We start from the raw sequence: 72089 nt of genomic DNA on the forward strand, positions 1-72089 counted from the left end.
GTCATACGTCTGAACGCGCGATTTCCACACTCCTAAACATCCCTAGGTCCATTGTTTTCGATGTGATGGTGACGTGGAAACTTGAAGGGACACGTACAGAACAAAAGGTACAGACCGACCTCGTCTGTTGACTGACAGAAACCGCCGACAGTTGGTCGCAATGTGGAATAGGCAGACATCTATCCAGACATCACACAGGAATTCCAAACTGCATCAGGATCCACTGCAACTACTATGACAGTTAGGCGGCAGGTGAGAAAACTTGGATTTCATGATCTAGCGGTTGCTCATAAGCCACACATCACGCCGGTAAATGCCAAATGACACCTCGCTTGGTGTAAGGAGCGTAAACATTGGACGACTGAACAGTTCAAATGGCTCTGAGCACTATGGGACTCAACTTCTGAGGTCATTAGTCTCCTTGAACTTAGAACTAGTTAAACCTAACTAACCTAAGGACATCACAAACATCCATGCCCGAGGCAGGATTCGAACCTGCGACCGTAGCGGTCTTGCGGTTCCAGACTGCAGCGCCTTGAACCGCACGGCCACTGCGGCCGGCGACTGAACAGTGGAAAAACGCTGTGTGGAGTGACGAACCACGGTACACAATGTGGCGATCCGACGGCAGGGTGTGGTTATGGCGAACGCCCGATGAACGACATCTGTCAGCGTCTGTAGTGTCGACAGTAAAATTCGGAGGCGGTGGTGTTTAATGGTGTGGTCGTGTTTTTGGTAGAGAGGCCTTTCACCCCTTGATGTTTTAAGCACATTCTTGCTTCCGAGCAATTCGGAAATGGTGATTGCATCTTTCAACACGATCGAGCACCTGTTCGTAATGCACGGCATTTGGCGGAGTCGTTACACTACAATAACATCCTTGTAATGGACTAGCCTGCGCAGAGGCTGAATCCTATAGAATACCTTTGGGATGTTTTGGAACGCCGACTTCGTGCCAGATATCACCGACCGACATCGATACCTCGCCTCAGTGCAGCACTCCGTGAAGAATGGGCTGCCATTCCCCGAGCAACCTTAAAGCACCCGACTGAACGTTCCTGAAAGAGTGGAAGCTGTCATCAAGGCTAAGTGTGGGCCAACACATACTTGAAATCCATCATTACCGATGGAGGGCGCCACGAACTTGTAAGTCAGATTCAGACAGGTGTCCTGATACTTTTCATCACATACTGTACCAACTAAAATGTAATACATGTGATGGAAGACATACAGGTCAAACCAAGAGAATACTTGACACGAGATACAAAGAGCATGTACCATCACGGAAGTACAGGACTGTTTTGAAGGAGGAGACCAGACAGCGAGGTCATCGGTCTCGTCGGATTAGAAAAAATGGTTCAAATGGCTCTGAGCACTATGCGACTTAACTTCTGAGGCCATCAGTCGCCTAGAACTTAGAACTAATTAAACCTAACTAACCTAAGGACATCACACACATCCATGCCCGAGGCAGGATTCGAACCGGCGACCGTAGCGGTCACGCGGTTCCAGACTGAAGCGCCTTTAACCGCACGGCCACACCGGCCGGCCGGATTAGGAAAGGGCAGGAAAGGAAGTCGGCCGTGCCCTTTCGAAGGAACCATTCCGACATTTGCCTGGAACGATTTAGGGAAATCAAGGAAAACCTAAATCAGGATGGCCGGACGCGGGATTGAACCGTCGTCCTCCCATATGTGAGTCCAGTGTGCTAGCCACTGCGCCACCTCGCTCGGTACAGGATAATTCTTTGCCGCCGACAAAGAAAGCAAAGATAAAGGACAACAAAAGACGTCTTTTCATCCTACAAAACAACTACCACAACCAGAAAACAATAATGGACAAGAAACAACAAAAACGGTCAGAGCAACTTGGCAAACAACATACTTTTTCAATTAATAGGCCAATTAGAACATGCCTCCACGCACGTCATCCACTTACTACTATTCCCCGCCATTTACACTCAGTTTCGATTCCTCATTGCCATATCCCCCCCCCCCCCCCAGGTGCTGTTCCTGTGGTCACCGCCCCCTCACCCCTCGCAGGAAAAAAAGTACTCGATGCACTACTGTCACACCTCCCCCTCCACACACATCTCTGCAGGACGTCCAAGACACCTTCACTATTTTACACACACACACACACAAATAAGGAAAAGTAAATTCACCGGTTGACAGTGTTCACAAGTTACACAGGAAACCAGAGAATATACGAGGAACCAAACACAGTGCTGACTATGGAACACGTGATACTGTTACTATTTCTCTTGTGATGTTTTTCCAAATTGAAGTGCTGTGGAAGTTACGCCAACGTAGCGAAAGAGAAAGCAAGTTCAAAAAAGTGAAAAATTGCCAAGGGTGAATGTGCAATCTAGTTTCTTTTGCCCTGTCTCCGCTTACAAAGGAGGGAAAAGCCGTGGTCTGCAGAAAATCTAAAACATTTGGTAAAAACACCGCAAATAGTACGCCAAATATAGTTTTAATCGACAAAGAGCAAAATGTATAGTGATATCATATACCCATACTTCTAGAATGATCACTGAAGATGCTTTATAAACGAAAGCGAGTAAAATACTCTTTAATCTAGTAAGCTTAAGATGGAAAACGCGGTGATAGGAGTAACTGATTACAACAGCTACTGCAGAAGCTAACGAACGTCTTGTTCTGTACATTCACTGTTTCTTACTACTGTTTCGCAAGTACTGAGCGCCAACGGAAACCAGTCGGCATTCACCGCTGGGCTCTGAGCACTATGAGACTTAACGTCTGAAGTCATCAGTGCCCTAGACTTAGAACTACTTAAACCTAACCTAAGGACAGGACACACATCCATGCCCGAGGCAGGATTTGAGCCTGCGACCGTAGCAGCAGCGCGGTTCAGGAGTGAAGCGTCTAGAACCGCTCTGTCACAGGGCCGAACTTACTGCTGGGTACGACGAAGACCTTTTCTCAAACATAAAACATTTCCCACTTTCCAGAATGAGATTTTCACTCTGCAGCGGAGTGTGCGCTGATATGAAACTTCCTGGCAGATTAAAACTGTGTGCCCGACCGAGACTCGAACTCGGGACCTTTGCCTTTCGCGGGCAAGTGCTCTAGTCAAGTAGATTAAAACTGTGTGCCCGACCGAGACTCGAACTCGGGACCTTTGCCTTTCGCGGGCAAGTGCTCTACTTGAGTAGAGTCTCGGTCGGGCACACAGTTTTAATCTGCCAGGAAGTTTCATTTCCCACTTTAGAACTTACTTGATTATATGTAATGGTTGTGTGGGCAACTACATAGAGCACTAGTTGTGATATGTAGCAATGCAATGCCGATACTTTACGAAATGTAAAAATGCTATTGATAGGACGGACTAAAGAAAATAGTATTTATAAGACACTGCTCTGATTAGAAACACTGTATTTTAATGCCTGTGGACATGTTTAGCCTCAACTCTTTTCCGCTGTGCAGCAGAAATCAAATATAATGTTAGCCTGCTGCTAATGACAGTGAAATGCCACAGGCTGTTTATGCCAGCCGTAAATTCGGGATGGAAGACCCAACACATAGTTGCGGAAGTTATGGCCACTCACGGGGTGACACATTAGCTGTCCATCGAGTGACACGGAGCGTCAAGAGAGGCCGCCATCAAAGCGATATTTGCGGCATTCGGTGCAGGCTGCTCCGCATTCTCGGCAATTTACAGCACAATAAGTTCCGTAGCGGCCCCCGCTGTCAGCCATATACAAGCCGGGTACGACAAGCGCCGCGCCGGTGCAAATCACCCGTATTCACGATGGGCATCGTTCATTGCTGACAAATGAGCGGAATGTCGGAACTACAGGAAGGCACCAGAACTCCGCTGTTCCCGTGTGTCCAGCACAGCTGTGAAGAGCTGTAATCGTGAGGGAAAAGCGATCTAAGTTGTTGTTGTTGTTGCCTGTTGGCAACCAAGTCAGTATAGTCAATCGGGGTAACTTTGTGAGACTTTTTTACCGTTCTTTGAAAATACTGGACACAAAATAAATAACTCATTAAATCAGGAGGACGAGGAAGGGGAGGAGGAAATTGGTGTTTAAACGTCCCGTCGACAACGAGGTCATTAGAGACGGAGCACAAGCTCGTACTAGGGAAGGATGGGGAAGGAAATCGGCCGTGCCTGAAACGATTTAGGGAAATCACGGAAAATCTAAATCTGGATCGGCGGAAGCGGGTTTGAACCGTCGTCTACCCGAATGCAAGTCCAGTGTGCTAACCACTGCGCCACCTCCCTCGGTCACCAAAGCAGACATTGCAACATTTTACATCTACTGCTACTGGGTGCTTGGACTAGTGAAAATGTGTACTATGCCATATTAGAGTAAAATTCCAGTTTCAATGCTGGTAAATAGTGACACTCTCATTCAGGAGAACTTCAAACCAGTCTTAAAAAAAATAATAATAATTTTACCTATATGTAATGCTCCGGGTAAATTTAGATGTTCAGATGTTAACAAGAAGTAAAAACAAAGAGTTTAGTACTGCAACTTTACTTTGAAGGATCAGTATATTTGTATTGACCTGGCATTGCTCAGCTTAAGCCACTGTCGCCAGAAGCTCTTTGTACAACCAACGCAATTAAAGGATAATCAAACGCAGGAAATTGGAACGACAACTGAAATACTAACTAGAAATCACAGACTTATAAAAGTGTTATTTCTAGTAAAAAATAAAGCAAGTAGGTGGACCAGCAATCATTTGAAACAAAAGTGGTTGGTTGTACAAAGATACGCTAACGAATATAAAGTTACCCGGACTGACTGTAAAATGTACTGAGCAAAGCTAAACTGCTACGGTCGCACGTTCGAATCCTGCCTCGGGCATGGATGTGTGTGATGTCTTTAGGTTAGATAGGTTTAAGTAGTTGTAAGTTCTAAGGGACTGATCACCTCAGATGTTAGGTCCCATAGTGCTCAGAGCGATTTGAATGAATAAAAAAATGAAACAATGATACCCGTAAATTACTAAAAAGTATTTGAGACAATTTAGACTGAAACACTAATTTGAAAAATATGTTGTTTTAAACCTTTCTATTTGGAAAAAAACCAAAGGTAGCAGCAGTGGTAGTAGTTAAGTTCATCCGTAGCACACTTTTAGAATGTTACTGGACATACTTGAGTATTACGTATAATTTAAGAACAGCAAAAATAACGTAACTGGTACACGGTGACAATTATTGAACTATATGAAATAAAATCGTCATAACTTCTGAACTGCTTGCGTTACGACGTTTAAACTACACGGCTGGCCGCGGTGCATGATGGCAATTAGTATGCGATGTATGGTTTGGTTTTAGCGACGAATCCCACTTTCATTTGGATGGGTTCCTCAATAAGCAAATTTGGCGCAACTGTAGGACTGTGACTACTCATTTCGCTATTGAGAAATCTCTTTTCCCTCAACGGGTGACTGGTGTGCAATGTCCAGTCACGGAATAATCGGTGGGATATTCCTTGATGACACGGTGACTACCGAATGGTACGTGTAGTTTTTGGAAGATGATTTCATCCCCATTATCCAAAGTGACCCTGATTTCGAGCCGGCCTGAGTGGCCGAGCGGTTATAGGCGCTACAGTCTGGAACCGCGCGACCGCTACGGTCGCAGGTTCGAATCCTGCCTCGGGCATGGATGTGTGTAATGTCCTTAGGTTAGTTAGGTTTAAGGGGCTCCGGAACGCCCTATACTTGCAATGTTAAAATAACGCTTATAAATTACATCTTTCCTCACAAAGTATTTGAGGTAGGAAGTTGAACTTTTTACAGATTATTTATTGGAATATGAGCTACAACTTAACTCAGGGAGTTTACAAAATTTTAGTTCAGTTATTAAAGATGATTTTTTTTCAATTGTAATGAAAATTCACAACATTTTTTGCAATTTTTTATTTATATATTCAAAAATATACAGTTTTTTGGAAAAAGGCTGTGTTAAATTATGCAGAAGGTACTGTGTAACATTTACTGAAAGTTTGAAACAAATATGTTTGGAAGATCCTTAGAAAACATGTAATTAGTATGAGAAAATAAAAGTTTTGGGAATCGAGCGACAAAGATTGGATTAACTTTTTAGTGCATTCCAGGTCCATAGGATGGATTATCTTCATCCTCTGCAAACTCCTCCTCCAGCTTCCTGTTGTTCCTCCTCCTGTTTACTCTTGCTTGTATTTCTAGACTCTTTACAGCCCTGTCTGCAGCCCGAAGGCGTTCCTTGTCTAAAGCAAGCATCGCTCGTACCATGTTAGAACCTATCTTCATTCCCATATTTCTAAATACCTTGCACCTTACAATGTTGCCATCATTGAAAGTCGCAACAGCATCATACACACCAAAGTGAAGTGTTTCTATTCCAACAAATACAGTCTTGGGGATTCTCGACCATATAACATTATTTACACTTTCATTGGGGTTTTGAGTTTTTCCGTGAATACCCTTTTTCAACAGTTCAGGTGCTGCTAAGTCTCTGAAAATAGGTTAGCCACAACACATACTTTATCTCACATCACTAAAATGTACCTGATGAACACGGACGTTAATAATAACACCATTTGACAGCAATTTAACAGCGCCACAGTGGGTCACGCCCATGTAGAGCAGATTTCAAAAAAAATTTAAAAATAGTTGTAGTCTTTGGAATTGAATAAATTATATGTCTATTAAAAGGTAATAGTCTGCAGATTCAGAAAACACAAAAATAGTAAAAATTGAACTTTTCATGATTTTGAGCCTTTCCGGAGCCCCTTAAGTAGTTCTAAGTTCTAGGGGACTGATGACCTCAGATGTTAAGTCCCATAATGCTCAGAGCCATAACCTGATTTCGACAATATGTGGTTCATGCAAGACGGAGCTCGACTTCGTCGAAATAGGAAAGTGTTTGATGCCCTTTGGGGACCGCATTCTGGCTCTGAGGGACCCAGAGTCCACTGGCATGGGCCTCGTTTGGCCGGCATGTTTTTGGCATCTGAACACATGCAACTCCTGTTTGTGGGGCTATATTAAAGACAAGGTGTACAGCAATAGCCGCAAAACCATTGCTGAGCTGAAGACAGCCATTCAGGAGGTCATCGACAGAATCGATGTTCCGAGAATTCAGCGGGTCATGCAGAATTTCGCTATACATCTGCGCCACATCGTCGCCAATGATGGCAGGTATCTCCAACATATCATAACCTAAATCTGAATATCTGTAGTGACGTTTACATGTTGAATAAAGTGTGTGCACGCCGTAGTTTGTAACTAATTTACTTTATTTCATTTAGTTCAATAAATGTCACCATGTAATACACGAATTTACGTAACTACACATACAGTTTGACAAGGATGGGACTTATAGTGTAAGTAGGCTGTTTATGTTTTCTTATTGGCAACGTTACGTAGCGCTCTATATGAAAATCACTGGCTGTGCTGTGTGCAGTCTGTGGCTAGTTTGCATTGTTGTCTGCCATTGTAGTGTTGGGCAGCGGCAGCTGGATGTGAACAGCGCGTAGCGTTGCGCAGTTGAAGGTGAGCCGCCAGCAGTGGTGGATGTGGGGAGAGAGATGGCGGAGTTTTGAGTACAGAATGGATATTATGAACTGCTATGTATATTATGTTTATTCAACACTATTAAGGTAAATACATTGTTTGTTCTCTATTGAAATCTTTCATTTGCTAACTATGCCTATCAGTAGTTAGTGACTTCCGTAATTTGAATCTTTTATTTAGCTGGAGTAGTGGCGCTCGCTGTATTGCAGTAGTTCGAGTAACGAAGGTTTTTGGTGAGGTAAGTGATTTGTGAAAGGTATAGGTTAATGTTAGTCAGGGCCATTCTTTTGTAGGGATTTTTGAAAGTCAGATTGCGTTGCGCTAAAAATATTGTGTGTCAGTTTAAGCACAGTCTTGTGCAATTTTTCTAAGGGGACTTTTCAATAGTAGCTTATAGTAGCAGGCATTCTGAAATTGCCCGCGAAAGGCAGAAATCCTGAGTTCGGGTCTCGGACCTGCACACAGTTTTAATCTGCCAGGAAGTTAATGGCCTGAAATAATTTGGGAAAACGTAAATCAGGATGGCGAGATCAATATTAGACCCTCCACCCGCCAGAACACAAGACCACTCTGTTTGGAACAGGGCTGCCGCATTCAGATCCCTAGTGTAAAATACAGGTTTACAAACAAATTATTGAATAACGTAGAAGGCTAGTGCTACACCGTTCATACTTTTCTCACTACGAATCACTGCACTGCATTGTCCCATAGTGTAACACAACACACACTATAAGCTGTAGCAATGACGTCTGCTTTACATTTTGTGTACCACAATTCCCCATTCGCTAGCCTGAGAAACGGAGTCAGCATCCCTTTCTAACAAGTGAGATGTGGCGCTCAGACAGAAGGAAACCCTGTTACAATCTGAATTCGCTATGGAGCCCATTGTTGGAATCTATTGAATCTACTACCACTGTTGCTGCTGCCAGGGGCGAAGGTAATTTTTTTTATTCCATGAGGAAGGGGGGGGAGGGGGCGGGGAAGTTTAGTAGCGTCCAAGTACGACAGAGGCAGCTCGCAAACTGTGCACTGACTCTCCTTCCATATGCCAAAGCCTGGATGCACAGCCCCGCTCCCCCCCCCCCCCCCCCTGACCACGCCACGCCAATTGGGCTGAGGAAAAGTCACTTTGAAATATTTTTAAGAACTTCTTTTTGAATGACAAAAATTCTGTAACTTGCAATTTCCACTACCAATATATGCGCCTATAACCTATTTAAATTTCATTTACATTGGACAAATACATTTAGAATTATATAACTTTAAAGTGAACAGTTCGCGACCACAGCGGTCGCAGGTTCGAATCCTGCCTCGGGCATGCATGTGTGTGATGTCCTTAGGTTAGTAAGGTTTAAGTAGTTCTAAGTTCTAGGCGACTGATGACCTCAGAAGTCCCATAGTGCTCAGAGTCAAAGTGAACAGTTCCTAGCGAATACGTCCACAACCAGGCAATCCTTATTTCAATCTAAAGTGGATATTATTGTTCCATAAAGTATAACAAAGAATAAAACAAGAAAAATATAGGCATAACGCATTTTGCGATACGTCTATTGGTTCGCTTGTAATTAAGGCCTAAACTCAAGTCTCCATAACAAAAAAATCGATAGTACACTCCTGGAAATGGAAAAAAGAACACATTGACACCGGTGTGTCAGACCCACCATACTTGCTCCGGACACTGCGAGAGGGCTGTACAAGCAATGATCACACGCACGGCACAGCGGACACACCAGGAACCGCGGTGTTGGCCGTCGAATGGCGCTAGCTGCGCAGCATTTGTGCACCGCCGCCGTCAGTGTCAGCCAGTTTGCCGTGGCATACGGAGCTCCATCGCAGTCTTTCACACTGGTAGCATGCCGCGACAGCGTGGACGTGAACCGTATGTGCAGTTGACGGACTTTGAGCGAGGGCGTATAGTGGGCATGCGGGAGGCCGGGTGGACGTACCGCCGAATTGCTCAACACGTGGGGCGTGAGGTCTCCACAGTACATCGATGTTGTCGCCAGTGGTCGGCGGAAGGTGCACGTGCCCGTCGACCTGGGACCGGACCGCAGCGACGCACGGATGCACGCCAAGACCGTAGGATCCTACGCAGTGCCGTAGGGGACCGCACCGCCACCTCCCAGCAAATTAGGGACACTGTTGCTCCTGGGGTATCGGCGAGGACCATTCGCAACCGTCTCCATGAAGCTGGGCTACGGTCCCGCACACCGTTAGGCCGTCTTCCGCTCACGCCCCAACATCGTGCAGCCCGCCTCCAGTGGTGTCGCGACAGGCGTGAATGGAGGGACGAATGGAGACGTGTCGTCTTCAGCGATGAGAGTCGCTTCTGCCTTGGTGCCAATGATGGTCGTATGCGTGTTTGGCGCTTGCAGGTGAGCGCCACAATCAGGACTGCATACGACCGAGGCACACAGGGCCAACACCCGGCATCATGGTGTGGGGAGCAATCTCCTACACTGGCCGTACACCACTGGTGATCGTCGAGGGGACACTGAATAGTGCACGGTACATCCAAACCGTCATCGAACCCATCGTTCTACCATTCCTAGACCGGCAAGGGAACTTGCTGTTCCAACAGGACAATGCACGTCCGCATGTATCCCGTGCCACCCAACGTGCTCTAGAAGGTGTAAGTCAACTACCCTGGCCAGCAAGATCTCCGGATCTGTCCCCCATTGAGCATGTTTGGGACTGGATGAAGCGTCGTCTCACGCGGTCTGCACGTCCAGCACGAACGCTGGACCAACTGAGGCGCCAGGTGGAAATGGCATGGCAAGCCGTTCCACAGGACTACATCCAGCATCTCTACGATCGTCTCCATGGGAGAATAGCAGCCTGCATTGCTGCGAAAGGTGGATATACACTGTACTAGTGCCGACATTGTGCATGCTCTGTTGCCTGTGTCTATGTGCCTGTGGTTCTGTCAGTGTGATCATGTGATGTATCTGACCCCAGGCATGTGTCAATAAAGTTTCCCCTTCCTGGGACAATGAATTCACGATGTTCTTATTTCAATTTCCAGGAGTGTAGTTCGTAGTTTTCCGCGTATCCCCTGCACGTGCAAAGCGCAAGTCAAATGTCTCCCAAGCGTTCGAGCAGACACCAACAATGCATCGAGCACTGTGGTGTATCGGGAAATATCGATCCGTTCGTTTGCACATCCCTGTTTAACCACTTACTGCTACTGCATTGCGACTTGAACTGAGAGCAAACTAGGAAGCATATCGCTTACAACTTTTGAAACAGTCGTTACCGACCTATGTCCTCTGCTTAAAATTGATTTATACTTTCGAATCACCTTTGAAACATCGTTGATTGTGCTGTGTAATCCGAACAAGACATAACCAGGGCAAAAGCACCACAGGTGCAAAGATGCGAGTTGGCGCCACTTGACCGAGTTCCACCAGCGCCACGGGCGGCGCTGAGGATGAAGATATCGACTGCGCCTCGGACAATTGCCGGCCGAGTACAATCCACCAACCGCCAATGAACGGATGACAACGGGCAGAAGTCTACTCGGAAGACAGAAGAGCAGCTCTCGCCCAGTTGGTTATAGATCATCGTCCAGGGCTGCTGACTTATACAGAGAACGTCGTTTAGTCAACTCTTAGAAGTGAACAGACAGTTTTTGTAAATTGCATTTCTATATACTGTGATGTTTACCTACGGCTATTTGCACTGAGCCATTGAGAGCCTTTTTTTTGTTTTGTTATATTACTTGTGAGCCGTGGTGCCATTGAGACAGTAGATTGTTCTGTCTGGCGCCACTGGCTCAGGTGTAATGTCGACTATCCCTCTTGCGGCCCCATTGCCAATATCTGTGTGGAAGAGTTGTTATCTGTGGGTTGTGTCATTAGAAGGTCTTTGCTGGCCCGAGAGAGGCCCCACCCTCACCTACCTTGGCCTCACCATTGACCGTCACCTCACCTGGATCCCTCATCTCCGCTCCATCCAATCCAAAGCCCACAACCGCCTCCGACTCCTCAAACTCCTCTCTGGCCGGACATGGGGGTTGCACCCCTCTACCATCCTCCACACCTACAAATCCTTAATCCATCCCATCCTCTGTTATGCCAGCCCTGCCTGGATATCTGCCCCCCCCCCCCAAATTCTATAAGTCCTTTCAGATCCTTGAGCGTCATGCACTCCGCCTCGCCTTCCGTATACGCCTCCCGTCCCCCACGCAGATCCTCTATGATCTCATTCCCTTCCCTTATCTGCTCCTATTCCTCGAACATATCCGCATCCTCTACACCTCCCGCTGTCTTGAACCCCCTCACCCCCTGGTTGCTCCTCTCCTCCCCCATCCCCACCCCCTGCCACGTCTTCACCGTTGTGTCCCCCCTACCCTCCAGCTCTACACCCTACATCTCCTTTCCCAAGGTGGCTTCCATCAACTCCCCCTCCTGGATGATGCCCCCTCTCCCTCCATTTATCCCTCCTATCAACTCTGATCCTCACTCCCCCTCCTTTCCTCTGTCCTTTTCCCAGGCTCTCTCTGCCCCCCTTCCATCCTCTTTTTTCCCCACCTCCCCTCTCTCTGCCCCCCTTCTCTCCCCTGTGTCCATTTGCATTTCCCTCCTCTGCCTCCTCTCATTCCCTCTCGCGTCTGCCGTGCCCCTCTCCCCCTTTCTGAGTCCTCTCCCTCCTTGGTCCCCCCCTTTTCGTTGTTTCCTTCCTCCCTCCTTGTTCTTCCCCCTACTCCAGGTCCCCCCCCCCCCAACTGCCTTTGCTCGGGAGTGTCCTCTTTGTGCCGCCATTTTCGTGCAGCGTTTTACAGTGAGTGTTTTACAGTGAGTGCTCTGTGTTGTGTTTTTTGGGAAGTGTTGTGAACGGCCATCATACTGTCGCTGGGTGTACTTTTTATCTCTTGCGAACAGAAACCAGACTGTCGCCATGTTTTTTTTAATTGTGTGTGTACTATGTTACTTGTCTGATTCCTGTGTCTTTTATAAACATTGCCAATCCCTTTTGCTTCTGTTTTAAGTTTCCGCATTTTTCCGCCGTTTTACACTTTAAGTCACCGTTTTATCGCCTGTTTTTCTTATTTCTTTTCTTCTTCCGTTTTTAGAAACAGAGTCTGTAGGCTATAGAGCAGCGTACTAAGCTGCTGCCAGCCCGCCCCCTTCGGGGGGAATTGATAATCAAAAAAAAAAAAAAAAAAAAAGCCCGAGAGAGAGGCTCGAAGTTTGGGGATTGGCGGTGGTCAAGAGGTCCGAGAGGCCGAAACCACGAGCTGAGCATGGAGGGCCTGCACAGAACGAAGACACCGGAGTACTTCCCCGGGGTCGGCGTCCACTACAAGCAGCAGGCCGACATCCCGTCAGTTGGTTGACAACATTCTTGTCGGACGACCGCTCGTGGCCCGGCTGCCCCCTTCTTCCTGGCTTTCATCGGCAACACTCAGTAACCGCTGCGACGCACCGTGGATCCATGGAACTGCTTGCTGAAAAATGTAAATGTCGTGTGTCTAGGGCCTCCCGTCGGGTAGATCGTTCGCCGGGTGCAAGTCTTTCGATTGGACGCCACTTCGGCGACTTGCGCGTCAATGGCGATGAAATGATGATGAGCAGGACACTTTTTTTTTTCACTAGCTGCTTATATTTTATGACCCACCGTCTAATTTCTTATGGTGGGTCGTATATTGCCACTTAGCCGCTGCGACTGGGTCCGGGGTCCGCAGTGACTGAAAGTAACACCACACCGGCTCCCGTCCCCACTCACACCGTTGCCCATGTCCCGCCACGTGGAGGCGGGCTCTGTTTAGATCCATTTGATATCTTTTTTTTGTGCAGCATTAGAAAAACGTATAACTAATACAAAATCAAGTAAGATATTAATAAACAAAACGAAATTAAATATTTAGGAAGAAGGAAGGAAGAGAACTGAATAGAGAAGTTATAGGTATAATATTGCCCGTCACCTGGTTGTGGGCGGCGGCCCGGGTCTTGGAATGAACCTCAAGACGCTGGCCGTTGCTCACCATGCCTTTAACATCTACTATCCTAAAAACTACCTTAACTAGAAGAGATTAGGGTACGTTAAAGCTAGAAACTAAGACTAAGACCTCCATGTCCAGCCTACTAAACTATTTACGATATACAATAGAGAGGTAACTGATTTTGTGCTTGGCTCAAAGTTGCTAATGAAAGGGTACTCGTAGTAAAAGTAATAAGGTAATGACGCTAACGGTTTGTGTTGAGCCTACAAGGCTCCTAGTAGAGTACATCAGGCGCAAGCACCTCCCGGCCCCGCCGACAACACGACCTGAACGGTGGTTTTCCCCGATCTACCATAGGTATCCGTCGGGTTGGGCTCAAAAGAAAGGAACCACAATTAAGATCCTTCCATCCAGGACGTGCGCCGCTTCTTACCAGGGGTGCGTGGGTCCCTTGAAGAGGTGCCCAACTTTAAGCTTCAGATGAGAAGTTCTTAGTATAGTGGAGGTTGAGGTATAGGCTGTGTAGGTTAGTTGTACAAACAGTTCACACTGAGCCTATGAGACTTACAGTGATACGTGGTGTGGCAGTTAGCACCTTCCGGCCCCGCCAGCAACACAGCCTGAGCGGTGGTTTTCCCCGATCTACCATAGGTATCCGTCGGGTTGGGCTCAAAAGAGAGGGACCACAATTAAGATCCTTCCATACAGACTGTGCGCTGCTTCTTAACGGAAGGCGTAGGTCCCTTGAAGAGGTACCTAGCTTTAAGCTCTTATTGAACATGGGGATGCTGTTAACTGTTTATATATAAGGTGCAATCTGTTTTTAGGATTGTGTGTGACTTGTGCACCTCTTGTCGGTTGTTCCACTCTATTCTTTGAATTTAACTTGGTTGACACTATGGATCATCCGCGCTGGACGCTTCAATATCTGTGTTGGTGCCCTGGTCTGTATCTGTTTCTTCTTCATCACTCGTGGTGCTAATCATATCTGTGTCCCCCTGGGCATCGTGACGTCTGTTTGGACCGACTTGCCTTCGGTAGGGTCTGTTGCGCAAGTATTCTATTTGTTGCATCTTCGAGATTTCGTCCGTTAGTTTGTTGAGTTCAGTCCACCTTTCCGGGTCGCGTATTATGGCATGTAGTTCGTTCTGTGTGTTCAGGCGATTTATGTGTACTGTGTGTCTTATGTTCGTGCGTTGTCCGCAGAAGAAGACAGTATGTTCAGGGGAACCTTCTTCCCCGCATGTGCATCTATTAGTCAACAGCACAACAGGACAACATAACACCCAGTCAATGAGAAGAGAAAATGAGCGACCCAGCCAGGAATCGAACCCGGGCCCTTAAGACTGACATTCTGTCGCGCTGACCACTTTTTTTCCACTTTGTTCGTTGTATTTGGTCGAAGCGGAGGTCACATGGCATCCAGTGAAGTTCGTTGTTGATCTTTTCACTCAGGTTTTATTTTTCGCCAGGTCTCTGACCGAACACGCTGAGCTACCGTGCCGGCACCACTCGGCTACTGTCTACATCTACATCTACATCTATACTCCGCGAGCCACCTTACGGTGTGTGGCGGAGGGTACTTATTGTACCACTATCTGATCCCCCCTTCCCTGTTCCATTCACGAATTGTGCGTGGGAAGAACGACTGCTTGTAAGTCTCCGTATTTGCTCTAATTTCTCGGATCTTTTCGTTGTGATCATTACGCGAGATATATGTGGGCGGTAGTAATATGTTGCCCATCTCTTCCCGGAATGTGCTCTCTCGTAATTTCGATAATAAACCTCTCCGTATTGCGTAACGCCTTTCTTGAAGTGTCCGCCACAGGAGCTTGTTCAGCATCTCCGTAACGCTCTCGCGCTGACTAAATGTCCCCATGACGAATCGCGCTGCTTTTCGCTGGATCATGTCTATCTCTTCTATTAATCCAACCTGGTAAGGGTCCCATACTGATGAGCAATACTCAAGAATCGGACGAACAAGCGTTTTGTAAGCTACTTCTTTCGTCGATGAGTCACATTTTCTTAGAATTCTTCCTATGAATCTCAACCTGGCGCCTGCTTTTCCCACTATTTGTTTTATGTGATCATTCCACTTCAGATCGCTCCGGATAGTAACTCCTAAGTATTTTACGGTCGTTACCGCTTCCAATGATTTACCACCTATGGCATAATCGTACTGGAATGGATTTCTGCCCCTATGTATGCGCATTATATTACATTTATCTACGTTTAGGGAAAGCTGCCAGCTGTCGCACCATGCATTAATCCTCTGCAGGTCTTCCTGGAGTACGTACGAGTCTTCTGATGTTGCTACTTTCTTGTAGACAACCGTGTCATCTGCAAATAGCCTCACGGAGCTACCGATGTTGTCAACTAAGTCATTTATGTATATTGTAAACAATAAAGGTCCTATCACGCTTCCTTGCGGTACTCCCGAAATTACCTCTACATCTGCAGATTTTGAACCGTTAAGAATGACATGTTGTGTTCTTTCTTCTAGGAAATCCTGAATCCAATCACAAACCTGGTCCGATATTCCGTAAGCTCGTATTTTTTTCACTAAACGTAAGTGCGGAACCGTATCAAATGCCTTCCTGAAGTCCAGGAATACGGCATCAATCTGCTCGCCAGTGTCTACGGCACTGTGAATTTCTTGGGCAAATAGGGCGAGCTGAGTTTCACATGATCTCTGTTTGCGGAATCCATGTTGGTTATGATGAAGGAGATTTGTATTATCTAAGAACGTCATAATACGAGAACACAAAATATGTTCCATTATTCTACAACAGATTGACGTAAGCGAAATAGGCCTATAATTATTCGCATCTGATTTATGACCCTTCTTGAAAATGGGAACGACCTGCGCTTTCTTCCAGTCGCTAGGTACTTTTCGTTCTTCCAGCGATCTACGATAAATTGCTGATAGAAAGGGGGCAAGTTCTTTAGCATAATCACTGTAGAATCTTAAGGGTATCTCGTCTGGTCCGGATGCTTTTCCGCTACTAAGTGATAGCAGTTGTTTTTCAATTCCGATATCGTTTATTTCAATATTTTCCATTTTGGCGTCCGTGCGACGGCTGAAGTCAGGGACCGTGTTACGATTTTCCGCAGTGAAACAGTTTCGGAACACTGAATTCAGTATTTCTGCCTTTCTTCGGTCGTCCTCTGTTTCGGTGCCATCGTGGTCAACGAGTGACTGAATAGGGGATTTAGATCCGCTTACCGATTTTACATATGACCAAAACTTTTTAGGGTTCTTGTTTAGATTGTTTGCCAATGTTTTATTTTCGAATTCGTTGAATGCTTCTCTCATTGCTCTCTTTACGCTCTTTTTCGCTTCGTTCAGCTTTTCCTTATCAGCTATGATTCGACTACTCTTAAACCTATGATGAAGCTTTCTTTGTTTCCGTAGTACCTTTCGTACATGATTGTTATACCACGGTGGATCTTTCCCCTCGCTTTGGACCTTAGTCGGTACGAACTTATCTAAGGCGTACTGGACGATGTTTCTGAATTTTTTCCATTTTTGTTCCACATCCTCTTCCTCAGAAATGAACGTTTGATGGTGGTCACTCAGATATTCTGCGATTTGTGCCCTATCACTCTTGTTAAGCAAATATATTTTCCTTCCTTTCTTGGCATTTCTTATTACACTTGTAGTCATTGATGCAACCACTGACTTATGATCACTGATACCCTCTTCTACATTCACGGAGTCGAAAAGTTCCGGTCTATTTGTTGCTATGAGGTCTAAAACGTTAGCTTCGCGAGTTGGTTCTCTAACTATCTGCTCGAAGTAATTCTCGGACAAGGCAGTCAGGATAATGTCACAAGAGTCTCTGTCCCTGGCTCCAGTTCTGATTGTGTGACTATCCCATTCTATACCTGGTAGATTGAAGTCTCCCCCTATTACAATAGTATGATCACGAAACTTCTTCACGACGTTCTGCAGGTTCTCTCTGAGGCGCTCAACTACTACGGTTGCTGATGCAGGTGGTCTATAGAAGCATCCGACTATCATATCTGACCCACCTTTGATACTTAGCTTAACCCAGATTATTTCACATTCGCATTCGCTAATAACTTCACTGGATATTATTGAATTCTTTACTGCTATAAATACTCCTCCACCATTGGCGTTTATCCTATCCTTGCGGTATATATTCCATTCTGTGTCTAGGATTTCGTTACTGTTCACTTCCGGTTTTAACCAACTTTCCGTTCCTAATACTATATGCGCACTATTTCCTTCAATAAGAGATACTAATTCAGGAACCTTGCCCTGGATACTCCTGCAGTTTACCAATATTACGTTAACTTTTCCTGTTTTTGGTCTCTGAGGACGGACGTTCTTTATCAACGATGATAATGTCCTCTCTGGTAAGCCGTCAGGTATTTTATCGTTTCGCCCAAGGGGGGGGGGTCCCTCTAACCTAAAAAACCCCCGTGTGCACGCCACACGTACTCTGCTACCCTAGTAGCTGCTTCCGGTGTGTAGTGCGCGCCTGACCTGTTTAGGGGGGCCCTACAGTTCTCCACCCAATAACGGAGGTCGATGAATTTGCAACCATTATAGTCGCAGAGTCGTCTGAGCCTCTGGTTTAGACCCTCCACACGGCTCCAAACCAGAGGACCGCGATCGACTCTGGGCACTATGCTGCAGATATTAAGCTCAGCTTGCACTCCGCGTGCGATGCTGGTTGTCTTCACCAAATCAGCCAGCCGCCGGAAGGAACCAAGGATGGCCTCAGAACCCAAGCGGCAGGCGTCATTCGTTCCGACATGTGCTACTATCTGCAGCCGGTCACACCCAGTGCGTTCAATAGCTGCCGGAAGGGCCTCCTCCACATTACGGACGAGACCCCCCGGCAAGCACACCGAGTGCACACTGGCATTCTTCCCCGACCTACCCGCTATTTTCCTGAGGGGCTCCATAACCCGCCTAACGTTGGAGCTCCCTATAACTAATAGGCCCGCCCTCTGTGACTGTCGGGACCTTGCCGGAGAATCGGCCACTGGCCCAACAGGCGAGGCATCCTGTGGTGGCTCGGAAACGATGTCATCACCACTAGGAAGCACCCCGTACCTGTTGGAAAGGGGTAAGGCAGCTGCCACGCGGCCAGATCCCACCTTCGCCTTTCGGCCAGGCACGCGCGAGCCCACCACTGTCCGCCATTCACCCTGGAGTGATGGCTGACCGGTAAGATGCTCACTGCCGGAAGACGCAGCGACATGAGGGGTTCCATGTGATTCCAAGGCCACCGAAGTAGGCATAGGTCTCACCACAGTTGCCCCAACGCCACTGCGAGCCGACGCCTGCGCCTCGAGCTCGATGAGCCTAACAGACAAAGCCTCCACCTGACCCCGAAGAGTGGCCAATTCTCCTTGCGTCCGCTCACAACAACCACAGTCCCTACACATGACTATGTTTACCCTACCCTATACGGTGACAAATTCCCAAGATAATCTTCTGATGAGCTACTCTGATAATCAAGAAACACTCACTGAAATACGAGACGCGAAAACTACGCTAGGTTTTCCCAGAAAAACTATTTAAAAGCTAAGCGCAGCAAATAAGTACAAAAACGCTTTATACAAACAGTACTCGCTGCTGCTGGTGCTCTCGCTCTGGCTGTCACAAGACAACTGCTGATTCAAGTGACTAGTGGCTAACGGCCGCGAAACAAACAAAGACGGTTTTAGGGCGCTTTCTGTTCTAAACGATCAAGAAAACACTAAGAAATCTAACACGAAAACTACGTAAAGTTTTATCAAGAACTGTTAGTTACTATGCAGAGCAGATAAACACAAATAGAATCCCTTCCTTAGTGGAAGGTCGTAAACAAAATGCAAAATAAACGCTTTATACAAACAGTACTCGCTGCTGCTGGTGCTCTCGCTCTGGCTGTCACAAGACAACTGCTGATTCAAGTGACTAGTGGCTAACGGCCGCGAAACAAACAAAAGACGGTTTTAGGGCGCTTTCTGTTCTAAACGATCAAGAAAACACTAAGAAATCTAACACGAAAACTACGTAAAGTTTTATCAAGAACTGTTAGTTACTATGCAGAGCAGATAAACACAAATAGAATCCCTTCCTTAGTGGAAGGTCGTAAACAAAATGCAAAATAAACGCTTTATACAAACAGTACTCGCTGCTGCTGGTGCTCTCGCTCTGGCTGTCACAAGACAACTGCTGATTCAAGTGACTAGTGGCTAACGGCCGCGAAACAAACAAAAGACGGTTTTAGGGCGCCTTCTGTTCTAAACGATCAAGAAAACACTAAGAAATCTAACACGAAAACTACGTAAAGTTTTATCAAGAACTGTTAGTTACTATGCAGAGCAGATAAACACAAATAGAATCCCTTCCTTAGTAGAAGGTCGTAAACAAAATGCAAAATAAACGCTTTATACAAACAGTACTCGCTGCTGCTGGTGCTCTCGCTCTGGCTGTCACAAGACAACTGTATGCGGACAACTGCTTGCTGAAAAACTGGAGTAACAATCTGTAATCCTCGTGGTGATTTGTTGCATTGTCTACCTGTCCTCCTTATTATTTTCTGGTTTGTACCCGACCCTCAGAGTTTTACTCGGTCGGATCTTTGGTCGTAAATATAGGCAGTATTGTAACACACTAGCTGTCATTTGAAAATTTGTCCCGCTATTATATTGCCTTTCCTTTCTGATTTTTACCCAATCATTAATGATCTAATTAATCAGCTTTTAGTCGTAAATACAGCCGGAACAAGTGTATTAAGCACACGTTGCCGTTAAAGAAAAGAGGGACCTCGTGGTTAGATTTAGCTGTAACCGGTTCAATTCTTTGATTGTAATTGCATTTCTCAGACATTAGTTATAATCTGAACAACCTGTCATACTAAGCTGTTCGTTTCTGTCTTTGAAAAACCGAGTCATTATTGGTGCATTTTAGCTAGATTTTGTGGTTCCGCCGAGTGAGTTCTCTTGTAATAAGTGTTCACAAGTAATGTTTTAAGACGTTCCTTCAGAGCGGTCTTAATAACTGACAATCAGTTTAACTTTGAAAACATTAACACCTAACTGTCACCGGGCCTTTAGTCAAAATAATATTGTGAGAAGGGACGGCTTGGGATCCAGTCGCACCTTGATTGTCGATTGAAATTAAGAGGTTGGTTGCTTTGAAGTAAGCGTTACCATTGTCATATTGTTTGCTAATCTGTTAGCACAGGTGCGCATCTTAAACCCGACCCTTTCGAAATACAGCTTTCAAACTGAAAGTTAGGTCATTTGTTTTGAGTAATTGACTCACTCTTGTCACCAGTGGTGGTTATTTAGTTTTCATGTGTGGCAGGCCGGCCGCTGTGGCCGAGCGCTAGACACTTCAATCGGAACCGCGCTGCTCCTACGGTCGCAGGTTCGAATCCTGCCTCGGGCATGGATGTGTGTAGTGTCCTTAGGTTAGATAGGTTTAAGTAGTTCTAAGTCTAGGGGACTGATGACTTCAGATGTCAAGTCCGATAGTGCTTAGAGCCATTTGAACCTTGTGTTAAGGAAGGGCATTTAATAAGACAGACTGTGTCCAGTGCGGGCTGCAGGTCTGGCCGTCTTGTAATCATTGCCATATTGTTTGCTGTTTTTAAATATAGCACTAAAGATTTCTTTTGCAAAGATTAAGAGCTTTCTCAAGGGTTTAAGGCCAAAAGAATTTTGCAAATTTGTTCATTTGTTAAAGAAATTTTTTTGGTAAATCCTTCGATTATCTGTAAAACACAGTTTATATATTGTTAAATAAACAAGTTGTGTGAAAAGAAAGTTATATTGGTGGGTCCTCCCTTCCACGTTTTTCTTAATTCCAGTAAGTACCACGTGACAACATGCAGTGTTGCAGACTTCTTTAGTCAACAAGTCACAAAGATAAGTAAGCCTTTTTAACTCATCTGTGTGACTTCGTTACTGATTTGTTGGAGTGCTGTAGAACCTTTGTTCTAATAATATTAGCGGTGCACTGTACCATAAGCAGTTTCACGAACTCACAAACTTGCAACTGTACTCGGGCTCGTTCACTACCTATTTTACTAGTGGCTCATCTGCAAAGGGGGTTGGTAAGGCGCTGCAGTCATGGACTGTGTGGCTGGTCCCGGCGGAGGTTCGAGTCCTCCCTCGGGCATGGGTGTGTGTGTTTGTCCTTAGGGTAATTTAGGTTAAGTAGTGTGTAAGCTTTGGGACTGTTGACCTTAGCAGTTAAGTCCCATAGGATTTCACACACATTTGAACACATTTCGGGTTGGTAGTGAACGGTTGCATTTGCGCCCCTAATACTGAGTCATATATTGGCTAGCCTTTGAACAGCAGTGAATTGAATACACAGTTTTCTATACCACAACCTTGTGCAAAATGAGGTACACTATACAAGTTCAGATTGAAACGTATTTATTTAAAAAAAAAAGAGAAACCACTTCTAACTTCGTGGCCATACATATTAAATTTCACAAATAAATCCGATCTGGATAAATAATAATTGGTGCAATTCGTACACAGGGTTTATTGTCCCACACCATCACACTTTCACGTTGTTCCTTCACAGTTGCCGGCCGGAGTGGCCGAGCGGTTCTAGGTGCTACAGTCTGGAACCGCGCTACAGTCTGGAACCGCGTGACCGCTACGGTCGCAGGTTCGAATCCTGCCTCGGGCATGGATGTGTGTGATGTCCTTAGGTTAGTCAGGTTTAAGTGGTTCTAAGTTCTAGGGGACTGATGACCTCAGAAGTTAAGTCCCATAGTGCTCAGAGCCATGTGAACCGTTTGAACCTTCACAGTTTATTCGCATACACTGGCGTCCATGCCTACACTCGCGGCACTTTGCCGCTCCGAACTTGCCACCACAATGGACAACGACCAAAGACCCCATTCTCCCGCTCATATCCCCAGTCCCGAGTCAGGTCACATGACACTACATTAATAAAAATAATTCCTAAACATGGCCACAATTCGTTTACAATTTTTATAAGATTTAAATACTTAAACTTAAATACATTATATAATTTTACACACATTTATCATCACATAATTTTATAATTCTTTGCAATAAAAAAAACACTATGCAACGGAACTATGGAAGCTCATCAAAACACAAAACAAGTACTTTCATGTCCATTTTGCATTACACTATTTTCAGTCTGTATTTAATACATAATTTTATTCTTAAGAACGGAAAATTAAAATGAGAACTAATTTATGAGATGCTATCAGATTTACGTAACTAGGAATAACTCCATGTTTTGGCACAGTTTCACCGTCTCCCTTCATTTAACTGCACAAAATATGAAACATACAAATACTTGTCTGGCACTACAAAGATCGAAACTGAATTGTGTCTTCATAGTAAATAATGGCTTACTTTGCAGTTGTTCTAAACATTTTTTAACTTAATTCTACTATGAAACGTTTTGATTGAAGTACACCAGCCCAACATATTTCTGCTGCTGTGCTTTAAATTTGAATTACAAACTACTTGGAAGTGCTCGTTTTCACATGACTTTTATTTCAATGATCCAAGGACTCATTACAAGCACACCCTACTTTATTTATTTAAGTGCAAAGTCATGGGTAGTTATTATATGGAATTATGTAACCAGGTAATTTAAACCATCTGAAACGTAAATGCTGCCTTGGCTTTATCAGGGAAAGATGAGTCTATAAATATATTGACTTGTTTTTGTGCTTTTCACATGGCATCCATTGTTCCAAAGCTGATATTTCCATTGCCAGCAAAGCTGCTACTGCCATATTATCCCCCCGTTACCCTACAAACCCAGCCTATCGTAACAACAGTGGCAACTCAACCGCTACAGCAGTAACGACGAGGCCTTTACAGAAAATTGTTTTTTGGACATAGGCCACCTTTTAGCTCCGTTGAAATACGAAAACGGTGGAAAGGTGTTATTTGCAGCAACATCACCTCTGGCAAGAGAAGAGTTGTAGACACCGAAATACCGGCCTGGAATGGTCTATCACGGCAGTTATAACAGTGGAATATTAGGCAGTAAACATGGCCACAATTCGTTTACAATTTTTATAAGAATTAAATACTTAAACCTAAATACATTATATAATTTTACACACAGTTATCATCACATAATTTTATAATTCGTTGCAATAAAAGAAAACACTACCCTACGGAACTACGAACGCTCATCAAAACACAAAACACGTACTTTCATGTCCAGTTTGCATTACACTATTTTCACTCTGTGTTTAATACATAATTTTATTCTTAAACACGGAAAATTAAAATAAGAACTAATTTATGACATGCTATCAGATTTACATAATTAGGAATAACTCCATGTTTTGGCACAGTTTCACCCTCTCCCTTCATTTAATTGCACGAAGTATGAGACACACAAATATTTGTCTAGCACAACAAAGATCGAAACTGACTTACTTTGCAGTTGTTCTAAACATTTTTTAACTTAATTCTACTATGAAACGTTTTGATTTAAGTACACCAGCCCAACACATTTCTGCTGCTGTGCTCTAAATTTGAATTACAAACTACTTGGAAGTGCTCGTTTTCACATGACTTCCATTTCAATGATCCAAGGACTCATTACAAGCACACCCTACATTATTTACTAAGTGTAAAGTCATGTACAGTAATTATTAGCAATTATGTAACCAAGTAAATCAAACCATCTGAAACTGCTAAATGCTGCCTTGGCTTTATCAGGGAAAGATGAGTCTATAAATATATTGACTTGTTTTTGTGCTTTTCACATGCCATCCATTGTTCCAAAGCTGATATTTCCACTGCCAGCAAAGCTGCTGTATGACCACATTATCCCCCGTTACCCTATAAGCAGCACTGAAAGACCTAAGTCGAAACAAGGCCCCGGGAGTAAACAACATTCCATTATAAATACTGACAGCCTTGGGAGAGCCAGTCCTGACAAAACTCTACTATCTGGTGAGCAAGATGTATCAGACAGGCGAAATACCCTCATACTTCAAGAAGAATATAATAATTCCAATCCCAAAGAAAGCAGGTGTTGACAGATGTGAAAATTACCGAACTATCAGTTTAATAAGTTACGGCTGCAAAATACTAACACGAATTCTTTACAGACGAATGGAAAAACTGGTAGAAGCCGACCTCGGGGAAGATCAGTTTGGATTCCGTAGAAATATTAGAACACGTGAGGCAATACTGACCCTACGACTTATCTTAGAAGATACGTTAAGAAAAGGCAAACCTACGTTTCTAGCACTTGTAGACTTAACGAAAGTTTTTCACAATGTTGGCTGGAATACTCTCTTTCAAATTCTGAAGGTGGCAGGGGTAAAATACATGGAGCGAAAGGCTATTTACAATTTGTACAGAAAGCAGATGGCAGTTATAAGAGTCGAGGGACATGAAAGGGAAGCAGTGGTTGGGAAGGGAGTGAGACACTGTCGTAGCCTATCCCCGATGTTATTCAATCTGTATATTGAGCAAGCAGTAAAGGAAACAAAAGAAAAATTCGGAGTAGGTATTAAAATCCATGGAGAAGAAATAAAAACTTTAAGGTTCGCCGATGGCATTGTAATTCTGTCAGAGACAGCAAAGGACTTGGAGAACAGTTGAATGGAATGGACAGTGTCTTGAAAGGAGGATATAGGATGAACATCAACAAAAGCAAAACTAGGATAACGGAATATAGTCGAGTTAACTCGTGTGATGCTGAGGGAATTAGATTAGGGAATGAGACACTTAAAGTAGTTTAGGAGTTCTGCTATTTGGGTAGCAAAGTAACTGATGATGGTCGAAGTAGAGAAGATATAAAATGTAGACTGGCAATGGCAAGGAAAGCGTTTCTGAAGAAGAGAGATTTGTTAACATCGAGTATAGATTTAAGTGTCAGAAAGTCGTTTCTGAGAGAATTTGTACGGAGTGTAGCCATGTATGGAAGTGAAACGTGGACGATAAATAGTTCGGACAAGAAGAGAATAGAAGCTTTCGAAATGTGGTGCTACAGAAGAATGCTGAAGATTAGATGGGTAGATCACATAACTAATGAGGAGGTATTGAATAGAATTGGGGAGAACAGGAGTTTGTGGCACAACTTGACAAGAAGAAGGGACCGGTTGGTAGAACATGTTCTGAGGCATCAAAGGATCACCAGTTTAATATTAGAGGGCAGCGTTGGGGGTAAAAATCGTAGAGGGAGACCAAGAGATGAATACACTAAGCAGATCCAGAAGGATGTAGGTTGCAGTAGGTACAGGGACATGAAGAAGCTTGCACAGGATAGAGTAGCATGGAGAGCTGCATCAAAGCAGTCTCAGGACTGAAGACCACAACAACAACAACCGTACAAGCTCGGCCTATCGTAACAACAGTGGCAACTCAGCCTCTGCAGCACTAGTGATGGGGCCTTTACAGGAAATTGTTTTTTGGACATAGGCACTTTTTATCTCCTTTGAAATACGAAAATAATGGAAAGGTGTTATTTGCAACGATGTCACCTCTACCAAGAGAAGAGTTGTAGATACAGAAATACCGGCGTGGAATTGTCTTGCAGGGCAGGTACAACAGTGGAATATTACGCAGATGCTAATGGAACTAGCACCTGTGCAAACAGCGTGTGAGCCCCGTACCGACAGAGGGACAGGCGCGGCAGCTGGCACGGGACGCCCGGCTGGAGCGACAGGTCGTCAGAGCCGCAGCTGTCTCCCGGATCAACAAGCGGAGCAGCGCGCGCCGCGCCGAGGTGCAGCCGCCGACGTCTCTCAGTATCTACCTCACCTGGCCCAGTGCTGCCAACCGTGACTGACACTAAAAGCTCTCCCATTACGAAAAGTCTGCGCAGAATAATGTGGCCGGTAGTTGCGCAGTTGGCATGGCACACGTGGGGAGAGAGGCAGTTGTGGGGGCCGCGGGCAGGCGCTGTAGGGGAATTGCCGAGCGCTGGAGGGGGAACGCACGCTAAACAGGAACGTACGCTCACATTTTTCATAACTATCAAGCGGAACCCCTCCATACCCAGATTTGCAAGGTGACTGAGCCGTGTGCGGCTCGCGTTGATGCCGTTCATAGCTTGGCATCTTGTAATAGCGGTAGTGGCGTATCGTTTACTTAGTGTGTTCACTGGCGCCACTACGTTTGCTAGCCTTCTCTTTCCGTGAGTGGCCGCAGCAGCGCTTATCGATAGCGCGGACTGTGGTACCATCTTTGGAGCGGCCTCTAGTATTTCCGGGTCGTCGTGTGACGAGCTAGGGGAGTTGGGAAAGAGCAGTAGTGAGGGCCAGACAGCCAGTACTCGCCCGACCGCCGGCAACACACATGCACTGTCTCACGAACAATGTGGACGCGAGAGTGCACGTTAGGCGGGTGATGGAGCCCCTTAGGGAAATAGCGGGAAGGTCGGGGAAGAAGGCCAGTGTTCACTCTGTCTGCTTGCCGGGGGGTCTCATCCGAGATGTGGATGAGGCCCTACCGGCGGCGATAGAGACCACTGGGTGCACCCGACTGCAAATTGTTGCTTATGTCGGCACCAATGACTCCTGCCGTCTGGGTTCAGAGGTCATCCTCAGTTCGTACAGGCGGTTGGCGGAATTGGTGAATGCGGAAAGCTCGTTTGTTCATTAAACGACTGTGGGGAACTGTATCGAACGCCTTGCGGAAGTCAAGAAACACGGCATCTACCTGTGAACCCGTGTCTATGGCCCTCTGAGCCTCGTGGACGAATAGCGCTAGCTGGGTTTCACATGACCGTCTTTTTCGAAACCCATGCTGATTCCTACAGAGTAGATTTCTAGTCTCCAGAAAAGTCATTATACCAAAATTCTACAACTGATCGACGTTAGAGATAAAGGTCTATAGTTCTGCACATCTGTTCGACGTCCCTTCTTGAAAACGGGGATGACCTGTGCCCTTTTCCAATCCTTTGGAACGCTACGCTCTTCTAGAGACCTACGGTACACCGCTGCAAGAAGGGGGGCAAGTTCATTCGCGTACTCTGTGTAAAATTGAACTGGTATCCCATCAGGTCCAGAGGCCTTTGCTGTTTTGAGCGATTTTAATTCTTTCTCCATCCCTCTGTCGTCTATTTCGATATCTACCATTTTGTCATCTGTGCGACAATCTAGAGAAGGAACTACAGTGCACTCTTCCTCTGTGAAACAACTTTGGAAAAAGACATTTAGTATTTCGGCCTTTAGTCTGTCATCCTCTGTTTCAGTACCATTTTGGTCACAGAGTGTCTGGACATTTTGTTTTGATCCACCTACCGTTTTGACATAAGACCAAAATTTCTTAGGATTTTCTGCCAAGTCAGTACATAGAACTTTACTTTCGAATTCATTGAACGCCTCTCGCATAGCCCTCCTCACACGACATTTCGCTTCGCGTAATTTTTGTTTGTCTGCAAGGCTTTGGCTATGTTTATGTTTGCTGTGAAGTTCCTTTCGCTTCCGCAGCAGTTTTCTAACTCGGTTGTTGTACCACGGTGGCTCTTTTCCATCTCTTACGATCTTGCTTGGCACATAGTCATCTAACGCATAATGTACGACGGTTTTGAACTTTGTCCACTGATCCTCAACACTATCTGTACTTGAGACAAAACTTTTGTGTTGAGCCAACAGGTACTCTGAAATCTGCTTTTTGTCACTTTTTCTAAACAGAAAAATCTTCCTACCCTTTTTAATATTCCTATTTACGGCTGAAATCATCGATGCCGAAACCGCTTTATGATCGCTGATTCCCTGTTCTGCGTTAACTTTTTCAAATAGTTCGGGTCTGTTTGTCACCAGAAGGTCTAATATGTTATCGCCACGAGTCGGTTCTCTGTTTAACTGCTCAAGGTAGTTTTCAGATAAAGCACTTTAAAAAATTTCACTGGATTCTTTGTCCCTGCCACCCGTTATGAACGTTTGAGTCTCCCAGTCTATATCCGGCAAATTAAAATCTCCACCCAGAACTATAACATGGTGGGGAAATCTACTCGAAATATTTTCCAAATTATCCTTCAGGTGCTCAGCCACAACAACTGCTGAGCCAGGGGGCCTATAGAGACATCCAATTACCATGTCTGACCCTGCTTTAACCGTGACCTTCACCCAAATCATTCCACATTTCGGATCTCCGTCAATTTCCTTCGATACTATTGCACTTCTTATCGCTATAAACACGCCTCCCCCTTCACTGTCCATCCTGTCTCTGCGGTATACATTCCAATCTGAGTTTAGGATTTCATTACTGTTTACTTCTTGTTTCAGCCAACTTTCTGTCCCTAGTACTATATGGGCGTTGTGACCGTTTATTAATGAGAGCAGTTCTGGGACCTTTCTATAGACGCTCCTGCAGTTTACTATTGGCACATTAATATTGTTATTCCCTGTTGCATTTTGTCTACTCCTACCTTGCCGCGTCTCAGGAGGCGTCTTGTCGGGCCTAGGGAGGGGATTCTCTAACCTAAAAAACCCCCATGTGCACTCCACACGTACTCCGCTACCCTTGTAGCCGCTTCCGGCGTGTAGTGCACGCCTGACCTATTCAGGGGGACCCTACATTTCTCCATCCGATAGCGGAGTTCGAGAAATTTGCACCCCAGATCTCCGCAGAATCGTCTGAGCCTCTGGTTTAAGCCTTCCACTCGGCTCCAAACCAGAGGACCGCGATCGGTTCTGGGAACGATACTACAAATAGTTAGCTCTGATTCCACCCCGCGAGCTTTCCGACAATAAAACATTACGCACACATGTAAAACAGAATTAAAAGATATTAAATTCAAAGCAAATGCATAAAATAAGTTTAACAAATAGTGAAATCACTAAAAAACACCGAATAACGATTATTTTCGTAAAATACACAACACTAGATAATATGCGAGGCAGGCAAATTGTAGGTAACATAAACAGTAGGTACCTAACAAAATGCCACACATCTTAAAAACGTTGGCAAACGTGAGACAAAGAACAGGGCAGGTAGTCTACAAAATAATACAACAGAAATTGCCTCTTACACACGCCGCATGACAGCCACTCTGCTTATCAATATGGCGAATAGATAACAAATCTTCAACTTGTGGCTGTGCACTCTTGTAATGTTTTGTAGTTCCCAGCTGGATGAGGAGAGTGTAGTATGAAAGGTGGGTGGCCGGTTTCCTCTCACTACAACACAAAATGCACACGTGGTTAAATACAATTTATTACAGGAAATTGAGTACTTAGCTTCAATGATGTCCAATCTGAAGTCTGTGGTTAACAGCACTCAATTAAGCTGTATTAATTCTTGAATCTTGTCCGTGTCCATATCACAACTGTTGTATATACAACCTAGCTAAGGTGGGAGGCGGCGACTATCACTGTGGAAGACCAGAGCGCAGTGCGACGTAATGTGGTGCAGTGTGAACTGAGTTCCGATGCGATGTGCTGTGGTTGACAGAAACAGACAGCTCGGTCGGCGGCGGCGGCGGCCTATATCCACACTGCCCAGCGTAGCTTAGGGGCGTCCGCAACTTGCGGTCTTGCGGTAGCGTTCTCGCTTCCCTTTGACGGGGTCCCGGGTTCGATTCCCGGCGAGTCAGGGATTTTTCCCTGCCGCCTGCCACCCTGGTTACTGAAGAGGCCCGGAGTGATTTTAGATTTATTGCAGTACAAGAGAGATTGCACTCCTGCCACCGTTTTTAATGCAGCATTTTCTGCCATTTTATCTGAGCACCACGACTATGTAGCTGTTTTCACGGATGGGTCGAAACAAGGGGATTCTGTTGGTTGCTCAGTTGTTTTTCCGGATCGCGTCCTCAAGGTCCGACTGCCTCAGACTTTTACTGTCTTTGATGCAGAATTATCTGCGATCTTGTGGGCACTGGAGCACATGAGACATTCTTCCTCTCCTAAAGTTCTTGTCTGTTCCGATTCATTCAGTGCCCTTCACTCATTGCAACATTTGTATCCGGCAGACAAAATTGTCCAGACCATCCAGGATGCCCTCCTCCGACTACAGCGGTTGGAGAAGGTTGTAGCTTTCTGCTGGGTTCCGGGGCATGTCGGCATTGCTGGGAATGAAAGGGCAGATCTCGCAGCCAAGGAGGCGTGTCTCGCCCCACAAGTATCTCAGTGTGCTATCCCCTTGCACGCACTCACCTCGCTGTTGAGCTCACGGGTCATGCGTCGGTGGAAGGATGAGTGGCTGGAAGTGACTGACAATAACCTCCGTATAGTCGAGCCCACAACGCGTGTGTGGTGTACTTCCTTTCAGCCCCATCGACGGGACGAGGTTCTCCTCACTCGGCTTCGAATAGGCCACAGCCCTATGACGCATGGCTTCCTGCTCCGGCGAGAGGACCCCCCAATGTGTGGTGCTTGCGGCGTCCAGGTCACTGTGCGCCACGTTTCATTGGATTGCGTTTTATTTTCTGACCAGCGGGTCGCGGCTGACTTGCCAGCGGACCTGCCATCTCTTTTAGGCAACACTCGGACGAATGTTGCTGAAGTTTTAAAGTTCTGTGCCCTGTCAAACGTTTTTACAAAGATTATAGGGAGAGGATTTTAATTTGCTCACTGTGTGACAAGCTCGCCCATATTTTATGTAAGTGGCCAGTCAATGACAATTTCCTGTGACATTCTTGTTGCTATGTTTCCCCTTTCCTTAGGTTTTACTTTCTTATGTAGCATTTTCCTTCTTTTCCTGCTTTCTTTGAGTGTGTGCTTTAATTTTCTTAGGTCTGTTCACATTCGTTCCTTTTAATGTGTGTCAGGGCGCTGATGACCTCGATGTTGAGCGCCCATAAGCCCCAACACACCACACCACCATCGAGATGACCAGGTGTTATTGTGTCGTCTTCATCATCATCATTCATCCCCATTACGGACGGAGGAAGGATATGGCAAACCACCTCCACCTGGACCTGCCTAGTCGGCGGTGCGGGTCTCCCGAATCGTCCCCCTACGCTCCTCAGAGAGTGGGACCTTATCATCATCAGCTTGGGGGCGTCTATTGGGCCTCTCTTGTCATAGGCGCACCAAGTTCAGCGCCTGCTGTACGGTGTTTCCTGTTGCCGTTCGGTGTGCTGGGGAAGGCGTACACACAACACAACGGGCATTTACCACAACACCAGACCCGACTAATGACACTAGTAAGCACGGAAGAAACCAGTAAGCTATATTAAGCACAAAATAAACGACTGTTATTAAAAGATCTCACCATAGTCCACAATATGGGCAGGCAACAGTTACTGAAACAGGGTTGCTTCCTTTAACAGTTGGGTGGATGACCAAATTCCGAACTGGCATGGTGATGGTGCCAACTCTCCATAAGTGAGACCGCCAACTCTCAGTAATGTTTGGCCAACGAGGAGCACCCACACCTCCTCAACAACATGGACCTCTGACCTCACTATCCCACAGCAAGCTGAGTACGGGCATATGTCTTGTTTACGACTGCTCACTCCATACCGCCGGCCGAAGTGGCCGCGCGGTTCTGGCGCTGCAGTCTGGAACAGCGAGACCGCTACGGTCGCAGGTTCGAATCCTGCCTCGGGCATGGATGTGTATGATGTCCTTACGTTAGTTAGGTTTAACTAGTTCTAAGTTCTAGGGGACTAATGACCTCAGCAGTTGAGTCCCATAGTGCTCAGAGCCATTTGAACCACTCCATACCCTAACAGCCCAGCATCCTCTAGTCGCCCAGCAACGGGTCAGAGGCAAAACTTGTGCTAGTGCAATCGATACCAGCAAAGGTATCACGTGCACACTGCACAGCATTCAAATGTCCTTTTTCTCGGATTGAGCAAGGAAGGGAAATGAAATCGGTACGAATCATACCACTATTGGTCTTAAGCGGTTTAATAATACCACAGGGAACTTACAAACTTCTCATATGCCAACTTCTTAATACCTGGATAGCGATCGTACTCAACATCCTCGTCTATTTGTTGGACATATTCTAGTCTCCGACTTCCGATACAGTTTCCTTCCGTCTCCTTGCAGTAACCTGGAAGTAACCCATGTTCTATCATCCTGGCTCTGGTTATTCCTTGCTGTTTCTACGAAGGACCTTCTCATTCCTTATCTCCCTCTCCTAGCACCTATTCTGTAGGAAGAGATCCGCTGCTTTCTTGATCAGAAAATGTATTTTATTTAATTTCGCGACCGGATATTCTTCCTCTCATTCTTAATCGAAAGGAAAGAAGTCGTGTACGCCATCTATTTGCGAATCATGTGAACTTTGTTTCGAGACATATTTTAAGTATTTGTTTGTCGTACGTTCTGAGGTGTATTTGAGGACCGGTCCAGCATTTGTCTAAACGAGAGTGTAAAACTGCTTGGAAGCTACACTCAGGGAGTACCAGACGAATTTTAGGGAGTCCGTAGTGCATGTACAATTCTGATCACCTCCCTGTCTTACAAGCTAGCACTTCGAGCGCCTCGCATTAATCTAAACGAATGGTCACATCCCATCCCCCATCACTTCACTTCATTTTCACAATCTCTGTGTAACAACAGGCCTCAAATACCGCCGGCCGCTGTGGCCAACCGGTTCTAGGTGCCTCAAATGGTTCAAATGGCTCTGATCACTATGGGACCCATCATCTGAGGTCATCAGTCCCCTACAAGTTAGAACTACTTAAACCTAACTAACCTAAGGACATCACACACATCCATGCCCCAGGCAGGATTCGAACCTGCGACCGTAGCGGTCACGCGGTTCCAGACTGAAGCGCCTAGAACAGCACGGCCACACCGGCCAGCCTCTAGGTGCCTCAGTCCGGAACGGCGCTGCTGCTACGGTCGCAGGTTCGAATCCTGCCTTGGGCATGGATGTGTGTGATGTCCTTAGTGTAAGTTAGGTTTAAGTAGTTCTAGGTCTAGGGGACTGATGATCTCAGCCGGCTGGAGTAGCCATGCGGTTCTAGACGCTACAGTCTGGAGCCGCGTGACCGCTACGGTCGCAGGTTCGAATCCTGCCTCGGGCATGGATGTGTGTGATGTCATTAGGTTAGTTAGGTTTAAGTAGTTCTAGGTCTAGGGGACTGATGATTTCAGCCGGCTGGAGTAGCCGTGCGGTTCTAGACGCTACAGTCTGGAGCCGCGTGACCGCTACGGTCGCAGGTTCGAATCCTGCCTCGGGCATGGATGTGTGTGATGTCCTTAGGTTAGTTAGGTTTAAGTAGTTCTAAGTTCTAGGGGACTGATGACCACAGCAGTTAAGTCCCATAGAGCTTGGAGCCATTTGAACCATTTTTTTATGTTCTCAGATATTAAGTCCCATAGAGCTTGGGGCCATTTGAATTTTTTCTCAAACACCTCCATTCTCTTCCTCTCCCTTTTTCCTTATCTATGGTTCATTTATATACAGTCCGGTGTTCCAGACATTGATACTCAGAGGTTTCTTCCTCCAAGCAAAGCCTATACTTGATAATAAAAGACTTATTTTAGCGAGCAATGCCCGCGCTGCCTTTTCCAGACGGCTTCTAATATCTTCCTTCCTTCATCCGTCATATGATTTAAATATGTGCTGCTTTTTTTTCGACCAAATCAATCTATGAAGTACCTACAGACATCACTGGCACTAGGGACGCTCCAGTACTAGATTCGAAACTCTATTTGGTCTCCCTACCAACATCTAAAATTCCATCCATATAACATCGCAACAAAGATACTGATACCTTGGGTATTTCAAGTTACCAATTGCTTATTTTTAAGCTTTTGTGTAACGTAAAAAGACTTACCCACACCAATATACAAAGCATCTGGAATAGTTCTTGAGTGAAAATTCCTGGCAAATTAAAACTGTGTGCCGGACCGACATTCCAAATTGGAAACTTTGCCTTTCTTGGGCAAGTGTTGAAGTAAAGGTGTGAGGACGGATCGTGAGCACTTGCCTGCGGAATGCAAGTTCGAGTCTCGGTCTGGCAGTCAGTTTAAATGTGCTAGCAAGTTTCATATCATCCCAAGCTTCGCTGCAGACTGATAATTTCATTCTGTAGTTCTCGACCGATTTACTTCTTATTAATACATGCTTCTGCAATAAGCCTAAGGACAGACATAGGCTATATTTTTTCAAACAACAATTTACAGATTTTCTCTTACAACCAACTGTGCCAACTCTGATGAAGAAAGTACTATGCTTGTGCTTTGTAAATGTGTGGTTTCGTTCCTTCCTCGCACTCCACACTACTAGAGAAGGCCTTTAAACCGTTAGATAAATTGCTTCTCCCATACAGATCGTTTCTCTGAACATATCTTCTAAACAAAAATTGTAAACACAACTATGCCCAGTTTTGTTTTCTTCATCGCAGTCGGTTCTAACAGAAAAACTGTAGATTTGTAAAATTGTTTTTATGGCTTATAGTCTTATCATTGGAATACAACTATTCAATCTGAATTGTCCAAAATTTTGTAATGCTGCCCACTCGCAGATTAAAATTGTGTTTTGCACTACTGTCCTCACAGATCCGGGAGTCGAAGAGGTCTCTCTCACACCCCATATACCAAGGAAGCCAACCGATTTATCCATTCAGTTTCAGCTGATCAAAATTTCTTTTGTAGTAACAATTAAGAATGTTCAAGGTCAGACTTTCAAATAACACGGAACCGATTTACGATCAGAGTGTTACACACACACACAATATATATAACTCTTTCCACACAGTATACTGAAAACTAAATCTATACTCTTATACTGTTAAGACATAGGCTATATTCCTTTTTATAAAGCAATTACATACACAAGGAGCCATAAACATTATAGTAATGGACGTGTGTGAGTCTGTGTGTGTGTCTGTATGTGTGTGTGGGAGTGTGTGTATGTGTGTGTGTGTGTGTGTGTGTGTGTGTGTGTGTGTGTGTGCGCGCGCGTGGGTGGGTGGTGTCTGTTTTCCACATATCCTCCTAAATCACCTGACCGCCGTAACGAAACTTGGTGCACATATCCCTTACCGTTAGACAACAATTGGTGTGGGAGTAAGAACCGCCTACGTATCATAGTTCAGGAGATATGACGTCATAAGCTATGAGTTGCGCGAAAAACAGCTGCGTCATTCGTGACGTCTAAATAGATTACTTCCGTGCAAATTCTTCTCCTGTGCCTGACTCTTCATCTCAGAGTAGCACTTGTAACATACATCCTCAATTATTTGCTGGATGTATCCCAGTCTCTCTCTTCCTCTACAGTTTTCACCCTCTACAGCTCCCTCTAGTAAGATGGAAGTTATTCCGTGATATCTTAACAGGTGTCCTACCATCTTGTCCCTTCTTGGTGTCAGTGTTTTCCATATATTATCTCTACCGATTCTGCGGAGAACCTCTTTCTTCACCTTATCAGTTCACTTAATTTTCAACATTCTTCCGTAGCACGACATCTCAAATGCTTCGATTTGCTTCTGTTCCGGTTTTCTCACAGTCCACGTTTTACTACCATACAGTATTGTGTTCCAGACGTACGTTCTCGTCCTGAAATTAAGACGTATGTTTGATACTAGTAGACTTCTCTTGTCGAGGAATGCTTCGTTTGGCAGTGCTAGCTTCCTTTTGATGTACTCCTTTCTCCATACTTCATGGGTTATAGTGCTGCCCGGGTAGCATAATTCCTTAACTTCGTCCGTATCCACCAAGCAGGATGTAAAGTTTCTCGCAGTTCTCATTTCTGGTTTTTCTCATTACTCTCGTCTTTCTTCGATTTACTCTCAATACATATGCTGTACGTATTAGACTGACCATTCCATTCAGCAGACCGTGTAAATATTTCTTCTTTTTCTCTTTGGATAACAATGACATCAGCGAATCTTACCACTGATATCCTTCCACCTGTGAACCTTTCTTTTCTTTCCATCATTACTTCTTCGATGTATATATTGAACAGTAGGGGCGAAAGACTACATCCCTGTCTTACACCCCTGGAGGCACTTTTTCTGCAGTTGGCAACTGGATTACAGCACGCTGTTTCTCACGCATCGACATAGTTACGTTACACAATGTCACGTTGACAAGATGAAATTAGGAAGCCTCTAGCAGCAGAGGGGAAGTCGATCGAGTAATATGCATGGCATGTAATACCTCAACAGATATTGAGAAGAGAATAAAAAAATTCTGAGGCCTTACTTATCAGCACGTCCTTGTAATATATCGACGGAGATCTTACTAGAGGCACAACATAAAACAGTCCCAACACTGATAAATAAAAAAGTACAATATTATGGGTGAACGAAATTAGAGGATTCAAAGAGATTTGAGAACCAAACGCAGACACTACCAGAGGACAGTAACAGGGAGAGGCAAATACGACTAGAACAGTTTAGGGTAGGGAAACGACAATATAGGGACTTGTTATTGCAAATAAATAGATGTCACTGGGACGAGTATGTTCAAATACCATTAAGCGACAGCTTATGGGGAGCCCCGTATAAAGTAATGATCGAGAGGCTGAAAACACGGTTTGTGCTAGCTGTACCAAGGCCGGATGACAGGCACATCACACAGGGATGCAGAAGTACAGCATCCTCCCCGATGACAACCACAACATAAACAATACACACCATACCAAGCTCTGGTCCAAAGAGAGTACACAGAGGAGATTGTGACCTGTCCCTTCGCACAAGGAGAGATGGTGCTAACCATAGCAAGATGAAAAGTTAAAAAATCACCAAGCAAGGATAGCACTCATTCCAAGACCCTTCAACGTGTAGCACCATGGATTGCCCCGTTTTTAACTGACATAATAAATGGAACCATGAGAGGGAGAAGGGTTCCTGCAGCCTGAAAGTCAACAAATACAATAAATGTCAAGATACTGGAAGGCAAAGATACGGCAAATCTGAAGCCGCACAGGCCAATTTGCTTAATCAACACGTTTACTAAGGTTTATGAGAGGCTTCTAGGCAGCAGATGCAGGATCAAAGAGGGCTCCTTGTACTCAGCACACAACACCGCGGATCCCGTGGAGATAAGTCGATTGATGATGCAACCAACTGGGCACTTAAATCAGAGCATAATGTTAACCGCAAGTACTTAACGGTCGTTCTCGTAGATAGCGTCGGGGCATTTGATTAACTTTGGTAGCCCATGACGTTCGTGAGACTATGGGAACTCTATACAAAATTCTGCTAGACTGCTGTAATAACAGAGCAGTTGAGTGATGGATGGGTAAAGTGGTTTTTTTTTTTTTGTGATACGGTATACTACATCATCACCAGCCACTGTGTTGGTGAGCCAGTAAATATAAACCATAGAGAAGAGACATTGCGTCACTGCAATACACTTTGGAGGTATGGCGGTGGGACTTGGAGTCCCATACGAACCTGCAAAGGTGACAGTACTCTTCTGTCCGGCATAAAAACGTAGTCCGACATGGGCAGATGAGATTAAAAAGTCGTGGACGTGGAATGGAGGGCTAGTATTGGCAAAGGAGGCAGCCGTGGTGGGCGTGCCAGGCCCAGCGCCAGTCCTGTTCGGAAGCCGATTGCTCGAGAATGGTCAGCGGAACCGGATGGCGATGCCAGCGACATGGATGTTTAGTCCTAACGTGGCGTAGCCCACGGGCAGTGTTCCGTAGGGCAGCCACTTTCTCATAGAGCCGCCGCGCGTGGTTGCGTACGGTCTCCTTGAGGGGGACAATATCCGCTTCCTCATGGAGTGTCACAATCCGCGTGAGTGGCGGGGCGTGCAGGCTCCACCTGAGAACCTTGTTCTGCTGGCGCTGCAACGTCCGCATCCTGATGACACGAATCGTGGCCCATGCTGTGGAGCCATCATGAGGACAGGCAGGATAATAGCTCGGTACATACGGAGCTTGGTAGGCAGGTTAAGTTCCCTGCTGCGGAAGAGGGGGCACAAGGCCCTGGTCAGCTTTTGCCCCTTGTTGGCAACATACTCTGCATGACAGTGGAACAGCAGCTTGTGGTCCAGCTGGACCCCGGGATATATGGTCGTCGGGGACCAGGGCACCTGCACGCCTGCAATCGAAATATTGCGGCGAAGGACTGGGCGCCGTTTCGTGAAATAGACCGCCGTAGTTTTGGCGACATTAAGAGCGATTTTGTTTTTCCGGCACCAGGTGATGGTGGCGTCCACCTGTCGTTGGCAGCGGGCGATTAGGCGTCAGTGATACTTCCAGTGGTAGAGAGTGCTGTGTCATCAGCATATTGTTCCAGGTGGCGCTCGGGGATGACCAGCATATCATTCACGTAGATGTTAAAAAGAATGGGAGATAGCACAGATCCCTGTGGAGTGCCAGCTGTCAATGGGCGAATACCAGAACGCATTCCCCGGTGAGCAACGAGGGAAGTCCTACCGCAGAGGAAGACATCCACAATATTCACATAGATGTCCGGCATTGGGGTCTGGGGTAAAGTGAAAGTGATCAAGAGAATCATAAAGGGATTCCTATAGGATTCAATCTTTGGGCCCGTCTTTTGGTATCTTTCCATTGAGCTCCTCCTAACGGTAACAGACGGGGTACACACACTGACTTGATTGTCACATACGTTAATTATATTATATGAAAGCGTTTGTTCGAAAGAAGACACTAAGCATTCTCGTAATTGGTTGGCCTCGATGGACAATGAATGCACAACCTTCCGTGTCATTGTACACTTACATTCGACCTACTGCAGGAATCTAAAATTAGCCAGGATAGAGGACATGGACGGGAACTGCCGATAGACGGCGCTAGGTGGGAATGTGGTGCGGCTGGGAAGCATGCCGAGACAGTCCGTGCATTTGCGCTGAAAAATCGTTCAAATGGCTCTGAGCACTATGGGACTTAACTTCCAAGGTCACCAGTCCCCTAGACCTTAGAACTACTTAAACCTAACTAACCTAAGGACATCACACACATCCATGCCCGAGGCAGGATTCGAACCTGCGACCGTAGCGGTCGCTCGGTTCCAGACTGTTGCGCCTAGAACCGCTCGGCCACTCCAGCCAGAACACTGCGTCCGAGTGGCGGAGTGGTTAACGCAACTGCCTCGTAAGCAGGAGATCCCTGCTTCAGATTCCCCTTCTCTACACGCTTTCACTCGCCGACGACGATTCCGCATAAAGTACCGACTCAGCTGATATCAACAATTCCTTCCCTTCGCTTTTCTGTTTCCCCCTCCACCTTCAATTTGCATAATATGTTAATATTTATTTGGTTTTGTGTGAGCAAACTCAGGAAGAGAACTGTAGACCAAAGCCAGTGGCATTTTACACAGGATGGGCAGGTGCTGGTGGAAACGCAAGCTCGCTGCGGCTCTGGGCAAGAAAGTCTGCACATAGTCGTGTCCCAACACAGGATAGAAGGAAGACAGGTGGTTTGCAGTCAGTCTGCAATTTCCGACCGGTGAGGAGCAAATACAGAAAGGCAAATTCCCAGTTAAGACAGGCTGATGGCTTGGATCAGCGCCAAACGCTGTCACGGAGCATCTACTACCAGATGCGCGGATTCTGGGACTCGACAGGATGCTTGCAGCTGGATATTCGAGGAATTCGGGAGTCTGATTAACACTATTTATTAGCGATCAGACAAACTACCACATTGAAGCAGTGGGTCTGCTCCTGAAATCTGACAGAGAGGCCGAATGAAAGGAAGCGCGTAGGAGCAGGTGAGGTAAAGCACGTCGGTACTGCAAGTAAAGAGGTTTTTACTGGTGTGGTATCGATAGCTAAGATGCCACAACGTAGGTACGCTCTGCTAGGTTGGCACTACGACAGAAACCGACGACAGCGCACTCCAGCCGGAGCGGCGGAGCTCTACGAGCTCCGCTCCAGATTCTGCCCATTTCATCAAGAGCAGACGGCCGGGACACTTCCCTTGCTATTGAGACTATGTACTACTTACGACGGGTCTAAGGCTTCGCACCTCAGTGCAAAGTTATGTATTCAGTTAATACTGTGTTACAGTAAAACCATTTTCAAGAGCAGTACCGAGAGATTTTCACCTTTTTCTACTTCCTGCATTCGGCCTACCGTTCAGTTTACATCTACATCTACATCTACATCCATACTCCGCAAGCCACCTGACGGTGTGTGGCGGAGGGTACCTTGAGTACCTCTATCGGTTCTCCCTTCTACACTCCCGGAAATGGAAAAAAGAACACATTGACACCGGTGTGTCAGACCCACCATACTTGCTCCGGACACTGCGAGAGGGCTGTACAAGCAATGATCACACGCACGGCACAGCGGACACACCAGGAACCGCGGTGTTGGCCGTCGAATGGCGCTAGCTGCGCAGCATTTGTGCACCGCCGCCGTCAGTGTCAGCCAGTTTGCCGTGGCATACAGAGCTCCATCGCAGTCTTTAACACTGCTAGCATGCCGCGACAGCGTGGACGTGAACCGTATGTGCAGTTGACGGACTTTGAGCGAGGGCGTATAGTGGGCGTGCGGGAGGCCGGGTGGACGTACCGCCGAATTGCTCAACACGTGGGGCGTGAGGTCTCCACAGTACATCGATGTTGTCGCCAGTGGTCGGCGGAAGGTGCACGTGCCCGTCGACCTGGGACCGGACCGCAGCGACGCACGGATGCACGCCAAGACCGTAGGATCCTACGCAGTGCCGTAGGGGACCGCACCGCCACTTCCCAGAAAATTAGGGACACTGTTGCTCCTGGGGTATCGGCGAGGACCATTCGCAACCGTCTCCATGAAGCTGGGCTACGGTCCCGCACACCGTTAGGCCGTCTTCCGCTCACGCCCCAACATCGTGCAGCCCGCCTCCAGTGGTGTCGCGACAGGCGTGAATGGAGGGACGAATGGAGACGTGTCGTCTTCAGCGATGAGAGTCGCTTCTGCCTTGGTGCCAATGATGGTCGTATGCGTGTTTGGCGCCGTGCAGGTGAGCGCCACAATCAGGACTGCATACGACCGAGGCACACAGGGCCAACATGGTGTGGGGAGCGATCTCCTACACTGGCCGTACACCACTGGTGATCGTCGAGGGGACACTGAATAGTGCACGGTACATCCAAACCGTCATCGAACCCATCGTTCTACTATTCCTAGACCGGCAATTGAACTTGCTGTTCCAACAGGACAATGCACGTCCGCATGTATCCCGTGCCACCCAACGTGCTCTAGAAGGTGTAAGTCAACTACCCTGGCCAGCAAGATCTCCGGATCTGTCCCCCATTGAGCATGTTTGGGACTGGATGAAGCGTCGTCTCACGCGGTCTGCACGTCCAGCACGAACGCTGGTCCAACTGAGGCGCCAGGTGGAAATGGCATGGCAAGCCGTTCCACAGGACTACATCCAGCATCTCTACGATCGTCTCCATGGGAGAATAGCAGCCTGCATTGCTGCGAAAGGTGGATATACACTGTACTAGTGCCGACATTGTGCATGCTCTGTTGCCTGTGTCTATGTGCCTGTGGTTCTGTGTGATCATGTGATGTATCTGACCCCAGGAATGTGTCAATAAAGTTTCCCCTTCCTGGGACAATGAATTCATGGTGTTCTTATTTCAATTTCCAGGAGTGTATACCAGTCTCGTATTGTTCGTGGAAAGAAGGATTGTCGGTATGCCTCTGTGTGGGCTCTAATCTCTCTGATTTTCTCCTCATGATCTCTTCGCGAGATATACGTAGGAGGGAGCAATATACTGCTTGACTCTTCGGTCAAGGTATGTTCTCGAAACTTTGACAAAAGCCCGTACCGAGCTACTGAGCGTCTCTCCTGCAGAGTCTTCCACTGGAGTTTATCTATCATCTCCGTAACGCTTTCGCGATTACTAAATGATCCTGTAACGAAGCGCGCTGCTCTCCGTTGGATCTTCTCTATATCTTCTATCAACCCTATCTGGTACGGATCCCACACTGCTGAGCAGTATTCAAGCAGTGGGTGAACAAGCGTACTGTAACCTACTTCCTTTGTTTTCGGATTGCATTTCCTTAGGATTCTTCCAATGAATCTCAGTCTGGCATCTGCTTTACCGACGATCAACATTATATGATCATTCCATTTTAAATCACTCCTAATGCGTACTCCCAGATAATTTATGGTATTAACTGCTTCCAGTTGCTGACCTGCTATTTTGTAGCTAAATGATAAAGGGTCTATCTTTCTGTGTATTCGCAGCACATTACACTTGTCTACATTGAGATTCAATTGCCATTCCCTGCACCATGCGTCAATTCGCTGCAGATCCTCCTGCATTTCAGTACAATTTTCCATTGTTACAACCTCTCGATACACCACAGCGTCATCTGCAAAAAGCCTCAGTGAACTTCCGATGTCATCCACCAGGTCATTTACGTATATTGTGAATAGCAACGGTCCTATGACACTCCCCTGCGGCACACCTGAAATCACTCTTACTTCGGAGGACTTCTCTCCATTGAGAATGACATGCTGCGTCCTGTTATCTAGGAACTCTTCAATCCAATCACACAATTGGTCTGATAGTCCATATGCTCTTACTTTGTTCATTAAACGACTGTGGGGAACTGTATCGAACGCCTTGCGGAAGTCAAGAAACACGGCATCTACCTGGGAACCCGTGTCTATGGCCCTCTGAGTCTCGTGGACGAATAGCTCGAGCTGGGTTTCACATGACCGTCTTTTTCGAAACCCATGCTGATTCCTACAGAGTAGATTTCTAGTCTCCAGAAAAGTCATTATACTCGAACACAATACGTGTTCCAAAATTCTACAACTGATCGACGTTAGAGATATAGGTCTATAGTTCTGCACATCTGTTCGACGTCCCTTCTTGAAAACGGGGATGACCTGTGCGCTTTTCCAATCCTTTAGAACGCTACGCTCTTCTAGAGACCTACGGTACACCGCTGCAAGAAGGGGGGCAAGTTCCTTCGCGTACTCTGTGTAAAATTGAACTGGTATCCCATCAGGTCCAGAGGCCTTTCCTCTTTTGAGCGATTTTAATTGTTTCTCCATCCCTCTGTCGTCTATTTCGATATCTACCATTTTGTCATCTGTGCGACAATCTAGAGAAGGAACTACAGTGCAATCTTCCTCTGTGAAACAACTTTGGAAAAAGATATTTAGTATTCCGGCCTTTAGTCTGTCATCCTCTGTTTCAGTACCATTTTGGTCACAGAGTGTCTGGACATTTTGTTTTGATCCACCTACCGCTTTGACATAAGACCAAAATTTCTTAGGATTTTCTGCCAAGTCAGTACATAGAACTTTACTTTCGAATTCATTGAACGCCTCTCGCATAGCCCTCCTCACACTACATTTCGCTTCGCGTAATTTTTGTTTCTCTGCAAGGCTTTGGCTATGTTTATGTTTGCTGTGAAGTTCCCTTCGATTTCGCAGCAGTTTTCTAACTCGGTTGTTGTACCACGGTGGCTCTTTTCCATCTCTTACGATCTTGCTTGGCACATACTCATCTAACGCATTATGTACGACGGTTTTGAACTTTGTCCACTGATCCTCAACACTATCTGTACTTGAGACAAAACTTTTGTGTTGAGCCAACAGGTACTCTGAAATCTGCTTTTTGTCACTTTTTCTAAACAGAAAAATCTTCCTACCCTTTTTAATATTCCTATTTACGGTTTACAAGAGCATACCCACGCGCCGCCTTCCAGGCGGTATACAAAAACTCGGGTATGAATATCATCATCATCATCATCATCATTTAAGACTGATTATGCCTTTCAGCGTTCAGTCTGGAGCATAGCCCCCCTTATACAGTTCCTCCATGATCCCCTATTCAGTGCTAACATTGGTGCCTCTTCTGATGTTAAACCTATTACTTCAAAATCATTCTTAACCGAATCCAGGTACCTTCTCCTCGGTCTACGCCGACTCCTCCTACCCTCTACTGCTGAATCCATGAGTCTCTTGGGTAACCTTGCTTCTCCCATGCGTGTAACATGACCCCACCATCTAAGCCCGTTCGCCCTGACTGCTACATCTATAGAGTTCATTCCCAGTTTTTCTTTGATTTCCTCATTGTGTACACCCTCCTGCCATTGTTCCCATCTACTAGTACCTGCAATCATCCTAGCTACTTTCATATCCGTAACCTCAACCTTGTTGATAAGGTAACCTGAATCCACCCAGCTTTCGCTCCCATACAACAAAGTTGGTCGAAAGATTGAACGGTGCACAGATAACTTAGTCTTGGTACTGACTTCCTTCTTGCAGAAGAGAGTAGATCGTAGCTGAGCGCTCACTGCATTAGCTTTGCTACACCTCGCTTCCAGTTCTTTCACTATGTTGCCATCCTGTGAGAATATGCATCCTAAGTACTTGAAACCGCCCACCTGTTCTAACTTTGTTCCTCCTATTTGGCACTCAATCCGTTTATATTTCTTTCCCACTGACATTACTTTCGTTTTGGAGATGCTAATCTTCATACCATAGTCCTTACATTTCTGATCTAGCTCTGAAATATTACTTTGCAAACTTTCAATCGAATCTGCCATCACAACTAAGTCATCCGCATAAGCAAGACTGCTTATTTTGTGTTCACATATCTTAATCTCACCCAGCCAGTCTATTGTTTTCAACATATGATCCATAAATAATATGAACAACAGTTGAGACAGGTTGCAGCCTTGTCTTACCCCTGAAACTACTCTGAACCATTAACTCAATTTACCGTCAACTCTAACTGCTGCCTGACTATCCATATAAAGACCTTTAATTGCTTGCAAAAGTTTGCCTCCTATTCCATAATCTTGTAGAACAGACAATAACTTCCTCCTAGGAACCCGGTCATATGCCTTTTCTAGATCTATAAAGCATAGATACAATTCCATGTTCCACTCATAATACTTCTCCATTATTTGCCGTAAGCTAAATATCTGGTCCTGACAACCTCTAAGAGGCCTAAACCCACACTGATTTTCATCCAATTGGTCCTCAACTAATACTCGCACTTTCCTTTCAACAATACCTTCGAAGATTTTACCCACAACGCTGATTAAAGAGATACCTCTGTAGTTGTTACAATCTTTTCTGTTTCCATGTTTAAAGATTGGTGTGATTACTGCTTTTGTCCAGTCTGATGGAACCTGTCCCGACTCCCAGGCCATTTCAATTATCCTGTGTAGCCATTTAAGACCTGACATTCCACTGTATTTGATGAGTTCCGACTTAATTTCATCCACCCCAGCCGCTTTATTGCACTGCAATCTATTGACCATTTTTTCCACTTCCTCCATATGTATGAATATATATAAATGAATAAGTATCTTTGTACAGATGAGCACGTAGGTGTGCAGCCAAAGTCCAGATAACAGAGTCTCAATAGCAGGCTAAGCTAATGCGGTGGTTCTCGGCCGCGTGCTCTTCACGAACTGGGCGGAAGTGGAGCGGCGCTCGTAGAGCTGCGCAGCGTCGTCTAGAGGGCGCTGTGGTCAGCGGAGATCTTCCGCTCTCGTAGAGCCAAACTACGGAACTATCGATACCACAGAAGGCTAATTCTAAACATTAGAAAAAGCAACGGAGGCAACTAGTTGCACAACAGAAGTCAGTGTCTAAATCCAAGGGGGTTGGCGCTAACACAAATAGCGAACACTAGCAGTATGTTGAGTACAAACTTGAGTGCAGCACCCCGAGTGAGAAAAACAGACGTGTCGGATCTTACCGAGGCTGGCTCACAAGCGACACTGAGTCGATAGCCCACAACGATCTGATTGAGAACTCCTTCTGAATACAAAATCATGCGTTTTTAAGGAATCCTGCTGGCACCCTATTTCTCCCTCCCTGTCCACCATTCCACCGGCACTAAAAAAACATCGGCCAATGTGGCCAGTCGCTCTGCATCTCCAGTGCGCCTCTGGCTAACTACATTTAGGTTCCTCCCCTTCAACGAACTCCATTTTTGATATCAACAGCGTTCAGCTGAAAGCTAAACGTCATTGCTACTGCTGTTACGACAAGCAACAGCAGCGTTTTACGTCACTTGCCTCCGCCCTCAGTCCTTTGTGAGTGGCCGCTGCTGTAGTAGAACTGCAAAACCACTGACATTGCCGTTTCCAGAAGCAAGTAGAAAGCTTCCTCCTTCTGCTAAGTCGTGCTTTTTCGTGTCCATCTTCTACTGTGACGCCTTACAACAGCGTCTAGGTGGTGGTTGGAGATACCAGTTAATTCTCTGAAGTGAAACTATTCGCCTGGGACACTTGCCCAGAGCGTCTGCAATTTTCTGGGCTGTAATGTTACTCTTTAGCTCCGGTAACGTAAACGCTGCCACTTTTGCATACTGTCTGCATTGTCTCTGATTTGCTATCTTGGAGTGCCCCTGATCGTTCCCAGCTCCTTAAGCGTAACAACGTACAATTCATTAAGTCGTCAATATATGACAACACTACTGGAAGAAAAACTGCAGTGAGACCCGATCATAAAACTGCACAATGCAAATATTCACAGAAAAAACATTACCAGATAAAAAATGGTTCAAATGACTCTGAGCACTATGGAACTTCTGAGGTCCTCAGTCCCCTAGAACTTAGAACTACTTAAACCTAACTAACCTAAGGACATCGCACACATCCATGCCCGAGGCAGGATTCGAACCTGCGACCGTAGTGGTCTCGCGGTTCCAGACTGTAGCGCCTAGAACCGCTCCGCCACCACTCCGGTCGGCACATTACCAGATACTTGGGCGTACAGACTTCTATATCCTCATTTGGTGGATGTATTCCAATCTATCTTCATCTACAGTTTTTACCCTCCACCACACGCTGCAAGAACGTGTCACTGTAACTTGTTCGAATCAACTGTGTAATTCACGGCTAGAACACAATTCATTAAGTCGTCAATATATGACAACACTACTGGAAGGAAAACTGCTGTGAGACCCGATCATAAAACTGCACAATGCAAATATTCACAGAAAAAACATTACCAGATAAAAAATGGTTCAAATGACTCTGAGCACTATGGAACTTCTGAGGTCCTCAGTCCCCTAGAACTTAGAACTACTTAAACCTAACTAACCTAAGGACATCGCACACATCCATGCCCGAGGCAGGATTCGAACCTGCGACCGTAGTGGTCTCGCGGTTCCAGACTGTAGCGCCTAGAACCGCTCCGCCACCACTCCGGTCGGCACATTACCAGATACTTGGGCGTACAGACTTCTATATCCTCATTTGGTGGATGTATTCCAATCTATCTTCATCTACAGTTTTTACCCTCCACCACACGCTGCAAGAACGTGTCACTGTAACTTGTTCGAATCAACTGTGTAATTCACGGCTAGAACACAATTCATTAAGTCGTCAATATATGACAACACTACTGGAAGGAAAACTGCTGTGAGACCCGATCATAAAACTGCACAATGCAAATATTCACAGAAAAAACATTACCAGATAAAAAATGGTTCAAATGACTCTGAGCACTATGGAACTTCTGAGGTCCTCAGTCCCCTAGAACTTAGAACTACTTAAACCTAACTAACCTAAGGACATCGCACACATCCATGCCCGAGGCAGGATTCGAACCTGCGACCGTAGTGGTCTCGCGGTTCCAGACTGTAGCGCCTAGAACCGCTCCGCCACCACTCCGGTCGGCACATTACCAGATACTTGGGCGTACAGACTTCTATATCCTCATTTGGTGGATGTATTCCAATCTATCTTCATCTACAGTTTTTACCCTCCACCACACGCTGCAAGAACGTGTCACTGTAACTTGTTCGAATCAACTGTGTGATTCACGGCTAGAACACAATTCATTAAGTCGTCAATATATGACAACACTACTGGAAGGAAAACTGCTGTGAGACCCGATCATAAAACTGCACAATGCAAATATTCACAGAAAAAACATTACCAGATAAAAAATGGTTCAAATGACTCTGAGCACTATGGAACTTCTGAGGTCCTCAGTCCCCTAGAGCTTAGAACTACTTAAACCTAACTAACCTAAGGACATCGCACACATCCACGCCCGAGGCAGGATTCGAACCTGCGACCGTAGTGGTCTCGCGGTTCCAGACTGTAGCGCCTAGAACCGCTCGGCCACTCCGGCCGGCACATTACCAGATACTTGGGCGTACAGACTGCTATATCCTCATTTGCTGGATGTATTCCAATCTATCTTCCTCTACAGTTTTTACCCTCCACCACACGCTGCAAGAACGTGTCACTGTAACTTGTTCGAATCAACTGTGTGATTCACGGCTAGAACATGGGAGAACGATTAGAGCCATTACTAGTTGAGATCGAAGAAGTGTTCTGCTGAGACAGTCGTTGGCTTCCGGCACCACGTCAGTGGAAGCCTGTGCGTGGTGAACAGAATATAAAATTTAAGGGACAATCATCAACACAAACAGCGGCGAGTGAAAGCGTGGCAGTGTGAGTGAGCAAACTGTGTTAAAGACCACAAATTTTATGCATTTTCCCCCCGACATCGAGGAGCGGCGGAAAATGCGTCACGCAGACCCTAGTCGAAACATGGTGCACTTGTTATCAGCACACGGCCCCTGCATAGTGCACCTTCATCGAATGCACCTCGACACTCGAATAGACTGTTACTGGGAGGAACTAGGAACCCCTGAGCATATACTTCTACACTGCACACTACAGTTGTGAACCCGACAAAAAAAATTTCACACATGACATCTACGAACACATAAGTGAGTCATACCTGTATAAATGGCAGGACATGAACGGAACCGATGACACTGCATCATGTTTACTGTATGCAAATTATGTAGAAACAAGACCATACAGACGAACCAGACAGGCAATTACCTGAGATGAACGTGCCCCTTGGAAAGTATCCGACGCAGAACAGAACGTAAACATTGACTCTGTCAATGACAGTTTATAAGTGGTCGTAAAATAGTGCACATAATGTTGTGGACTGGCAAGACAGCCAATCCACTATGAAGGAAGCCGAAAGGCACGCGTTAAGCTCACGCAGGCTGGCGTGAGGTCTGGAATAGGACAAGGTAATGAGACTAGCAAAAATAGTACGTAGCTGCTGGAATACTTAACTTTAATGAATAATTGGTGAACATCGCTCTTGACGGTACATGTTTTACAGCATCAATAGTAACTGGTAATGGCGCCTTGCTAGGTCGTAGCAAATGACGTAGCTGAAGGCTATGCTAACTATCGTCTCGGCAAATGAGAGCGTAATTTGTCAGTGAACCATCGCTAGCAAAGACGGTTGCACAACTGGGGCGAGTGCTAGGAAGTCTCTCTAGACCTGCCGTTTGGCGGCGCTCGGTCTGCAATCACTGATAGTGGCGACACGCGGATCCGACGTATACTAACGGACCGCGGCCGATTTAAAGGCTACCACCTAGCAAGTGTGGTGTCTGGCGGTGACAGCACACATAACACTGACAGGTTGACGTCCACCAGCTCCCGAATCAGGGAACGCGGAGAAATAACGTTTGTAGACTATAACTCGCTATAACCATGCCGGGGTGTGCCCTGAAGAGGCACGTTAATCCTACAACAGCTATAGTAAAGAAGCAGTACCACTAGATGAAACAGACAACCTACACATGTAAGAGTATACAAAGACATATATTAAATAGGACTAGAATAGTAATTACAATAGAATAGGATAGAAGACAGGCTAAAGGAAGCGACTCAACGTTTATTCGGTGACGCTTCCCTACAGTTAATCACTAGGATTAGAAATCACTATCCCACGCAGAGGCGACTGGTTCGAAAGGGGCACTGGTGGTGGGAACTCATCTATCTTCGATTTTACCTCCGAACTAATTATATATATATAGTTTAGGCTCACCGGCCATTTGACCATCTTCTTCGGTGCGGATGCACAAACAGTGTCCGAACTCTTACGGGAATCGACAAAAAGCCACGAGTAACGAGTATAATGGGCAGGGGCACTATGAATATAGTGCGGGACAATAATTTGGTAATTTGGAAATGTGGGTCTCACCGGAGGAGTGCCAGAGGTAAGTCCCTGCTGTCCCACTATCCTCTGCGTCCTCGGTGGCTCAGATGGTCCGGCACCGTAGCTCAGCGTGTTCGGTCAGAGGGTTAGCTACCTTCTGTATAAAAAAAAAAAAAAAAAAAAAAAACTGAGTGAAAGGATCAACGAACAAGTTGATCGGGTGTCATCGGACGTCCGGCCCAAACAAATTTAACTAACAGTATGGAACAAAACGAGATAAAAAAGATGGAGACAGCGTCTGCCATATAAGATCGAGGGTTCGAGTCCCGGTGGGGCATATTTTCAACTGTCCCCGTTGACTTTTACCAACGCCTGTATGCAGCAAGCGGTATTCATTTCATAAAATAATTTTTAGTGAAACTGTTCTAAGTTTTTAATTAAAGTTATTTTTAACCTTATATTTAACTATAAAGTCATAATTAAACAGAGTGGCAGTGCTAAGTGTCGTCAAGCGTTATCTCTGGTGTCGGCGAATATTGGCAATTTCGATTTGAAATGTGTAGCTGAAGTCAGCCAAAAAGATTTTTAAAGTGGAATTTTACAGTCTGAAATTAGTCTGGTGCGTTATTCGTTTCATCGATATCTGTTAACAGGGACAATACAAAACGAAGAACAACCAGGACTCCAATAGCGACTGAGTAGCTCTGCTGCATTGAGCTAGCATTCAGCATGGGGCAGGCTTCCACAAGCGTCGCTGTTTAAGTGTTATACATTCATCGTGTTTTACTGTGCCTGTTAACAAATATCGCTGAATGACTATCGTACTAGACTGATTTGGGACCGTCCTATGGAATGGGCACGTAAAATTCTGTTTTCAAACTTATTTTGCTTGTATTGCTGCCGCCGACATTGGGCATCGCCTGGGAGACGTGATGAAAAGCACTTGTTTGAGCTGACTAGAGCTACACTTTCCACAAATGAAATTGCAAAAATTCGCCGAAACACCGAGAATATGCACCTGACGACTCTTAGGAGAGCCATGCTGTACACTAGAACAGAACAAAAAATGATTTTCGTGAAATTTGTAGGAAAAAAGGTAATACAAAAGAACGGTCCACTTAGTTACGTATGTGACGGACCAACAACAAAGATAAATGTAAACACAAATTTATATGTCGGTAGCAGTTCTAACAGAATAATTTAAGAAATTTTATTTTTAATGACGTCACCCTATAACTGGTTGAAATGGATCTAGAGCACTATGGGATGTAACATCTGAGGTCATCAGTCCCCTAGAACTTAGAACTACTTAAACCTAACTAACCTAAGGACATCGCACACATCCATGCCCCAGGCAGGATTAGAACCTGCGACCGTAGCAGCAGCTCTAGTTCCGGTCTGAAGTGCCTAGAACCGGTCGGCCACAGTGGCCGGCGACGCCACCCTATACTGGGCACCAAAACAGTACTGACTCAGAATGGATTAAGAGGCTGATGGGCAAATGGTGCCACCTGGTCGCCAAAATGTGGTAAATTAATTCAAAAGGGATAAATACATGACAACATTTACGTTTGTTATTATTGTCATTATTATTACTCGCAGATCAACAACCCATACATATCGTAAAATGAATGTACGTATGTATGTGTGCATGTATATTCCACATCTCCTCCTAGACCAGTTGACAGATTTCAACCGAACTTTGTGTACATATACCTTACTATCAGGCGACAATCGCTGTGGGGATAAGAATCACCCACATATCAAACGGGTGGGGATGGGGGATGAAAAAGAAGCATAGCTCGCGTCCGTGAATTTCCCGACTTTATTCATTCAGCATTTGAGAATGCAATAGACTTTACACATAATTTCGAGACTTAACGAAAGTTTTTCTCGTTGACAACCCCTGAAAAAAAGATGAAAGGAAAAATGTTTATCGCATATTACTTTTCTGCTGTTCATGCAGTAAAAATACCACAAGAGGTGTGACATTACTACTAACTGTATTCGCGACACATTTTGCAGACAGTGTGCACATACATCATTGAATGTAGGTGGAAACTTATATCATTGTACGATACATATTTCAGTAGATATGACGTCATAAACAATGAGATGCGTGAAAAAGTGCACCTTTATGCATGAAATTTAATTTATTGCTTCTTTGCTGCTAAGTGCATTCGCAATAAAGTCCGCAGACAGTATCCACATATGTCGCTGAATGTACTTACAGAATTCTATCATTGTACAAAATTTAGTTCAGGAGATGTGACTTAGGGACTTTCAAAGTAATAATGAAATAATGGTGGCCCTCAACTACGTACCCACAGACTCAGAGCTGAAAATATAAAACGTTTCGGCTGGTTTCGTTGTCTAGGGGCTGGGATACGTAGTTGTCGCATTACAGGCCGAATACTGCTGAGTCTACAGTATACAATATGAATATACACATAAATCGAATGGTCGAAGGTTCCTATCACTCAGCAATTGCTAATTTTTAATGCAACATAGTAATTTATAAATGAAAGATTGAAATTAAACAAAATCTGCAGGTATTATCTTAACGACTTTAAATGATGAGTACGATAGTAGAAGTACTTTTGAGAATGCGGTATCTTTCTGCAAAACCCTTATTGGTGTCGATGGACCAGCAATTAAATAAAATATAAGTTGAATAACAGGGAAACAATAGATTCCTATTTCACGTAATTAGTTATGAACAACAGCATAGCTTGCGAGCTATTCAGTTCTAAACGCATACTACCTCTTCACTGCAGAAGCCACGGAAATAGCTCACGATATACTCACTTCTAAACGCATACTATCTCTTCACATCAGAAGCCACGGGAATCTCACAAGTGTACAAGTCGGCGCTACGAAATACTTCTATCTCCCGCTACCACGCGCAAAACTGCTCCACTCTCCAAACCTTTCCCGCGACTCTCGCATCCGTCGCGCCGTACTGTCCAGCACTCCCTCTGTCCTGTGCTGCGCTGTCCAGAACCCCCCTGTCCTCTGTCGAAATGATCGCTGTCACTGGTTAGAGCGATCCCGCCCCGTGTCCAAGCCAACTTACTCTCACGAACATAATCAAACACATTCGAAATACTGGATTTAAATTTAAATAATTTGAAATTAAATAAATATTCCTACGGCTGGACCATGAACACGCTCTAATACGCATTATTAACTACATAAACAAATTAAATAAACATATATCAAAGGAATAGCAACAAAAGGTAGGCCAGTAACCGAATGTCTCTGACTTTCTAAAACACAGTAAATATTTAACCAATTTCTTCATGAATAGAATATATCGGATATAAACAAAGACATAGACGGCTAAATATATTAATAAGCATGCTAGCTGTGGAGTAGTTATGGCCTGACGCGATCGTTAGTAATCGGCTACTTTGACTACGAATAACTCATCTACTATTCAAGTTACATGCCTGTAATTTATACCAATTTTGGTTTACACTAATAGCTTTCTAAAGACACGTCGATAGACTAAGTCGGATGAACTGTTTAGATTTTGGAAATTCAAATGGTTCAAATGGCTCTGAGCACTATGGGACTCAACTGCTGAGGTCATTAGTCCCCTAGAACTTAGAACTACACTCCTGGAAATTGAAATAAGAACACCGTGAATTCATTGTCCCAGGGAGGGGGAACTTTATTGACACATTCCTGGGGTCAGATACATCACATGATCACACTGACAGAACCACAGGCACATAGACACAGGCAACAGAGCATGCACAATGTCGGCACTAGTACAGTGTATATCCACCTTTCGCAGCAATGCAGGCTGCTATTCTCCCATGGAGACGATCGTAGAGATGCTGGATGCAGTCCTGTGGAACGGCTTGCCATGCCATTTCCACCTGGCGCCTCAGTTGGACCAGCGTTCGTGCTGGACGTGCAGACCGCGTGAGACGACGCTTCATCCAGTCCCAAACATGCTCAATGGGGGACAGATCCGGAGATCTTGCTGGCCAGGGTAGTTGACTTACACCTTCTAGAGCACGTTGGGTGGCACGGGATACATGCGGACGTGCATTGTCCTGTTGGAACAGCAAGTTCCCTTGCCGGTCTAGGAATGGTAGAACGATGGGTTCGATGACGGTTTGGATGTACCGTGCACTATTCAGTGTCCCCTCGACGATCACCAGTGGTGTACGGCCAGTGTAGGAGATCGCTCCCCACACCATGATGCCGGGTGTTGGCCCTGTGTGCCTCGGTCGTATGCAGTCCTGATTGTGGCGCTCACCTGCACGGCGCCAAACACGCCTACGACCATCATTGGCACCAAGGCAGAAGCGACTCTCATCGCTGAAGACGACACGTCTCCATTCGTCCCTCCATTCACGCCTGTCGCGACACCACTGGAGGCGGGCTGCCCGATGTTGGGGCATGAGCGGAAGACGGCCTAACGGTGTGCGGGACCGTAGCCCAGCTTCATGGAGACGATTGCGAATGGTCCTCGCCGATACCCCAGGAGCAACAGTGTCCCTAATTTGCTGGGAAGTGGCGGTGCGGTCCCCTACGGCACTGCGTAGGATCCTACGGTCTTGGCGTGCATCCGTGCGTCGCTGCGGTCCGGTCCCAGGTCGACGGGCACGTGCACCTTCCGCCGACCACTGGCGACAACATCGATGTACTGTGGAGACCTCACGCCCCACGTGTTGAGCAATTCGGCGGTACGTCCACCCGGCCTCCCGCATGCCCACTATACGCCCTCGCTCAAAGTCCGTCAACTGCCCATACGGTTCACGTCCACGCTGTCGCGGCATGCTACCAGTGTTAAAGACTGCGATGGAGCTCCGTATGCCACGGCAAACTGGCTGACACTGACGGCGGCGGTGCACAAATGCTGCGCAGCTAGCGCCATTCGACGGCCAACACCGCGGTTCCTGGTGTGTCCGCTGTGCCGTGCGTGTGATCATTGCTTGTACAGCCCTCTCGCAGTGTCCGGAGCAAGTATGGTGGGTCTGACACACCGGTGTCAATGTGTTCTTTTTTCCATTTCCAGGAGTGTATATCAAAGGAATAGCAACAAAATGTAGGCCAGTAACCGAATGTCTCTGACTTTCTAAAACACAGTAAATATTTAACCAATTTCTCCATGAATAGAATATATCGGATATAAACAAAGACATAGACGGCTAAATATATTTATAAGCATGCTGCTACCGTTTTTTCGTGTAGCTGTGGAGTAGTTATGGCCTGACGCGATCGTTAGTAATCGGCTACTTTGACTACGAATAACTCATCTACTATTCAAGTTACATGCCTGTAATTTATACCAATTTTGGTTTACACTAATAGCTTTCTAAAGACACGTCGATAGACTAAGTCGGATGAACCGTTTAGATTTTGGAAATTCAAATGGTTCAAATGGCTCTGAGCACTATGGGACTCAACTGCTGAGGTCATTAGTCCCCTAGAACTTAGAACTAGTTAAACCTAACTAACCCAAGGACATCACACACATCCATGCCCGAGGCAGGATTCGAACCTGCGACCGTAGCGGTCTCGCGCTTCCAGACTGCAGCGCCAGAACCGCGCAGCCACTTTGGCCGGCTTTTGGAAATTCGTTGCTGGGTGTTTCTTGTATAATCTATAGTCAGATACTAAAGTTTAAACTAATACAGATATTGAAAATCTGATTACACCATGAGAATCGTCGTGAAAATAATGGTAATGTACATGTTTCTTTTTGAGGTACCATGATTCATCTGTCTACGATTAATTTCTATACGAACTGTGAAATGTCTGCCATTAAGGTTGCACAATGTCCGCCATCTTTGGCACTCTCGACATAGAAGTCTCTTTCATTGACACAGCGTCACCAAGGAATTCCGAGCCACACGGTCGGCTAGCAACAACATGGTCCAGCTACTGTGCGGCAACACGCGGTTGCGAACGAGCCGCGGCTTTGACGAGCGTCCTGTGCGGCCGTCCCAACTCCGAACACAGAATATTTCCAGGGCGCCACAACTCCCCCATTACCTCACACATGAGGCACAAGGCCAGATGCTGCGGGGTATGGACGTCGTTGCACAGCTATAAATAAATATATGAGCAACGCTTTCTCCCGTAGTGTAAACATAATGTCAGGGCTGGTTTGACTCAGCACGGGCACGAATCACTAATGGGCAAGTAGAGCGAGTGAAAACCACTTAATCACAGAACTCGGCGGACTCCGTGACACTTGTTGGCTTGTGCGGCTGATGTTGCGACGTCGGCGCGGCGTGAGAAGATCATTGGCGTCATGCGGCTCGTGGATGGCAGCCGGCGCCTCTCATATCCCCGTCTTCCACAGCTTACTAATCCGCCTCCAGGTGGAATACTGCCCAGCAGCTGGTCCGGTACTATTGTCTGCTTGCCCTGTGACAATTGTCTGTGATGATCAGCTCGCAGGTGAAGCGCCAGCGCAGTATTCGAGAGCCGAGGTCAAACAGTGGATACACACGTGGATACTGAATCTTCCGAGCATCAGAAGTTAAGAAAGTACATCCGACATGGATCTGAAAGTTGAATACGTCAGCAATTGGCGACAGACGTAGGAATGAACGCCGTGATGAGATTCACGGTCTTCAAAGTTAGAACTGTCGGTGGGAAGCAGCACGCAAATGTCACTTCTTCTCCGGCATCTCTGAGCCCTCGCGCTAATCGAGCCACATTTCTCACCGTCTCTCCCATCCCTCACTGATAACATCCGAACTTTCCCCATCAATTTGATCCGGCCGGCCGGCCGCTGTGGCCGAGCGGTTCTAGGCGCTTCAGTCTGGAACCGTGCGACCGCTCCGGTCGCAGTTTCGAATCCTGCCTCGGGCATGAATGTGTGTGATGTCCTTAGGTTAGTTAGGTTTAAGTACTTCTAAGTTCTAGCGAACTGATGACCTCAGATGTTACGTCCCATAGTGCTTAGAGCCATTTGAGCCATTTGAACTGTCAATTTGATTCACAGTGGCAGGACGTTTGGGGCAGGATTAGGACTTTAACATATGTAAACAAAAGACGGAACTCTCTGTCGTTTTCGGAAAAATCGAATTCGGCTATTTTACGCTTCATTGTGCAATTTGTATGGTCGCTAGTATTCAATTAGTCCGCAGCCGTGCGAGTAAGCGCGTAGTTTCAAAAACGCGAGGCCATTGGCTTTAATCTCCCTGTCATGTCCTGACATAGGTGGGAGAGGGAAAAAGGGGTTACTGGTCAGTATGCGCTCCCAAACGCTACAGAGCAGAAGGCTGAAGGACAATTCACAGTGAAGGCATTTGATTCTTTCCTTCTATCTGAGCCGGCTCTGGTACAGGCATTTACTAGAAATACAGGTGGTGAGACTCGGTAGGGAACTCGTTGTGGAGATTCTTGGACAAACAGGGTTTTGAAATAGTTTTTTTATTCCAGACAGGACTAACTAATACACTGGAGGCTAGTTCTAGGGTTAGAAAAAGCATGAATAACACTGTTAAAACAGAAGCCAGTGCAGAAGTTCCAGGGGTGGGTGGTAATCGCAGTAGCAAACAGAAGCAGCAACTTAAGGCAACAACTTTGCTGCAAAACAAAACATACTGAATGTGACACTGTTCACTGAGGCACTCCAAGAGAGCAGACTTACGCGGAGCTGGATCGAGGCTGGAGTCGACGGACGTGGATTCGGCGCCCAGGTCTTCTGACTGAGGACTCCGCCAAAATGCGGAATGTAGGGGTTTTAAAGAGTCGCGTGGGGACACCGTTTTTCCCACTTAAAGACCCACAGACAATCCCGTAGGTCCCTTGCAGGTGCCTGCCAATCGCGGTTTAGTTAGGTCCCCTCTACTGCTCCTAAGGCGGTGATGTTAATGCAATTTCACTAACTAATTTCACTGGTATCAACATTGTTGAACTGAAAGCTAAATGTAGCTGCTCTGTCAAATAAGGCTTGCAACATTATTGTTATACGTCATTTAGCCCCCCCCCCCCCCCCCTCGGGCTCACACGGGTAGGGACTGCTAGGTCAACAGTTTTTGGCGTTTTCGTTCTCTTTTTAACCCTTGTGATCCTACTGACGTTGCTGTTCTCAGGGCTGGTATCAAGCTGGCTTTATACGCTACTACGTGACTGTTGGTTACAAAGTTCTACGGTATAAAATGGAAATGTCGTGTGGCTAGGGCCTCCCGTCGGGTAGACCGTTCGCCTGGTGCAGGTCTTTCAATTTGACGCCACTTCGGCGACCTGCGCGTCGATGGGGATGAAATGATGATGGTTAGGACAACACAACACCCAGTCCCTGAGCGGAGAAAATTTCCGACCCAGCCGGGAAGCGAACCCGGGGCCTTAGGATTGACAGTCTGTCACGCTGACCACTCCGCTACCGGGGCGGACGTTCTACGGTGGCAACCTACCACAACGTCTAGACCACATATGAAGTTACATGTTAATTCCTTGAAGAGTAACTAACGCCCTGGGACCGCGTCTGGGGGCGTCTGCATTTTCGCAAGGCTCTCCCCTTACTGTTTACTTCACGTAACAATATCTCTCCTAGTTTCGTCTGCCCTCAGCATCGTCTCTGCTTCCGCACTTTGGAGCACCTGTCCTCCTTTCTCACAGCTTCAAGATAACACTACAGTAGCAAGAAATAATCAATATATTACATCCCTACCGGCATTTCTCATTTTCATTCTCACTTAATTCCAACAACAGATTCATTATGACTGTGCAGGTTATCAGTGTTTAAAGATTCATTTGTTATTTTCTATTTTTCCCGAAGAAAGAAGAAAAAGTCTGGTAATGTCACTGCAAATAAAAAACGGATATCTGAAAACTTCCAATCAAATCAGTACAGTCATTTTATTTATATTATTGTATCTATATTTGTGACAAGTATGACGTGTAGTCTATGGGGCACTGCACAAAATCAGGTTGATACTGATAACAGAAATATGGAAAACAGTATTACTGCTACGTCCTGCACTTGTAATGAACGCCGAATTTTCGTCTGTGCATGTTTTTTTTTCAACATCTCCATCGTAAAACGGACTTTGTTTACATTCATAAACGGTTCTCCGTCATCACACACTTTCGTGGGTACAACGCTGATCTATTGTTGGAATAACGTGGGAATGAAAATAGAGAAGAGTACTCGGAGCGTGGTTCAGTCCACACACCTCGGCCTGTGAAACTGAATACTTACTCGTGCGTTTGCTCCTTGAGTAACAGCAATCATACTATGTACCAGTTGGCTATAATTAAAGTTCAGTTACTCACGGAGGTGCACTATGGGTTGAACATATCGTACGACAGCAAAATTTATTAGATATGCTAATGCGTTGATTACAGGGTTATAAACACAAAGTGAAATAGGGGTAATGCAGGAGTAGCTTTAATAATGAATAGGAAAATAGGAATGCGGGTAAGCTGCTACAAACAGCATAGTGAACGCATTATTGTGGCCAAGATAGATACGAAGCCCACACCTACTACAGTAGTACAAGTTTATATGCCAACTAGCTCTGCAGATGACGAAGAAATTGAAGAAATGTCTGATGAAATAAAAGAAATTATTCAGATAGTGAAGGGAGACGAAAATTTAATAGTCATGGGTGACTGGAATTCGAGTGTAGGAAAAGGGAGAGAAGGAAACTTAGTAGGTGAATATGGATTGGGGCTAAGAAATGAAAGAGGAAGCCGCCTGGTAGAATTTTCCACAGAGCACAACTTAATCATAGCTAACACTTGGTTTAAGAATCATGATAGAAGGTTGTATACATGGAAGAACCCTGGAGATACTAAAAGGTATCAGATAGATTATATAATGGTAAGACAGAGATTTAGGAACCAGGTTTTAAATTGTAAGACATTTCCAGGGGCAGATGTGGACTCTGACCACAATCTATTGGTTATGACCTGTAGATTAAAACTGAAGAAACTGCAAAAAGGTGGGAATTTAAAGAGATGGGACCTGGATAAACTGAAAGAACAAGAGGTTGTACAGAGTTTCAGGGAGAGCATAAGGGAACAATTGACAGGAATGGGGGAAAGAAATACAGTAGAAGAAGAATGGGTAGCTTTGAGGGATAAAGTAGTGAAGGCAGCAGAGGATCAAGTAGGTAAACAGACGAGGGCTAGTAGAAATCCTTGGGTAACAGAAGAAATATTGAATTTAATTGATGAAAGGAGAAAATATAAAAATGCAGTAAATGAAGCAGGCAAAAAGGAATACGAACGTCTCAAAAATGAGATCGACACGAAGTGCAAAATGGCTAAGCAGGGATGGCTAGAGGACAAATGTAAGGATGTAGAGGCTTATCTCACTAGGGGTAAGATAGATAATGCCTACAGGAAAATTATAGAGACCTTTGGAGATAAGAGAACCACTTGTATGAACATCAAGAGCTCAGATGGAAACCCAGTTCTAAGTAAAGAAGGGAAAGCAGAAAGGTGGAAGGAGTATATAGAGGGTCTATACAAGGGCGATGCACTTGAGGACAATATTATGGAAATGGAAGAGGATGTAGATGAAGATGAAATGGGAGATACGATACTGCGTGAAGAGTTTGACAGAGCACTGAAAGACCTGAGTCGAAACAAGGCCCCCGGAGTAGACAACATTCCATTGGAACTACTGACGGCCTTGGGAGAGCCAGTCCTGACAAAACTCTACCATCTGGTGAGCAAGATGTATGAAACAGGCGAAATACCCTCAGACTTCAAGAAGAATATAATCATTCGAATCCCAAAGTAAGCAGGTGTTGACAGATGTGAAAATTACCGAACAATCAGTTTAATAAGCCACAGCTGCAAAGTACTAACACGAATACTTTACAGACGAATGGAAAAACTAGTAGAAGCCGACCTCGGGGAAGATCAGTTTGGATTCCGTAAAAATACTGGAACACGTGAGGCAATACTGACCTTACGACTTATCTAAGAAGAAAGATTAAGGAAAGGCAAACCTACGTTTCTAGCATTTGTAGACTTAGAGAAAGCTTTTGACAATGTTGACTGGAATACTCTCTTTCAAATTCTAAAGGTGGCAGGGGTAAAATACAGGGAGCGAAAGGCTATTTACAATTTGTACAGAAACCAGATGGCAGTTATAAGAGTCGAGGGACATGAAAGGGAAGCAGTGGTTGGGAAGGGAGTGAGACAGGGTTGTAGCCTCTCCCCGATGTTATTCAATCTCTATATTGAGCAAGCAGTAAGGGAAACAAAAGAAAAATTCGGAGTAGGTATTAAAATCCATGGAGAAGAAATAAAAACTTTGAGGTTCGCCGATGACATTGTAATTCTGTCAGAGACAGCAAAGGACTTGGAAGAGCAGTTGAACGGAATGGATGGTGTCTTGAAGGGAGGATATAAGATGAACATCAACAAAAGCAAAACGAGGATAATGGAATGTAGTCGAATTAAGTCGGGTGATGCTGAGGGTATTAGATTAGGAAATGAGATACTTAAAGTAGTAAAGGAGTTTTGCTATTTGGGGAGCAAAATAACTGATGATGGTTGAAGTAGAGAGGATATAAAATGTAGACTGGCAATGGCAAGGAAAGCGTTTCTGAAGAAGAGAAATTTGTTAACATCGAGTATAGATTTAAGTGTCAGGAAGTCATTTCTGAAAGTATTTGTATGGAGTGTAGCCATGTATGGAAGTGAAACATGGACGGTAAATAGTTTAGACAAGAAGAGAATAGAAGCTTTTGAAATGTGGTGCTACAGAAGAATGCTGAAGATTAGATGGGTAGATTACATAACTAATGAGGAAGTATTGAATAGGATTGGGGAGAAGAGAAGTTTGTGGCACAACTTGCCAGAAGAAGGGATCGGTTGGTAGGACATGTTCTGAGGCATCAAGGGATCACCAATTTAGTATTGGAGGGCAGCGTGGAGGGTAAAAATCATAGGGGGAGACCAAGAGATGAATACACTAAGCAGATTCAGAAAGATGTAGGTTGCAGTAGGTACTGGGACATGAATAAGCTTGCACAGGATAGAGTAGCATGGAGAGCTGCATCAAACCAGTCTCAGGACTGAAGACCACAACAACAACAACAATGCGTTGATGCGGAACCGATTTACTCTGGAAAAAAGTTAGTTCCAATTTTGACCACTAGGTTCTAATCTAGCGCTGTGAATGCAACCAAGACGTATAGAAACGTATGATATCTAATGGATTAGAAACGAGACGCGGACAAAAAGCAAGTGAGAAAGGCATAAGGTTGATTTTATTATTAACCACCGAGTGTACAGTACCTTAAATAAGAGCGCCAGAGACGTCGACGAGATGCTGTACGGTGCCATATTTGCACCTGATGGCCGAAACTGGAACTAATGTTTCTCTGTCGTAAATCAGTTGCGCATTAAAGCATTAACATATCTACCAAGTCTTGCCATGGGATAACTCCAGACTGGACCTCCATGAATAGCTGCACTTTATTAACAACCACCCAGTTTAGAAGCACTTCTAAAATTTTCAAACTCGATTTTCCCGAAACCAGTTGAGACTTGCATCTTCCTGTTTATACGTATATGTTGAAGTCCCAGTCGTGCCCCACACAGCCTGTCAGTACAAAGCAAAGCACCATGGGGAAGTTTGCAGTGTCTCTCGTCAGCGTCTGATCACGCGGTTAGTTAGTTACTTACATTGTTCACAGATCATTTGAACGATTCTTTTATAGAAATAATGTGTAACGAGTCAGTTTACAGGATATTTATGCATGATTAGTGTTAACATTATGAACACATCATCTTTTTATCCTGATCGTTTACCTATACTGAATGTTTTTTAATTGGCTTATCGTTCTTAAATGGAAAATCGTCAGTAGAAATTGTCCAGGAATAGCTATTTTACCTTAGACTTAAAACTTACTTTGCTACGTGTCAGACATTTACTACTACTTCTTCTTCTGCTTCTTTCGTTTTGGCCATCTTAGGACCACGTTAAGCAGCTTCAGCTTAATTTCTTCTAGTCTTTCTTCTTTCCCAATGTTCTTTCATTCTTGTACTTTGCAACCTTCTTCGTTCTTCTGCCAAGATGATTTTGTTCTGAGTCTCGTTCTGTCCTCGAAAGCTTTGAAGGCCTGAATTTTTGATTTAAAAATAACCCTGTTGTACACTCCTGGAAATTGAAATAAGAACACCGTGAATTCATTGTCCCAGGAAGGGGAAACTTTATTGACACATTCCTGGGGTCAGATACATCACATGATCACACTGACAGAACCACAGGCACATAGACACAGGCAACAGAGCATGCACAATGTCGGCACTAGTACAGTGTATATCCACCTTTCGCAGCAATGCAGGCTGCTATTCTCCCATGGAGACGATCGTAGAGATGCTGGATGTAGTCCTGTGGAACGGCTTGCCATGCCATTTCCACCTGGCGCCTCAGTTGGACCAGCGTTCGTGCTGGACGTGCAGACCGCGTGAGACGACGCTTCATCCAGTCCCAAACATGCTCAATGGGGGACAGATCCGGAGATCTTGCTGGCCAGGGTAGTTGACTTACACCTTCTAGAGCACGTTGGGTGGCACGGGATACATGCGGACGTGCATTGTCCTGTTGGAACAGCAAGTTCCCTTGCCGGTCTAGGAATGGTAGAACGATGGGTTCGATGACGGTTTGGATGTACCGTGCACTATTCAGTGTCCCCTCGACGATCACCAGTGGTGTACGGCCAGTGTAGGAGATCGCTCCCCACACCATGATGCCGGGTGTTGGCCCTGTGTGCCTCGGTCGTATGCAGTCCTGATTGTGGCGCTCACCTGCACGGCGCCAAACACGTATACGACCATCATTGGCACCAAGGCAGAAGCGACTCTCATCGCTGAAGACGACACGTCTCCATTCGTCCCTCCATTCACGCCTGTCGCGACACCACTGGAGGCGGGCTGCACGATGTTGGGGCGTGAGCGGAAGACGGCCTAACGGTGTGCGGGACCGTAGCCCAGCTTCATGGAGACGGTTGCGAATGGTCCTCGCCGATACCCCAGGAGCAACCGTGTCCCTAATTTGCTGGGAAGTGGCGGTGCGGTCCCCTACGGCACTGCGTAGGATCCTACGGTCTTGGCGTGCATCCGTGCGTCGCTGCGGTGCGGTCCCAGGTCGACGGGCACGTGCACCTTCCGCCGACCATTGGCGACAACATCGATGTACTGTGGAGACCTGACGCCTCACGTGTTGAGCAATTCGGCGGTACGTCCACCCGGCCTCCCGCATGCCCACTATACGCCCTCGCTCAAAGTCCGTCAACTGCACATACGGTTCACGTCCACGCTGTCGCGGCATGCTACCAGTGTTAAAGACTGCGATGGAGCTCCGTATGCCACGGCAAACTGGCTGACACTGACGGTGGCGGTGCACAAATGCTGTGCAGCTAGCGCCATTCGACGGCCAACACCGCGGTTCCTGGTGTGTCCGCTGTGCCGTGCGTGTGATCATTGCTTGTACAGCCCTCTCGCAGTGTCCGGAGCAAGTATGGTGGGTCTGACACACCGGTGTCAATGTGTTCTTTTTTCCATTTCCAGGAGTGTATGATAGATCGGGAGTATCCTGTCTTAATGCCCAAGTACAGAAGTGACCACCATTGTCATAATCGTTTCCATGCAGCTGTTGATGGGGAGAGATAGGATAGGGAAGGAACGTACGTCGACGGAGAATGCATAGAACACTTGCCTGACTCATGCCACTTCCTCGTGCTATTGTGCTGGAGCTAATGTGCGGATCAACTGCAATGGCAGCAAGATCACTAATTCGCCATTTTCTGTCGTCACTTGTTTCCTTCTGTTAGATTTTCTACGTGTTACACTACCACTTTCACATAACTGGTTGAAGAGGTTGATAAACAACTGCAGAGGTGGTACACCTCTACTGGGATATCTTGCAGCATACACCGTACAAAAACGCTCTCTATATACCACAAGCATGTCGGTTTTTTCTGCATTGGTATATCCCATCGTCCACTCACAACTACTACTGCTTGGACTGTTACACACTAATTGGCTAGTGTAGTGTAACGACGTAAGTTCTTTATAAATGATTTTCTTTCGACATATGACCATGTGTAGACTTCGTCACCTACGTCAGTTACGACCCACTTCAAAATTATTTATATTCGTTTTAAATTATCTCAGAATGGTTCTTGAACGAAACTGTAAAACATCCTTTGAATCGTATGCCCAGAATTACGTCACTCGGGTCAATTGGTTTGCGTAAACTTTTTCAATTTCAGATGTCGTTTGTTTCTCCTCAGAAATTATATTGATACACTTTATCTTGATTTAATCGATATTAGAACCACATTAAATAAACTTTGAGATTCAAAGTCGCGATGAACACTGTCAAAATTCAATAATCTCGTCAAATATATTATTAATTTATTCACATAATTCTTCATAAATAAATCCTCAGAACACGTGTTTCAACTTTAATAGCATCCACCAGTTTATTATCTTCCTACATACAGACGTGAACCTGAGCCTTGACGAGATAGGACTAACATTTTCAATAAGATTAAACTTCCTATGATATCATTGTTGTACAAAAAAATTACATATTTTCATTTATCAATTTTTAGAAGCACGACGCAACAACTCGGTTCCAGGATCTTCTGTTGGCTGTCGACCCGCGACGTATAGTGGCCAGCAATTTTCTCTCTGGTCGCGGCAGCGAAGATGCTGTCTCCGTTCGTTGCGCCGCCCTCTCCGTACATGAAACATAAAAAAAATACAAAACTTTAGGCAATTCACAACCATTACTAAATATTACAAAAATACATAAACAAAAACTAAATTAAACTTATATTTACCTGCAAACTGGGCTGACACTGGTGGATGGGTGACGCTTCAATTTCGTCCCACTACACTAGCAAGTCACAGTCCACTCAAGGAACAAACAAGCACACTGTATCTAAACATGATGACATCATACCTAGCAACTTCGCAGGTTGAATGGCACAAAGAAGTGTCTGCGTGGAATCTTTTCAAAATGCGGTATCTCGTAAACGACTCGCACTAAAATCCTGCAACAAACACCATTAACACTAAAAATAAACTGCGCCCGAACGGGTCATGAAGGCCCACCGGTACCTACCGGCCGCTATGTCGTCCTCAGGCCGTAGGCGTCATTGGTTGAGGGCATGGAGGAGCATACGGTCAGCAGACCGTTCTCCCGGCCGTACGTCAGTTTACGAGACCGAACAAGCACCACTGACATTATAATTTATCCTATTTCTAGTTTTTTAATGTGAATATGCATTTTTCCATTGAAAAAATGTAGCTGTACACCAATTATACACTTTCTACGTTTTATTACAATCTGACGGTTGGCTAACAACACGAGCACTGACTACCAACCCAGTGTGTGAAGACCGCACATCAATAGTAGAGATGGGCAAAACTGTTCTTTTCAGAGATTGGATCAGAACTGTTCACTCCCTGAAATGAATTAGCTCTTTTTCATGACTCACCACTCATTTACAATAGAAAATAAATGGAAGGCACATTGCCCTTTAAACTTGGTTTATTCCAGTACTATACCTGTATTTTGATCTTATTTGATCCTATTTTGAAGTAACACAGATAATGAGTAAGAATTTTGTATTGTTTATTGAAATTTACACGCTATGACAAAGTTTTTGATTATTGATTTATTTTGCACTATAGTGGTTTTCTAGGTGATCGGTAAATGTTCTAACTTGAGATTTACATTAACAATATATTTGGCTATAATGTATCAAAATTTCATTAACCTCATACAAATACATCGCAAGCCATATATTTTTAAAGTGAACGTTTCCTTCCGAAGACGCCTAAAATCGCAAAATCCGTACCAGAATAAGAAAAAAAATATAAATTTGACTGTAAAACGAAAGTGCTGCATATAGCCTTACACAGAATAAAACAAGGAAAATATTGGTGTATCACATTTTGCGATACGTTTATCGGTTCGCTCGTAATTAAAGCGTAAATTCGAGTGTCCATAATAAAAATCCTATAGTAAGAGGAGTCATCAGGAACTTAATCTAATCAGTTTAAACAAATAAAAATAAAATAAAAACAATTGATGTATACATAACATAATAATGTAATATACATAGCGGTATTACCACAAAGAACAATATCCAGTAGGGACGAACTCCGATGCAGAGGCCCTGAGTCGAGCAGGTCGAGCCGCGAGCTGTATTACTGCGTGAGCTGAGACCGCAGAGACCAGAGTGACACCTGAGTCGTTTTGCTCAACGCTCTGGCTAGAGTCGAGACGGTGGGGTGAGCGTTGAGCGGGCGAGTTCCGAGGGTGGGGGGAGCAGTGAACTCACCCGCTCCGAAACGAATCGTCCATTCCCTTGCGAGCAGGTTGTTGCAAGTAGTTCCTATGTTATCTGCTAGGTTGCTCTCTGTCCTGTTGCTCGCATCAACTGCCCAGAGGGCAGGACGTGCGACTGAAACGATCGCCGACAGAGTGCGATGCGAAGTTAAGCTACGCCAGACACTGCAAGCGGCAGACGACGCACAGAGATGGCACGGCATATGTGAAACACAAAATCCAATGGGGCACTGCACAATGCAGGCAGCCAAGGTAGAAGCAGGGCAGAGGCCGGCGCTGGCTGTGTTGTGTGGCATGCACTGTGCTCTGACCAGCAGAGGTGCTGCTGATATGCTCTGTCTCTCTCTCTCTCTCTCTCTCTCTCTCTCTCTCTGCCGTGGGAAACGTTTGGAGCTACCGTTCTTTTTCTCTGAATCACTGTTTGTTCACACCTTTGAAAGATTCAACTCTATGAATTAATTCAAGAGCAGATCCCCCATCTCTAATCAATAGCACTTTCCATTTTCGCACTACTTACGGTGCAAGTTCTAAGTGATACACTCTGTATATGTAACATTTCTATAGGCTTGACAGCCAAACACGATTCCTCCAGTGCGGATGCATACCTGGTTTTCTCGCACGAGAATACAGGTCACGCTGCGAGCAAATGGTACATGGACAAGGACGCAGCTTTGGCGCATGTCAAGTTCGGAATTTTGGTCAGCCGGAAAACGTGTCCCGGTGGCTAAGGAGGTTCTAGAGAAGCAGAGCGTTCGGTTTCATGTACCTGAGCCGGCACAAATTTTCATCTCATATCATTGGTTGATTTCAGTGCCCTAATGCGGCAGCCGTCGCAAAATTTCCGTGAGTATTTAAACATCTACAACTGCTAAGCCTCTGAGGAATAACCCCAACAGGTCTAAAAGACGACGACAAAAACCTGATAAAGCCAAACGAGCTGGTGCTAAAGACATTTTATGTACAGGTACCTGGAATATAGAGGTTTTAGTACAAATAAATCAGAGCTTATAGAAATTTCAAACAAACAAATATAAATATTACTGCACTCACAGACACAAAAAAGATATGAAAAAAATGGTTCAAATGGCTCTGAGCACTATGGGACTCAACATCTTAGGTCATAAGTCCCCTAGAACTTAGAACTACTTAAACCTAACTAACCTAAGGACATCACACACACCCATGCCCGAGGCAGGATTCGAACCTGCGACCGTAGCAGTCCCGAAAAAAAAAAAAAAAAGATATGAGAGGGGCAAATGTTCAGATGTGTGTGAATTTCTAAGGGATCAAACTGCTAAGGTCATCGGTCCCTAGACTTATACACTACTTAAACTAACATACGCTAAAGACAGCACACACACACCCATGCCCGAGGGAGGACTCGAACCTCCGGCGGGAGGGGCAGCGCAATTAGTGACATGACGCCTCTAACCGCGCGGCCATTCCGAGCGGCTATGAGAGAAACAAATTAATTAAATAATTACATACTAATTTGCAATGGGATCGAACAAAAGAACGAGCAGTGAGTGAACTAGGTATCCTTACAGATGAATACTGAAAAGAAAGACATTTTATGACTATGTAAATGGTAAGATGTAGTTGCTGGATTTAGAATTGATGAGGCGTATTTGTGCATCATACGAATTCATATGGACCTGAAGAAGGAAAACTGAAATGGCAGGCAGTGGGTAAGGGAGTGGTGAGGTGCTGGTACGAACAAACAATTAATAACATAAAAACAATTTTTTATTCATTACAATAACAAAAATTTTTCAAAATTTTCCTTTTATGTAATTTTCATAAAACCATTAAGAGGTCCCTTTAATAAAAACATTAATCATACTTGCCCAAATTATCGGTCTGAATCCATCAAATACAACTATACACAAATATTTCAAAGAACAGATGGATGCGTGTTTCCTTTAAACAAAATGGGCAATTATCCTGACAGCATCAAAGCCTTTAAACAACATGTGCGTTTATTTTAAGAGCATAAAAGTACAATTTATCAAAATGTGACTATTTCACGTTTCGGATATACAAGATTTTACCTCAACTGAATGAAAAATACCAAATAGCCAAACGCGAGATATGTAGCTCTTAAAGAAACAGGAACTGCTTAAACAGAACCAAGAGAGGCAACGTACTAAGTCTCAAAAATGTTACATTTAAGAAAACAGACTTTTATTTACACAAAATTAAAAATTGAAATATAGCATGGACGTGACATTCGTCACCCCAGGGTTTAAAGAAACACTGTAACTTTAGTTCAAATGATCCAAATTATACATTAACCGGTCGCGATATTCGGCGCCATTAAAGGGAGTAAGTCTTCCCTCCTTACGTTTATTTAACATTTTATACCCGTATCGGGCCTGGAAAATATTATAACAACACCCGCCCCTCAGCAGGATGGAACAAGAAGCAGTCAAAGCTATCTGTGAGACATGCAACGCCAAATGGCAAATACAGGAAACATTAAAGCAGTCTGTCAGAATTTTGGAATAATCACCATTCCACACAGGAGTCTTAGCAATAAAGACATAATGCTAATTACGTCAGTGGCGTTATCAAACATCAGAGAAGTTTCTCCGTAAGGCGTAAGTTTAACAGAGGTGGTACAACGCCTACTGTTGAAACGAGGTATAAATCCTCAAGCTATTGGAGGAACTAAATTACTTGTCGGATCAGCTGGACCATTGTCCCAACAAGCCTATACACAATCAAATTCATTATTATACCGGGTAGTTATAATTAACCCCCCCCCCCTCCCCCTGCGGGTTCGGGGGTAAGAATAGGCCCGCGGTATTCCCGCCTATCGTAAGAGGCGACTAAAAGGAGTCTCAAAAGTTTCGGCCTTATGTGATGGTCCCCTATCGGGTTTGACCTCCACATCTCAAAATTCTTCCGAAGAGCGAGCCGATTTGGGAAGGGCGCCTTACTTGGTGCATTGTGTACATCTTGCGATCAGACCTTTCGTCGTTGCATTGCAGTCCTGCCCGCTCTCCATCTCTTGGGTATGGATACGTTCCTGTGCGCACTTTCCACCTTGCGCTGTGCAGTGCCTCTTTCTGCACTGACGGCGACCATGGACCACACGTTACCTAACATCCAGCACGGTAGCCAGTCCGTTGTGGTGGGGCCGCCATGTACCCTGTTGGTTGTAGCCCCCTGACAACACAGGGATCGCTCTACTAATGCCTGCGCCGTTAACTCCCCACGTATGCCAAGGAGTAGATGCCTATCCTCCTGGGGTATCGGGACTCCCAGAAACGGCCATCCTGCCAGGTGGCCCTTGCTGAGGCTGGGTGGCGCCCATGGGGAGGGCCCTTGGTCGGAGTAGGTGGCATCAGAGCGGATGACCCGCAATGAAGCGTGGTACATCGTCTCTCGCTGGTGGCCAGCCGCCAGCAGTCTCTAAGCGTTCTCGGGCTCAATTTAATGCTCAGATGTACGATCCGAAAACGTTCCCCTCCCTGGCCACACCGTGGGAGGAACGCAAGTCTCAGGATGTCAGTAGCAGTTATTCGCCCCGATTCTTAGTTCGTACGAGAGCTGATGCGGAGTCTTTTCTCTCCACAAAGCCTCAGTTGTTCGTCGAGCATTTAGAGGACAAGTTTGGGGAGGTGGAGGGCTTGTCCAAAATGCGATCTGCTTCAGTCCTTATACAAACGGCATCCTCTGCCCAGTCACGACGGTTACTTGCTTGTGACAAGTTGGGGGATGTTGCCGTTACGATCACACCCCATAAGAGTTTAAATATGGTCCAGGGAGTTATTTACCATAAGGACCTTCTTTTGCAGTCTGATGACGAGCTGCGCGCCAATTTAGAGCGCCGAGGTGTACATTTCGTCCGGCGCGTTCATCGGGGTCCGAAGGAAAATCAAATTGCAACCGGTGCCTTCATCTTGGCCTTCGAGGGTGATACATTACCGGAGAAGGTCAAAGTGATGGTCTACCGATGTGACGTCAAGCCCTATATCCATCCCCCGATGCGGTGCTTTAAGTGCTGGAAGTTCGGCCATATGTCTTCCTGTTGCACTTCCAGCCTCACATGTCGAGATTGCGGACACCCATCACATTCCAATACTCCATGTGCCCCGCCTCCCATCTGCGTCAACTGCAGAGAGGACCATTCACCTTGCTCGCCAGACTGCAGAATCTTCCAGAAAGAGCGCAAAATCATGGAATATAAGACCCTGGACCGACTGACCTATACTGAGGCCAAAAGGAAATACGACCGACTACATCCTGTGAGAATGACACATTCCTACGCCGCTGCTACAATACCTGTGCTAGCCCATCAGTTTCGTGAATTCCGGCCGGTTCGACTAGTACAACTCCTCCTGTCCCCTTGCCAGTGGGGGACTCTACCCACCGGGTTGCTCCTACGCCACCTACCTCAGGAGCAACACCATCCCACCCATCAGGGACGTCGGTCCCCGCTTCTAAGCCGGAGAAGTGTCCAACTTCTTCGGCTTCTCACGCTCGCAAGGGGTCCCTTGGGTCCCTCCCTTCCCAGGTTTCCACAAGCGGGAAGGCTGAC

The sequence above is a fragment of the Schistocerca cancellata genome, chromosome 1 (assembly GCF_023864275.1).
Source record: "Schistocerca cancellata isolate TAMUIC-IGC-003103 chromosome 1, iqSchCanc2.1, whole genome shotgun sequence".
In the NCBI taxonomy this organism is placed as follows: domain Eukaryota; kingdom Metazoa; phylum Arthropoda; class Insecta; order Orthoptera; family Acrididae; genus Schistocerca; species Schistocerca cancellata.